The sequence below is a fragment of the Glandiceps talaboti genome, chromosome 13 (genome assembly GCF_964340395.1).
Source record: "Glandiceps talaboti chromosome 13, keGlaTala1.1, whole genome shotgun sequence".
Classification (NCBI taxonomy): Eukaryota; Metazoa; Hemichordata; class Enteropneusta; family Spengelidae; genus Glandiceps; species Glandiceps talaboti.
In genome coordinates, this window is record NC_135561.1 from 10952291 (window position 1) to 11024379 (window position 72089).

Consider the following 72089-nt stretch of genomic DNA (forward strand, 5'->3'; position numbering starts at 1 on the left):
TATTTATCTTTTAGAAAGCTGCTAATCAGACTAGTGAGAGTCTTCTAGATGAATGTGATATTGAGAGCTTTAAAACATACTTACAGGGAGAGATACGAGTACCGCGAGGAAAGCTCGACGAATGTAAAACAAGAGATGACCTAGTACCTAGCACATTTAATAGTGAATTATTACAAACTGAGTAGCGACTGTTTGACGACAGTACAGACAATTTGAAAAAAATCTCCAGACTTGATCTAATCGGTGATCTGAAGTCCAAATATCTATTCCAGTGAGAAGTACTGTGACGAAATGATTCTTTGCAATATTTTCAATAGCAGACAACTGTATACTGAATATACCATTTTTCCAGTCAATCGGCGAAACGAAAATGACTTTGAGGAACAATATATTGACGGCAATACAAACTGTAATGCAAAATTGAAGTTTGGGCCATTGATAACAACGGTATGGTATGGTATGGTAGGCGGAAAATGTCAGACGTTTTCTACGAATTGCGATTGGCTGAGTGTCACAATGTGCTTAATCATTCATCGCCCAACACAGGTGAAGGACTATTTTTGTACGTATATGAAATATTAGTCAAATACAACAATTATATTCATTCTTCTTTTCATATCTGACGTCATCAATCTGTCTTCTTCATGAGAGTGGAAGATAGTCGTAATCTGGTAAAGAAACAGGACATTTTTAGTTTCTCTTTGTCGACACACGTCCCTAAAACGCATGCGCAATGGCCTCACACAATTTCCCGATGTGGAATTTTCTGAGTAAATACTTTGCTAATAATTTGACAAATTTACACATTGTTTATACATAATGGAAGACACTTGTATACACAGCATCTTATAGGAGTAGACACTACTGGGGAGACTTGATTATTCAAAAAGTCAACCGACGAATTATTATTTACAAGGAGATCTGTGTATATTAGATATTTTGATACACAAAATTGCTTTGAGTGTAATAATGAATCCATATTCATAATTATATCGAGAAATTTACAGAAAGAAAGTAAACGTACGTAAAAAATAGCGTCACTTGCATTGTAGCATAACTATGCAGTTTATGTGTTTTTAAAATACTGTTTACCCACATGTTGATTCAACGCTATTGTTATTTTTATATATGCAATATGCACCATCATTTCACTGCTGTCACGGGCAGTATATTAGTTGCTGGGTGACTACAATGTCAATTTGTTATTTACCCACTTGCCTAATCATCCCTGTTATTCTTTGCCATATATGTACACCATCGTTTCGTTTTTGCTATATACATGGTCTTGTCACTAGGCAGGCATATGTGTAAATATGTTTGGATATTCATTCGAATGCTTACTCATCCCTGATGTTATCTTTGAAATTTGACTGTTGTGGTCGTGTTGTTAGGCATAGTTGCATACATTTTTTTTAATGTTTATTCATTTGCCTATCAAATAACATTGTTTTCTTCACATTTGGCTGTTACTAAGGGAGTGGTCATGGTTGCTAGAGCAATTGTGTCAATTGATCAATATCTTATCTGCAGAATAACAAATCTAAAGACATCCCAACGAAAGTTCAGCCCTATCCAAGTAGTAGTTTTTGAGATCCATGTTTTTCGACCAAATATTACATTTTAAAATCTAATTTGTACATCACTGATGGGATCATGTCATGAATATTTCTTTGTCTACACATCTCTGTAAGGAGATTCCCACTAATTGTCAGAGCAATCATCTCAGTAATTTGTAGTTTAATTTTTTTTACCCGAATCACACCTGTGGGCCGACCATTTTGATTTGAAAAAAATCCCAACTAGACACCATAGTTACACTATCACCAAGTTTCAAAGCAATCGACCGAGTGTTTTCTTTACTTCACACATAACATACATACATACATACATACATACATACATACATACATACATACATACATGCATGCATGCATGCATGCATGCATGCATACATACATAATATTACATACATACATACATACATACATACATACATACATACATACATACATACATACATACATACAAACACTTTACCATGCCTACAACATGGGTGGACTCTGTTGTTCGATCAGATTCGCTAAGAGGAACACACTAGGCTTGTACAGTTAGCACTGTGTAATTAATTCCATTGCCTCTACAGGGTGTGGACGTGATGATAAGTGATTTTATAACAAATCTCATAGCTCGACAATATTAACTGACATAGTTGAACATAACGTGAAAATCTGATCACTTTTATTTGCAGAGAAGATCAACTACACACCCTTAAAGTATTGCTCCTACTAAGTATGAAGGCGAGCGATTTTTGACTGTAAGTCGTTCGCGCGTGCGCACATACAAACACACGCCCGAGCGCGCATACGCACATACACGCAATTTGTGATGCGCGATGGCTACTTAAAGCACTACTGATTCTCAGTTGTGCTAAAAAGTAAAATACTCAAATTACCAACACTCAAATACAGTTAGTGTCTGCTGTCAGTTTAAAGTAGAATTAAATGTAGATCAGCATTTTGACCTCGTTCTGTGTTTCATTATGTGTGGGGAGTACATTGACCTCTCTTAGTCTTCATGTCCTGTGATATCCCAGTAGAACCTCTCAAAATCAGCGCCCAATTGCAAGCACGTCATAACTGTCTGTTCGTTGGTTGGTTGGTTGGTTGGTTGGTTGGTTGTTCATAGAGTTGTCGGAGGGCCGGGTATACGGTTTGTTGAGATTATATATACAACAGGTGAGTGGTATACTACTTCAGATAATAATTCTCCAGCGATTTTCAGAATTGTAGTAGCAAAATTTGGGAATCAATCGGACAATTTGTCTCGGTAGCGAGAAGAGACTTTCAAAACATTACTCACGCGATTGGTAAAATGGCTGATAGTATCAGCACCAAACTCAATAGCGTATACCGTTAGTTCTAAGCTCTGACTCGATCTAATTGGGGCCACTGATGACATTAACCTTTTCACCCAAAATATGCATGTTGTGCGAAGTGTACGATTTTTATAAAGTCATGTTATGACGGGTATTTCTAAATGAGAGTTCAAACCACTATTCAATACTGGTCTGAGATGTGAGGTCAAAAGTACTATGACACATTGTGCGGTTCCTTGAATTGTTCAGTATTCGTAGAAAAAACACATCATGCACATGTCATGACGTACCATACCATACCTAACAATGTCTGTACGTCGATGGGAAAAACCCAAGATAGTCACAAATACCTAACTAGTGTAGTATTTGAGTGTGTTATTTTACCCGGGTAATATGCGACTGTATGTACATGTAGCCGAAAAATAAGTTTTTCACACTCTCTCCTTTTATTGTTTTTTAATTTTTTTCAAACCTGGGAATCGATTTATAAAGATACACACACACACACACACAATTCTACAGAACCCCATTCATGTTTGGGACTACGTGACAGGGGCTATGTTGCACGCACTATATCACGTCGTCTTGGAACTGTCAAGGCTTTCCCAGTCAGTCCATATTCTATCCTGAATCAAACAGTCCTGGCAACGCATAGCACACTCGGGCTCCTGGTGAATAATTGTTCCGGACTTTTCACAGTATAGGTGCACAGTTTGAAAATACACAACTATCATAACGGTATTATATCTTAGTCAACAGTGAAAATAGATTCACAGTATATTCCCTTGAATAGTAAATCTTTTTAATATAGATATTTGTATTGCAGGTTACTCTGCTCGAAAATAGAAGTTAAATATGGCTGCGAATCAGACTAGCGACAGCCTTCTAAGCAAGCTAGTGGAATTATTCGATGAATTAGACGGGAGTGATATTGATAGATTCAAAACATACTTACAGGGACTAGAGGGAGAGATACGAGTACCACGAGGAAAGCTCCAAGAATGTAAAACAAGAGATGACTTAGTACAATTGATACTGAAATATTATAAAGACCGTAGCCACTGTTTGAAGACAGTAAAGGAAATTTTAGACAGAATCCCCAGACGTGATCTCATCAGTGATCCGAGTTTCAGTCATCTATTCCAGTGAGAAGTACTTTAAGGAGATGATTCTTTGCAATATACGGTACTGAACAGCAGATACTTGACTCATAATATGTAAAACATATTGTATGAAACCAAAGAAAATAGACGATAAGAAAATACGATACTCAACATCGTCGACCCAACTGTATAATGTGAACGTAACAGGATATCGTTAATTATATGAAGGATTTCTATGGGTCGTTTGCTCATCGAGGAGGTGACGAATTAACTATAAAAGGCGACTGTACTGCTTTAGGTCCGTTCCACGAGTAATAACTGTAATACCCTTTGAGCAGTGTTGGAAAGTGCTATAAAAACTAAATTTATAACATTTATTATAACAATGAATTGATAACAACACAAATTTTCAAAGAAACTTGTTGCAATTCCATTACATCAATTATGTCTCTCCTGAGTGTTAAACAGATGGTAAATACCACCCCACCCCTACACACATCTGGTCGACTATGGCTATTTGTTCTTTGCAAGTTGTGTATAAAATATGTCAAAACAATGGATTACAAACAATATTATGCTATGTATTTTGATCTGAGCAGTACGTTAAATTCTATCAATTCCTTGTCTTCTTCCTACTTAAATAAAATTATACAATTTGAAATGCTGGGGATAAACATTTCATGTTAGCATTGTCACAAGGCTAGCAATTCTGAGAGGATGGCGCAATAACATCTGCGTATGAACAATGTCAGCAATTTTCCCTCTTCTGAACATATAGACGCTATCTTAAACTTCTATCGATGTGTATCACAGCTGTATGAATCATTCACATCCTTCAATGACAATACACGTGACAATCTGTGTCGGATAGGAACATCCAGGATACTTGTCGGGCAAGTGACGCTTACATTGACCACAGGCATATACAACAAAAAAGTTAAACTTCGTCTAGCTTGAGAGTTTTACGAGATGACTTCTTAACATTTAGCAATCTTACTGAATGAACATCACACTTTAATTTAATTCAGGTTAGTCAAAAATGGTAATAAATCTGCTCGTTTCGATATCAATTTTATGAGGATGTTTGTGATGTTTTAGTTTGAATTGGAATGTTTCTCTGTGAATGTCAGATATTTTGTATGCATATACCCAAGTAAAGAGGCCAAATCACTCCAATATGTACGTGAAAAGACGTCCATAACATTCTGGAATTCGTTACATATTTTTGTGAAGATTGGTATATTGTACTACAGTTTTCATCTGTGTATCAATTTTACTGAACTGAATTTGACAGCTCTTTCTAGTCAAATTATTAAAACAAAACAATTTCACCTGTTGGATTGTTTCTGTCATATACTCTAAGATTCTGTAATAGTTGGAACCCAACATTTTACAGTCAATAATTTATTATTATCTTGATATTGGGTTATATGCCTGCCAAGGCAAGGATAAAATTAGCAGGACACATAGTGGATTGCATAGTGGATTACATTCTTAAGATATACTAGTAACTTAATTACCGAAAATCATTAATTATGCAAAGTACTCATCAAAACTAAAAACTATACCAACATGCTTTGCAGGATATATGTGCTTTGTCATGGTTGATGTATGTGCCAAATTATCTGGAATTTGAAACGTGCATTCTTAAGATATAGCTTAATTACGGAAAATCATTAACTATGCAAATTACTCATTTTACTAAAAGCTATGCCAACAGGCTTATTATTACGGTTGATATATTTGTACCAAATTATATGAAATTTGAAGCTTGCATTCCATATATATTGCTTAATTACCAAATATTAATTATTAACTTTGATAAACACACCGTTCCATAATCTAATAATGAACCCGTATTCATAAATATCGGGGAATTTAGAGAAATGAAAGTAAACGCTTTATACATGTCAAAAATTAAAGTAGTCAAATTATGAATACTCAGAAGTCGAAATAACTTAGTTTCCGTTGTCTGTTGAAACCTTTTTCGACAGTTCCATGGAGTACCTATTGCCGATGTCAATAACGAGAAATTTGATCTGGCTGTGTGTTTTGTTTTGTGTGTGGGGAGGGGGGAGTGGCGATGTTTAAACGAAGATCTCTACATGCCTTCAGGTCACGTGATATCCCATACCGGACCAAACTCTGAAGTAAACCATTACATACCTCTGATCTCATTTTGTGTTTGTAGTCTGAGATTACAACAGGTGAGTTGTGAACTATATGTGACATAGTTTCTTCTCCAGCTGTTTTCAGAATTGTTCCAACGAAATTCCAGAATCAATCGGCATTATGGCTCCATGGAGTTTCATTACCGTGCAGGCCATCAGTGTATATAGTTTAGATAATGTATCACAGTTATGGGCAATACAAGTGCCGATACTCAAAAGCATGTCGTTCGTTTTAATTGTGATTTGGGGGCCACCGATGACATTGACTTTCTTACAAAATCATATGCATTTTTGTAAAATATACGATATTTGAAATCTTTTTATGGGCATTGCTCAAAGAGAGGTTAAAAAGGGTCAACCTGTTGTCTGGAGTATGACTTCTTTTGTGCGGTTCCTTGAAATGTTCTGTATTCGTAGAAAAACACACATGACGTGACATACCACACAATAGCAATGTAGGTACGTCAATGGGGAAAACCCATGACAGTTACAAACTATCTAACTGTGTAGTATTGTCGAGGGTATTACACGATTGCATGTAGGTGAAAAATGAGTTCCCAGAGAAAGAGAGAAGTTAGGCTTTTCCAACCTGGCATTGCCCTATTGTCTCGACTTAGTCCTGCTTGCAGACTGTGCACGCCTTTCGCTCAACACCGTCCTGCGAAAAGCAATGTAACCCGCCTATATCGAGTGTGCCAGCAAAACGCTGTCGTACCAATAATAAAAGAACTACACACCATGCTATGAAATATTAGCAATCGACCGAATATGTACTCATTTTACATCTCTAGGTCTTTGACGATAGTAGTCAGTCGTAAGAGACAAGTAGGACTAGTCTAGACTCTCTCCGTAGACTTTTGAATCTAAAGATCATATAACACAAACAACATTCTGAATGTATTGGTTTTAAATTACCAACAAGAGCTTTAGTTAAACACATTTTACCGCCAGTATGGGGAGGTTATATTATGTTTTTTTCTGTGTCTGTGTCTGTCTGTCCGTGTGTGTCTGTCTGTCCGTGTGTGTGTGTGTGTGTGTGTGTGTGTGTGTGCCTGTCTGACTGACTGACTGTGGATACGATATCTCAAAAACTACTGCATCGATTCTAATGAAACTTGCCAGAAATCTTCCATAAATTATGGTAATGACAAGAACGGATTAGATTTTGGTAAATATCCAATGAACATTAATTAGTCATTTGCATAATTGATGGGTTTGAGAAGGCAATCTTCAAATTCAATATAAATTAGTACATATGTTAACCATAACAAAGTGCATATGTCCTTTAAAGATGGTTGACAAGTAATTTGCATAATTAATGATTTTAGTAATTAAGCTATATCTAAACAATGCTCACTTCAATTTCCACAACATTTGGTACATAAATCTACCACACCAAAGCAAACATGTCTTATAAAACCAGTTGGCATATTTTTTAATTAGGATAATTAATGACTTTCAGTAATTAAGCCATATATAAAGATTGCACTCTTTCAATTCTGCAAAATTTGGTACATACATCAACCATGATAGAGACATGTCCTATAAAGCCTGTTGGCATAATATTTAGTTTTGATGAGTAATTTGCATAATTAACAATATTTGATAATTAGGAGATATATTAAGAATGGAAGCTTCATATTTCATAAACTGTGGTATATATATATATATATATATATATATATATATATATATATATATATATATATATATATATATATATATATATATATATCAATCATAACAATGGGCACATGTCCTACGAAGTTTGTAGACATGACTTTTACTTTTAATGAGTAATTTGATTAATCAGTAATAAAGCCAAGAATGTACACTTCAAATTCCATACAGTTAGGCAAATATATCAACTATAACAAAGCACACATATCCTATAAAGCCTGTTGGCAAAGTCTTTTACTTTTAATGATTAATTTGCATAATTAATGATTTTCCATAATTAGGCTATGTCATAAGAAGGCACAATTCAAAGTTCATATAAATTGGTACCCTCATCAACCACAACGAAACACACGTGCCTATCAACTACAACGAAACACATGTGTTTGATGTAGTTTTACATTGTGATGTGTAATTTGCATAATTAAAAACATTTTTGATAATTAGGCAATATCTTTAGAATGCAAGCTTTAAATAATTTCAATTAATTTAGTACATGTCTTGATGGTAAAGAAGTGCATGTGTCCTTTAAAGCTTGTTCATTTCCATGATTTTCGATAATTAGACAACATCAAGTATGCAAGGTCAAATTTCAGTTTCATATAATTAATTTTCCAGTTAAGGGTACACCATGTATGCTAGCTATATAACTCAGAATTTTGCATTCCAACAATATGTGGGAACAGAAAGGAATAGAACTGACGTCGGTAATTACCGACCAATATCTAACCTCCCTGTAGTTTCTAAGATATTGGAAAGAACTGTCCATGATCTGCTGTACAACTATCTAGATGAGAATGACATTGTGAATATAGATGTCAGTCAGGATTTAGGCCAGGTTACTCCACGGCAACGACCCTTACTCATGTTACAGATATTTTATTTAAATAATATTGATCGTAAACAACTCACTGGTGCAATATTTCTAGATCTGGAGAAAGCATTCGATACAGTCGATCATGGACTGCTGCTTCAGAAACTACATCAATTTGGTATACAAGGCAGTGCATTGGCATGGTTCCGTGCCTATCTAACAGGCCATACACAAGTTGTAGAGTTAAATTCCACATTATCAGAAAGCATGGGCATTTCTTGTGGGGTACCTCAAGGTTCAATCCTGGGACCTTTATTTTTCACCCTTTATATCAATGACTTGCCGGAAACAAGTTATAAAGGCGCAAGTAATTATGTATGCAGATGACACAGCTATTTTCTATTCAAGCAAATCAGTTGCCGATATTGAAGTGACACTCACAGAGGAAATAATGCATGTCAAGGCCTGGCTTGACTCAAACAAGTTAACACTGAATACAAGTAAAACCAAGACCATGCTTTTCGGTACTTCTCAAAGACTAAAATTAAATTCAGTTTTGCAAAGTCGAATACATGGAGACCTAGTAGAGCAAGTATTTGATTTCAAATACTTAGGGGTTTGGCTGGATTCAAAATTGAAATTTTCAACACATATTTCCAAAATTTCTCTAAAACTTGGTCTACTGTCGAGAATCAGACACTTTTTGCCGTTAGGACTTAGGAAGATGATGTTCAATACCTTAGTTCTTTCCCATTTCGATTATACTGTGAATGTATGGTGTAATACGAATCAAAAGTATTTGAAGACACTTGAGCTCCTCCATAATCGAGCTGGTCAACAGCTCCTCGAAGTTCCCCGTGATACTAGTACGGGTCGGGTATATGAAAACTTGGGTTGGGTCAGCCCTCAAATTAGACGGAAGTGCCAACTGGCAACACTCGTCTACACATCTGTAACAGGTAATGCACCTAGTTACCTCACTGAAATGTTCAATCTTTCCAACCAAATTCATCTTCATAACACAGGACAGGCCAGTAAAGGAAACATATACATCCCTACAGTTAAAACTGAATATGGGAAACGGGCATTTCACTATAGTGGAGCTGTTCTATGGAACAATCTACCCCTATCCATAAGATCAACTCCGAACTCATCGATATTTAAAAGACATCTTAAGAATGTAGTATGGTAATGTGGGTGGATATCTTTTAAAATACACTGTGCGTCTGTAATTTTGTGTCCTGGTTTGTCCCCTTTTTTCTGTGTACGTAATCATGCAACATGTTCCATTGGGAGAACAGTGCTAATGCACTGAAATGGTGTCTGTATATGAAAGATTAATAAATAAATAAATAAATAAATTAATTAATCAATACATAAACAAACAGAAATCTATGGTTTTGCCCTTACGCGAGGCATTCAGTTTAAATCTGGTACGCAATTGGAGTACATGGGACCCCAACTTAAGCTTAGTTATGTTTACGAAAATGCACAAAACAAAGAAACATAAACAAATAAACAACAACAACAACAACAACAACAACAACAACAACAACAACAACAACAACATATAAATACTGACAAACATGACCGACAGGGTAATGAGAAATCAATATCAACAATGTTTCTATGCAACAACAATTACACGTTACAATTACACGATGCCTACGTCATGCCATCTCATATTGAAGAATATCTTTAGGTGTTCAAATTCCTGGGCACTCTATTTGAATCTTAAATGGACCAATCACATAACCTGTTTTGACCACTACAGCTACAGCTGTTTGTCGCAAAAGGCTGTGAATACTGTTACTAATCAAAATATAGGAACCCGGAAGTACATACATTTACTAAACCACAGACAAGGAAGAAACAGATCAGCAACAGACCCTCTCCCATTGAGCAATGGTAGTCTCGAGTAAACATTACGTTATACTCTATTGTCATGGAAATAACTTTCAAATGTGAGAATCTGCTTGGGTTCAACATATTCTCACATCCCGGTGGGTTTGGGGGCAACTCCCATAGACGGCAATACGGGAAGGGTCCGCACAAAAGGGGTCAGTTTTTTATGCTGGTTGGTATCAGAAAGGGTATACTTTTCATGAGGTGGTGGTATGAGTAAGGGTCGGGTGAATCAAAACTGACGTTAATTAACAGAGACTATGCAGTCAACACTGAAAGAGAATCAAAAGTATCTATATCTTAATATATGCTTCAAATGTCATATAATTGGCATATACATTAATGATATGAGAGCTCACATACCATAAAAAGTCAGATGATCTTAATTTGAAGTTTAAAAGCTACAAATTAACAACATTTACGAATTGATTTATATACTTCAATTGTATACTTTCATTCATAAAATGCATGTAGAAACAACAATCAAGAAACAACAATTAAATGGCTTACGTTTTGTCCATACGGAAGGCATTCAGATATACATCTGATTGTGTTTGCATTAGGTGGGCATTCAATATATGAATGACAATTGACATTTATTAATATCTTTACTGTTATTGTATTAAGATATTGCTACAGGTTCTATCTAGGGAATGCACTGGCTTCATTCCAATATCTATAATATACTTGCAATATCTCATGTACAGGCAATGTGTAAACTAACAATAATCAAAGGTTCTGCTGTTTGATTCGTAAGGAAGATATTCAGTTTACTTTTTAGATTATTCATTTAACACATGATCCGAATGACTCTATATTTTGGCCCTTACGCCAAAATAATGAATGCCCATAATGACCTGACCACAAAATTTACATTAATTCTAGTCTCCTGTAGTCAGTCACAAATATTGTCATTCATCGCTGAAAGTGTGGCAGGGTAGGGGAATCGAGGAGTTATTAATCCTAGGACATTCAGACAATTAAGAGTGCAGAATGGAAAGTCCAACCATTACAATTCCATAAACTTTCGTGAAAACAAATGCTGGTTGTTACGTTGAGAAAGCGAACATTAAGGTTCATTCTGTTTGTAACAACTTGAGGTTTGCCAACACATCCTCTGCACATTTTATAGTGAAAACTCAAAATTTACCATACACTTTTGTTTGTCTTCCAGATTATTCTGATCAAGAATATAGATGGCTATCAGCAGTGATGACACCGACCTTTTAGAGATCTTAATACCTATTTTTGATGATTTGGATCACCAAAGTTTTGAAAGATTCAAAACCCGCCTGAAAGCCTGTAAGATTAAAGGTGAAACAATCGCTAAGAGACCTCTTGCAGCTGCAAGTACAAGCGACCACCTGGCAAATTTGATGACAGCCAATTTCAAAGACCGTAAGAAGTGTCTATCAACAGTAAAGACAATTTTATGGAAAATTCCAAGACGAGATATCATAGGTGATGATAGATTCAAACACCTATTCCAAGAAGAAATCCCAGAAGAGAGTCCTTTTCCAGGTAGTCAACAGAAAAATATACCAAATGTAAAGTCACTGCCACCAAAAGTGGTGAATGTCAATGAAGGAGTTTTGTCATCATGGAAAGAACAACTCGCTTATTCTACAGATAAAACAACAAGTATACTGTTTATGAAGAAACTTGTCAGTTACAGTGACTCAGTTGGGATCATAGGCAAGAGGGGAAGTGAAATAAAAGGAAGTGGTTTCAGAGTTGGTGCACAATATTTCATCACCAATTTTCATGTTCTCCAAATGATGCTTCACGGAATAGCAACAGATGATTTACTAAAGCAAATGGTTGGTGACCTTGTAGTGTGCTTTAATTTCGAAGATACTCTTCAGCAGCATCAGCAACATGAAAGGGTTCAAAGTATATGCTATTATTAAAAAAATCCAGATTATGCAATTTGTGAGTTGAAACTCACAGAAGAGAATAAATCACATGATGGTGGTCACCAACTACCCGGCTTAGATCGTATGGTTGGCCACGCACCACACTCAAATGGAGCATTTATATCCTTGATAGGCCATCCTGGTGGGGGGCCAAAACGAATGGACAGTCGTTGTATTATTACCAGTTGTGATGAAGTAGATACAGAGATTCAGAAGGCACTGAAGGGTTATCATGGTCTCTTTGGAAAAACGGATATTACGCAATATAAAAACAACCTCTTGCATGAGATAACAGGTCCAGATGGAATAGCCTATCAATCGTCGTTTTTGAAAGGTGCGTCTGGAAGTCCTGGATTTGACGATCAGGGACGGCTTGTCATCATCCATACACTCGGATACTTCATTCCAGAAGGTAGTGAAAGAAGTATAATTGAAAAAGGCCTGAGTATGGAACTAATCCGTGACGATTTAAGGAAGAATGCACCTAACATCGCAGACAGTGTTTTTAGGCCAATCGAGATGGACCAATCTCCATGATAACCAATCACACCAAAGGTTAAGCTATGAAGATGGATCATGGATGGACAATATTGCTTTGTCGTCACTCAAGATAGCACGAATGGGATGGAATATGAACATGTACGCATATTTAATGCTGGCAAACTTTTCAACCCGATGCAGGGAGGATTAGCTAATCAAGAACATTTCACTTTTAGGATGGCATCTTTTCAACGAGACATGTTATGATTGACCAAAGAATTATGGGAAAAGTCATCTAAAATGACTATGTATTGACAATTCTTCGAAGGGTACTAGTATATAGAGGACCTTCAACTTATGCTTCTGACATAATATTAGATACATTAATCTTATCCCTCACCGATTGGTGCACATGTACAATGCTTTAATAGTGTGTGGTCTTGTATTTTATTTTAACCAGTCCAAGTAAATCAGTTATATAATGTAAAGTAATCACATTATAATAATGACTCAATAACAACACACAAACACCTATGCATACTTATACACATGCTTATATATTGTCAACAACATTGATCAGTGTAATTTAAATTTCCAATCACCAGGACAACAACAACAGTCAATTAGGGCCATCATCATAAACTGTACAAACAATATGCTAAACTGGACAGCACATCTCTTCACCAACATTCAATGACCAATGGAATATACTGCCGGACTCTGTTTATATCATCAATATATGTGAATCATTTTAGGAACAATTATGATAAGTACATGAATTAACAGAAGGATACATAGAAGCCGAAAGGATCATTAGTCCCGTTAATTAAACAAACTTGTACTGAACATATATACATTGTATGTATATACATATAGATATACAGTCAGGTGACGACCTACTGTATATCTTGCCTTGATATCCTATGAGAGAATAATACTATTGATTTGATTTGAACTCATATATACATATATATATATATATATATATATATATATATATATATATATATATATATATATATATATATATATATATATATATATATATAGTTTTGGTGGTTCTGGAACTCTTTCTTGGTTGTAACTCGGAGTTTCACGCATTATGGGATCATCAGATGATCGCACTATGATAAAAGGATCTGTATTTCATACCAGCTAAAGTACAGTAAGAATCCACCTTTGCTGAATACTACTTCCAAAGAGGATTTCATCAATGTTTTACCAGATTTTAAAGAGTCGTGCTTTATCAACACGTTTTCTTTGGTTACATGAATTGCACTAATTTTTTTTACATATATAACAATGTAACAAGCCTATATTTCACTTACTATTTGCATTTGATATTGAACCTTGTTGCAAATTTCTCTCAATCAGTCATTTCCGAGAAATGACTAGAAAACGCATGCATGGACGGATGGACAGAGCTCAATCTATAAGTACCTCCCGGACTTCGTCCGGTGGGGACTAATAACTACATTGATGAGAATAAATCTCAGGTGGAAGTCGTTTATGTATATTTTAACTTTGCTTAGCAATTTGCACAATTAATAATTATTAGGTAATTTCATAAAGCAAAGGTTACGCTATAATTATGGATCAATAATATTTATTTTGCCATCACTCATGATATCACGAATGGGATGGAATATGAACATGAATGCATATTTAATACTGGCAAACTTACAGAGAGAAATATCATTGTTCAGTTCAACATTATCCCACCAAAACAACCAATTATTTCATAGTCAAAAGTTTCATAGTCAAAATCTCTTGTTGAATCACTTTCAACATCCCATTGTAGTGTTCCCCACATTGGGTATTTTCTTGATATTTCATCATTTCTCCGACTTTCAATATCTGATTTCTTTCAAACCTGGCACAAAGGTGACATGTCACATTGGACATACCCACACATCACTTTGTTTCGTGACATATGCAAATTTGTCTGAGTGACGGCAATATTTGTAGTTAAAAATAACTTGTCTACGGAAAAACTCAAAAACTGTAATACCTAGAGACTCCGTTCAAGTGTCTACCACCATATATCAGTTGCAAGTTGTCTTTTAAGCCTATGACCTTGACCTTTAGGAACAACTGTCAAAATCAAGCAATTTTTTGCCTATAAATACTTTGTAGTATTTATTTGCAGTTAATTTTTAAATCATTTTACAGTTAATATTGAAGAAAAGATATACGCGCACAAGGATTACTGTTGGTGCTCATGTTAATTTTATACTGAATGGCAGTCATATTAGGAGTAACAAATGACATTATATTACTGCATAACTCAAAAACTTCAATACATAGAGACTCCATTCAAGTGTCTAATCCCATTAATTACATCTGAGCTTTCTTGTAACACTGACCTTTGACTTCAAACATCACCTTCAGGGTCAATTAATTACCACAATTAAACTATTTCTTACATATCACAGACAGTGTATAGCATTTATGGGTGGCCATTTTTTTTTTGAATTTTGACTTCGAACTTCTGGGTCAATTATTTAAATCCAGCCATATTCTGCATATCACAGACATTTTAGTATTTACTTGTTGCCACTAATTTCTTTCATGTCACCATTTAGTTACATACAGGTAAAGCAGTTTTAATTTGGAGTGTGTCTTCTGTGAAGACTTCTTTTTTCTGTGTTGTACTTTCTGTTTTGAAATCAATGTCATTTATTGTGCTAGGACTCTTTCAGGTCACTACATCAACTATCTTGTTTCTTTGGTTAGATCAAGTAGAAATATTAAGAAAATACCCAATGTGGGGAACAATACAATACAATGGGATGTTGAAAGTGATTCAACAAGAGATTTTGACTATGAAACTTTTGACTATGAAATAATTGGTTGCTTTGGTGGGATAATGTTGAACTGAACAATGATATTTCTCTCTGTAAGTTGGAAGTGTATGGCACACTGTTGATGTAAAATGTATACCATTAATGTTCACACAAAAAATAAATGGAATTGAAAACTAAGTCTGACTACAGGCACTTTATTGCAGCAAAATGTATTCAAAATGAAGACCCCTAAACATATTGAAAAATGACAATACACATAATAAAGAAAATGAAGACATTTGTGTGCTCTTCAAATACATCTTCAAAAGTCTTTTGGCAATGACAACATTTTGGGGTGTTGTCTCAGCATGAACACGTGAACAACTCTATCATGCATAAAATACACATAATAAAACACTTAATTCAATCTGGAAAGAAAACCTATAAAATGTTCATAAAATGTATGATTAATAACACACTCCATTTAATATAATTACCTTCATTTTGAGATGCATTGTGTATTTTTGATAATTGAATATATTTCAACACTGACAAATATTCACTGCATTGTAATATGAACATCAATTATCCTAAGAAATGTTTAAATCTTTAATATTTTTTTCCTTCTGTCTAAGTAATATTTAGGGGCAGGTCACTATCTCCAATGGGGGTAGGGGAGGAGGGATGTCGGTCTCTTCTTCATTCGGGTGGACCAAAATTATGATTGTGCAAAAACAAAAACAGGAAACCCCCAGTATGTGACATGTCACCTTTGTGCCAGGTTTGAAAAAAAATAGATATTGAAAGTCTGAGAAATGACGTACGACAGACAGAGCCCATTCCCCTTCAGGAGTCAGGAATAACTATGGATCAAGATTGGTGTAATTTAAGGATAAATTTATCCCAATTGAGATAACCTATTTTAACTTGAATTGTCAACACGTACCAGTGGTTCAACAATTTATAATGTTTACCCTGATCAGGGGTTATTCTTGACTGAAATGCAGACCTTAGAATAGTTCTGGAAGATTTAATACAGTAATGATACATTGAAAGAAAGCATAAAGGATACTATATTTAATAGAGATTATCTTGGCTATGTAAGTCTTACTATACATAAGTCTTTTATTAGACTCGTATAGGCAGATATGATGGTAATGGTACATTGAAGAACTCATATAGGATATGTTTTTTTCTAGAGGTTTTTTAGACTATATATATATGTCTCACAATAATAATATCAAGTCTTTTAGACTCCTATAGGCGGAATTATGAAACGTATATTATGACAGTGACATATAGGATATGGTAATTAGAGATGTTAGTCCCCAATATTCTTTTCTGTTCAGCCAACTTAGGGAAATACAAGTGACCTAAGAGGCTTTATTGTCACTACAAGTCGCTAGATGAGTAGAGACAAAATCTTAGGTCACATGTATTTTTCTGGTTGAATAAAGAAAAATATTGAGAATAAAATAATTAAACCACTGCCAGTAATATAATATCAAATAAAAATCGTGGAAAGTAATGGCAATTTTTAACATTTTGACTCATATTTCAAACACAGCAGAACCTATGATGCAGACACACGTTGTTATGAACTAGGTGCATGTTGTCGTAACATAACACAACCAGAATATATATTCCATATTTCTTGTTCAACTTGGCTCATGCATGGTATATATAACACATGTTAATTGCTTGATTGTCCTTTTGAAGTTGTACATAGGTGTGGGGTAGAGATGAAATGGTGTCACTATATGTACATAGGTGAGAGGTAAGGATGTAACAGAGTGACTATTTGTACATAGGTGAGATGGCTGTAATGGAGTGACTATTTTTCCAGAGGTGAGGCAATAATGGGATGGAATGGAGTGACTATAATACCTAGCTGAGGGGTGAGGATGTATCAGAGTGATTATTTGTACATATGTGAGGCAGAATAACGATGTGACTATTTGTCCAGAGGTGAGATATGGGATGGATTGGAGTGGCATGTACATGGGATCTGCAATCCTAGTAGTCAATTGTTCAGATTCCTGTACTGTACTAGTGCACCATACCATCATATACCTCCACATACCTTCATCTCCATATGGCAACATTTACTGACTGAAACTTATACCATGATGAGAATAAAAGAAGTTGGAGAGGATTTCGATGAAAAAAGCAACATAAATCGAGAAAAAACAATAATAAGAAAATAGTAATAATTGCACATATGGATTTCTAATGCATTGAAGACCAATGTTATTGCTATCCAAATACCACCAAAATCAGGAAAAAAGATACATATCACGTTACATTTCAGTAACTATTCTACTATATAAGACTAATGACAGAACCCCATGACATGTAAGTGCAAGTGTGGCGTACTCAGGGTATTTGCACGAGTGCTTACAGTGTTCTCTATGCCCATACTTTCATGAGTGTAGCAAGAAATAATGCAAGCATGAGTGCAAATACCTCAGAGTACCCACACTGGAACTGTAGGGGTTCTGTTTTATAACATATGTTTCACAGAAACGGCAAATTTCCATAAAAATCATACAGTGCAATCTCACGATTTTGTGTGTAGTGAACAATCACGTTTTTGGTATTGCACTGCAGTGAAAATACCACTGGTATGTGAGCGCATCAGTGCAAGTAATCTCTGGTACATACATAACAATTACTGTATCTATTCTATATCTAAGACAAGATAGGTTTCCTATCTGTTTGAAAAAAAAGAAGAATTTGGCTGGACTTATACAATTGCCATGACTTGCACTTCACATATATTTAGAACCGCTTCTCGACCCACCACTTGAATACTGACATTACGTCCGCTAACAAGTCCATCACATCTAAAAGTCAAGGTTTCGTCACGTTTTCTATCCTCACCAACCAGCTCCCCACAACGGGTATTTTCACCAATGTTCTCACTGTCTCCTACTCTCACTTCAGCATTCAGTATTCGACCACCTGTAGATAGCAAGTGTACATATTTGTATGAATTCCCATAGAAGTGCTTGAATTGGTATATTAAAGACTAATACAGACTAGCATTAAATGTATTAGCAGATAACGGCAAAATACTGGTATAATTTTTTGATATTCTCAGCGTTTTTCTTTGTTGAGCCGAGTAAATACAATTGACAACAGAAAAATTGTAACTTCAAATCCAAGACTACAGACAATGTACATGTATGTATATTCAGGATGAGTGAATGAAAAATATTGAATAATAATATCATGAAAATATTATACCTGTGCAATCTCGATTTAAGAAAAAAGTCGAAAAATGACGGCAATCCTGAATATTTTGAGTCATATTGATAACACTGTGAAAGTAATGACATAGATGTGAAGGAGAATAAACAGACCTTATATTCGAACACGTACATCTCAGCCTGTCGAGGTAAAACGACTGCTATTGATATGTTATATACATTGGGTTTTTTTAACAATGTGTTCTCAGTATTCCCCCTTCCCCACTTTAGATCAGTGAACCCTAAAAAGACCTTAAAAAGTTTAAGCCATATGAAGTTTGACACATTCACCTTTACATTAAGCAGATTTAAACTGAATGCCTTCCGTAAGGGCAGTCTATAGATTTTCGTCCCTACACACAATAGTTGTTGGAATACAACAGAACACATGTGATTAGTTACATGTTTGAAGTATATACCAAATTATATTGAATTTGAAGTATGCATTTTGAAGATATAGCCTAATTACTGAAAATCATTACTTATGCAAATGAGTCATTAAAACCAAAAGTTACATCAAAAAGCTTTTAGGAAGCCCTGCACTTTGTTATGGTTGATGTATGTAGCAAATGATATTGAATTTGATATGTGCATTTTGAAGATTTAGCCTAATTAGTGAAAATCATTAATTATGCAAATGAGTCATTACAAATAAAAGCTACACTATCAAACTTTATATGATAGATGAACTTTACTACCATCAAAGCATGTACCAAATTATATCAAAATTAAAATGCATTCTTAAGATTTAGCCTAAGTAGTAAAAATCATTAATTATGCAAATGACTCATCAAAACTAAGTATTACATCAGTAAGCTTTATGAGACATGTGCATCCTGGTATCATGAATGTACCAAATTATATGGAACTTGAAGCTTGCACTCTTCATGTAAAGCCTAATTACTGTAAATCATTAATTATGCAAATGACCCATTAAAATTACAAGCTACATCAGCAAGTTTTTCAGGACATGTGTCTTTTATGATGTTTGAAGTATGTACCCAATTGGATTCAATTTGCAGTGTGCATTCTTAAGATATAACCTAATTACTGAAAATCATTAATTATGCAAATGACTCATTATAACTACAAATTCTATTTTCGAACTTTACATGACACATGCACTTTCTGTGTATGTAATAAATTACATTGAATTTGAAGTTTGCATTCTTGAGATATAGCCTTATTACTGAAAATCATTAATTACGCAAATGACACATTATAATCTTGGCTGTTTACCAAAACCTAATCAGTTCTAGCCATTACCCTAAACAATATGTGCACCAAAATTAATTTGAATGGCATCAGTTGTTTTTGAGAAAAGTGAGACAGACACACCCACGCAGAGACTTCCATCCCTAAATTATAACCTTCCTTACAGAAGGTAAAAAGTGATACAATCATTTAACTGTCAACTTCTGAAATTGTTGGTTTCATAAAAATAATTTTATACACGGAATTACTGGAGCAGGCCTGAAGTCAGCCCCTTAGATCATAACACAGAGAATCACTTTGCACTACTTTCTACAACATAGGGTCCTAATGATTAGTTGCAATGGATGAACTTATGTAGCATGCAACTCTCCTAAATCAATAATTCATACTGAACAATAGAATACATAAATGTACTTTTGAATCCGATTCGTTTTTAATACCAGAAGGTTATTTTCAGTCAACCTAAAATGTAAATATGTACACACTGTGGTCAACTTACTACAGCAGTCCATACGATTGGTTACAATGACTTCGTATATATCATAAGACTTTCCAAGATCAACTTTCCACCAAGGTTCCTGCTCCTTTACGGTACGAGCGCAAGACCCGTCAAGATAGCTAGTATGGTTGGTATCACCATCGATAGCTTTGTTTGCATTCATGGGATCTAGGTAGTAAGTACTTTGCGTAGCACTCCCGTTTGTGGCAACATTTATACCTAAAGTGAATATAAATGTAATAGACTTTAATCATCTCCTCCATATCCACATATAGTCTTCAAGAAACTGAAAACATATGACTGGAAATGCTTTCTAGGCAAGTCTGCATTTGTCAAAGAAATAAAACTGTCATGGGGAGTGAATAGAAAGAATATAACATGCATATTGAATCATTGTCAAACAAATATTAACACTATTATTAACATTACTAACACTCATAAATGGTTTATATAATTCCTGTGTATTTTTTGACAAAATAAGTTGCTGATGGATGTTTCGGTAAATTTGATTTTCATGCCACTACCTACCACAAATAAATTGAACAGGGACCATGACTTCCCATACCAAACATGTTGGTTACTTTCTGCAAATTTTGGCGTTTGAGTGTTCTTTGCAAACAAAAAGTATAGCTATTCCTTGCTGTCTGCAAACTTGCAGTTGCAATCTCTGGCCTCAATTCTCAATTCCCAAAACAGAATATTACTGCCTAAGTGCATCACAAAAATAATAATCATTTGCTTTCATGGTCGACACCATAACTTCCACTCCACGTGCTTCACATGCATAGCGGAACCAACTCATGTGAAAGGCCACATTTTAGACCTCGTCATCTCTAACCAATCAAACTGCATTTCATCAATTTCTGTTGACTCTCAAATAATATCAGATCATAATCCCGTTCATGCTAAGATTATGCTGGAGAAACCACCACTGTTAGGCCGCAAGATAGTTTACCGGAAAATATCCTCCATCTCAACTGATGATTTCATGAAGGACACTGGATCCGTAACAGATTTCAGACAACCACCATCCGATTTAGACTCTGCCGTATTAGCGTATAATACTCATCTCTCAGAGATTCTGCATAAACATGCACCCTTAAAGCAATGTACAATTACAGTAAGGCCTGATACTAAATGGCATACATCTGAGATTGATGAAGCAAAAAAGAGACAAAGATCAGCTGAGCGTCGATGGCGCAACACAAAACTAGCAGTTCACAAACAAATTTTCCTTGAGAAAGGCAAAGATGTACATCAACTCCTACAGAAAGCAAAGCAGACATACTACAACAAACTGATACTTGTAAACTCAAAACAACCAGAAGACTCTGTTTCAGATATTTTCCACTGTCCAGTAACCCTCAAAAAGATGACCTACCAGATCACACTTCACTCAACGACATCACTGAGAAATTCAGTCAATATTTTATTGACAAAATAAGAAATATCCACCTTAACTTTGATAATTCACAACCAACACCTGCATTTGACTCTCTGGAAACCCATACTTCATCTTCTCTGTCTGTCTTCAACCCAGTGAATGCAGATGATATCAGCAAAATTATTAACAGCACGCCGTCTAAAACCTGTTCCCTCGATCCTATCCCCACATCGCTTCTGAAACAGTGCCAAGAAAACTTGTGGACCATTCTGTCTTTCATCATTAACTCATCTCTTACTCATGGTAATGTTCCAGAATCACTCAAGTCAGCCATCGTTAAATCAATTCTGAAGAAATCCTCACTTGATGCCAATGTACTCAAGAACAAGTCATTGAGAATGACATAGTCCTCGCTATGATTGGGTTTTACGGAATTATCACTACTCTGATCACGCAACAACACTTGTGAACCTAAATCAATCAGACTTAGATATGTTTTGTCTGTTTGTTGGATATGGAACATGCCTACAACAATAAAGGATATGTCGGGTATGGGGGATCGTATTACGACGAAAATGGATATGCACATGTATGTCATAGAACACTGTCCTAATACCAACTTTGAATGAGATCTGTTCAAGCATGTCTGAGTTATGGCTTTGGACATGGCAAATTCACAAACAAAATGGCTGCTAGGCAGCCATGTTGGATTGTATTATCATGACAACAAATGGATATGCATATGTATGTCATAGAACACTCACCAACTTTGAATGAGATCTGTTCAAGCATGTCTGAGTTATGGCTTTGGACAAAGAAAAATCGCAAACAAAATGGCTGCCAGGTGGCCATATTGGATCGTATCACAACAACAATGAATATGCACATGTATGTCATAGAACACTGTCCTCATACCAACTTTGAATGAGATCTGTTCAAGCATGTCTGAGTTATGACTTTGGACATGGAAAATTCGCAAACAAAATGGCTGCCAGGCAGCCATATTGGATCGTATCACGATGAAAATGGATATGCACATGTATGTCATAGAACACTGTCCTCATACCAACTTTGAATGAGATCTGTTCAAGCATGTTTGAGTTATGGCTTTGGCCATGGCAAATTCACAAACAAAATGGCTGCTAGGTGGCCATATTGGATCGTATCGTGACAACAATGAATATGAACATGTATGTCATAGAACACTGTCCTAATACCAACTTTGAATGAGATCTGTTCAAGCATGTCTGAGTTATGGCTTTAGACAGGGAAAATTTGCAAACAAAATGGCTGCTAGGTGGCCATATTGGATCGTATCATGAAACAAATTGACGTGCATATGTATGCCATTGTATGTTGCCCCTGTACCAAGTTTGAAAAAAATCGGTCCAGGCATCTCCAAGAAACAGCTGCGGGCGGACGGACGGACGGACGGACGGACGGACGGACGCACGCACGCACGCACGCACGGACAGACGGAACCCAATCCATAAGTCCCTGTCCCGGACTTCGTCCGGCGGGGACTAACTACAGACCTGTCTCCAATCTACCTAAAATAATGGAGAAAATTGTTGCAGCCAAACTAATTGCATACCTTACAGCTAATTCATTACTAGAGCCACTACAATTTGCCTACAGGAAACACCACAGCACAGAGACAGCACTCATCAAAGTAAACAACGACATCTGTATAGCACTTGACAGAGGACAATGTGTACTACTTGTTCTTCTAGATTTGTCAGCTGTGTTCGATACAATAGACCACAACATACTCATTTCAAGATTATCAAACCTCTGCATTACCGGCATCCCACTGCAATGGTTTAAATCATACCTGCAGAACCGACATCAATCAGTATTGATATCAGGCAACACCTCCAAAGCACAACATCTACAATATGGCGTACCCCAGGGCTCTGTGCTCGGCCCACTGCTATTTTGCATCTACATTTCTCCACTTGCCACCCTATTAAGACGTCATGATTTGAATTTTATACAATATGCTGATGATAATCAACTATATGAAGGCTTTGCTTTGGCTGACACATCCACCACTGTTGCCAAGATGGAAACTGCAGTAGTGGACATAAAATCATGGATGACACGAAACAAACTTCAACTAAATGATGGTAAAACTGAGGTACTACTCATTAGGTCTCAGTTTATGTGCATACCCCGTCCCATTGACAGTATAAACATTGGATCATGTTCTGTTGACTTGGTTAACTATGCACGCAATATTGGTGTAACTTTCGATGATAAACACAGTCTTAGGAAGCACATTACCATAACATGCAATTCGATCTATTACAATCTTCGAAAAATTGGTCGCATTCGTCGATATCTGACAAGTGAAGCATGTGAAAATCTAGTCCATGCTCTTGTCTCATGCAAACTGGATTACTGTAATGGTTTAGCATCTAAAGACATTACTCATCTACAACATGCTCAAAACACAGCGGCCAGAATTGTTTCACGCCGCAAAAAATCAGACCATATCTTCCCAGTTCTCAAGGATCTACACTGGCTACCAGTCTACTACAGAATACATTACAAAATACTCTTGATGACCTACAAAGCTCTCAACAATGCTGCACCTAGTTACATATCGGATCTGATCAGTTTATATAAGCATGCTCCACGTGTACTTCGCTCCAACAACAAAGGTCTATTACACATCCCACCCTGCAAACTTAAATCCTATGGTGAACATGCTTTTTCACGTGCTGCCCCGCAATTATGGAACAGTCTTCCGGCTGCTCTGCGTCAATCGCCAACTCTGGACAAGTTCAGGAAAGACATTAAGACTCATCTTTTTATGAGAGCATTTTGATAAGAACTCTTTTTAGTGTCCTGTAAAGTGTCTTTGAACATTCTGAGTAATGGATTCAGGCGCTATATGAATTGTTTGATTGAATTGTTTGATTGATTACTATAGGCGTGTGCGAGAATAAGTTCACCTTCTTGTTCACATTTGGAATGTCTTCCGAAGGCTAAATTAGCCGTCATGTTTGGTACGGGCAGGCCACCCATACCACTTAATTCTGTTGTTTTTGCCAACTTGTAGTTTTTTTGGTTTATAAACAAATACTTCCCAGGTAGAAAGAAGATTAATTTATCAGTCAAATTCCAAATTTATGATTTCCATAGGCATACTAAAAGTTTGGAGTTGCCTGAATACTTGTTTGCCTCCAAACTCTATATATGGCAATCGGTAAGTGGCAGACACATCATATCTGATGGCATGAATGTGGACAATGCATCCAACTCTAGGTATCACAATTATAGAGAAATTTGTATAAATATTTTGCATTCCAAACCACATTGAAGGCTTATGTACTTCCTGGTCATTCCTTTCAACAATGTTCTGCAGTGCTCAAAAATCAAAAGTCAAAACAATCAAATTTGTCACCATTAGTTTTCTTTTTAACATCAATTAAGCTTTGGCAGGTTGCTTGAATGGCAGTTTTGTAAAAGAATGTAGTGAAAATTAGGTGTGGCAAGAAATACAAACTTCAAGTGAGAAGTATACAAAATATTAAATGTTACATAATGAATAGGGTCACTAATACTGTTTGAAAACGCTCTTAATCTTCATAAATTCTCTTAAAGGTTGCATTGTTCACCAATCTTCATTCAAACGGAAAATACTTGTAACAACACTTGTCAACAATATTAATTTTAGTCAGCAGAGTAAAAGAAACATTCAACAACAAAACAACTAGATATATAAAAGCAAAACCCACGATTTCCAACTAACTTTCTTACCTGAAAAATATGTTGTCATTTGGATTGTAGTTTGTACAGTAGATAATTCTGCTGTAGTAGTAGCAGAAATATATGTTGTTTCTCGCTGGCTGGACACGGTTGACACAGAAGATAATTCTACTATAGTAGTAGAATCATTCTTTTCAGAAATATCTGTTGTTTCTCGCTGGCTGGACACGGTTGACACAGAAGATAATTCTGCTGTAGTAGTAGCAGAAATATCTGTTGTTTCTCGCTGGCTGGACACGGTTGACACAGAAGATAATTCTGCTGTAGTAGTAGCAGAAATATCTGTTGTTTCTCGCTGGCTGGACACGGTTGACACAGAAGATAATTCTGCTATAGTAGTAGAATCATTCTTTTCAGAAATATCTGTTGTTTCTCGCTGGCTGGACACTGCAATGCAAATGATACAGAACACGGTGATGTCATTATGTCACTGAAGTATTTTTGCAATGATTTTTGCATATATGTCTAATTGCATGGCATTTTTTCAGAAACTAATGTATGCTAGGAGTTGATATTTTAATTCATTGGCAATAATCCATGTGTATCACATATAAAACATTAAGATTCTACAAAATTGAGAGATAATATGATAGCCTGGTCATTCTTTGACAAATATACTACTTGTAATTTGTTCTCTGAATTTGATATGATTTGATTTGATTTGACTTAATTTGATTTGGTTTGACACAAATAGTTCACAAAGGTAATGAAAAATTACAAACATTTACCAATTGCACAAAAATAACTTTGAAAATTAATCAAAATGCATAATTGTATACATATACATGTACTTGTTACACTGTAGCCTCAAGAATGCAAGTAAATACATTACAGAAACATCATATTTAATGATATGGGTGGAGACACGGAATCCAATCCAGTATCTAGGTATCATATTAATTTAACTGAGATATTAATAGTGAATTTTTTAGCATTTCAGGACTCACTTCCTGGTCATTCAGTCTTTTATCATTTTTTTATCAGTCACTGGTTCTGCAGTGTTCAAAATATGTCAAAACAATCTTATTCTTCTCTGTTTCTCCCAAATTAACCTTGGGTAGTTATGATTACATCATTAAAATAGAAAATAATTGTAACATATTACTTGTAAACAAAGTCCCTTACATACCAGGAACTTGATTTTTAATCAGCTGGGAAAGAGAAATAATAAAAACAAAAGTTTAAATGGTATACAAAAGGCCTGTCATATTTTTCTGTACTGTTCTTTGCAGTGTAGATACATCTATATGTTTACTGTGTCACTGTACTACTAATTTATACTGTTATTTTCTGTGCTGTACTTTTGCTACTGTTCGTGTTCTTGGCTATACAGTACGTACTGTAACATACAGTCCTACATTATTGTGTTGTAACTTAATACCACGCTTTACCATAACATAGTGCTTTTTGCATACCGTATTGTATTACTGCAGTACATATAAATACATCATTGAACTGATGAACACAACACTTACATTCTTAGAGCCATATAATCAAGATATATAATCATGTATGTATTTTACAGTGTGTCAGTGTGTCCTCTAAGCCAAATGACGAGCCACTGATGCACAATACTTTGTTGTGACTCACCAAAATTTGGTGTTTCACCTATCTCTTATGGTGGTGGTAAATTTAACAGAAAATTACTATCCACAGATGATACTCTTTCAAGTTAAAGGGTAATGCCACTTACCAGAGGTTGCGTTAAAGCGTTATTTGTGCGTATTTGATGCACTATTTGACACTTGGGATGCATTTTTTTGGATGAATGCGTCACTGGGGACGCGTCATAAACAGGGGACAACCATGGGGCTTACTGTTGGCAAACGTACGGTTATCATCTTTGCTTCGAAGTTGTAGAACCGGACATCGTGGAATTAGTCAGTTCTGATTGTAACTACCGTCTAAATTTACATGTGCAGTGTGACCTGTGAAATTTGAATATGACCCATCATATACAAAACGTTCCAACAGTTTCATGTCCCCATGACCATTTCCTGCCGTGCCGAGCACGTCTTGGGTAGTTTAGAAACTATATGATATTATAAATACTTATCCACATGATTGGTTACTTATTAACAGATGTGGTTTGGCAGAGTTTCCATCGATAGCACGGCCTTACACTACTGTGAAGCATCTTCCCTCATGGGTGAAGCGATGATTAAATAGACCACATCGGTGGACAGTAGTCTATGCTGAAAACCTCACGTGGATAAATTCATACTGCCACGTCACCATTTTCTTTCTCACTAAAACTGAAACTTATTTTGAGCTTCGTTACGGGATCGAGCACATTACGTGAATTTACAGTGAACATGGCACCCGTAAGGCGTCGTTCAAGAATAAACGATTACAACGTAGCGACACAAAATTTATATCAAACTTTTACAACTGTGTCTCTGTCAAATTGAAGTTCACACTGTCGTTCATACTTCATCATTCATATCATGGAACTTAGTTTATGCATTGCGGTTTTGTACCATAGTGTAGTTTTATGTACTCCGTATAGTCCGACTCCAAGAATCGTCCTAACATTAGCTCTGGATTTATACACTACAGGGTTTCGACACGTCTTCTCCCATTCCGATATATATTTATCCGGAGTTCATTCTCGGAGCACATATTTTTAGAGAGTGATTACCATAGAAAATCGAAAGTCTAGAAAGATGAAGTTAAACCACTGTATAGCGTATTCTTGCATATAAATGTTTTCTTTTTGGAAGTGCAAACTATGTACTTGTATACGGTGTGCAGGAGAATGACACTGATGTGTTCATGTACATGTATTTACATTTATAACATATTTAGTGTACATCTGAAAGACATGTAGTGACCGTGTGCATGCAAATTTGGAAAAGACGCACCGTAATATGATTTTGATGCTAATTTTGGCAGGAATGCGTCCCAGGGACGCATCAGAAAAAAAGCTACCGTGACTTCTGCGTACTATACACGTTTTTATTAACTATGGGTTCTGGAGAGTCATGTCATGATACCATCACTTACAATTACTTTCGGTTTCAGAAAAACAAGAAGTTTTTCTAATGTGTCTTTGCTGTGGGCCATTGCATCATGGCAGTCAGCAGAAATAATGTATTCATGGTTGCACACTGAACATTCATGCTTTACACTGAGGGAAATTGGCACTTTGGAGTCATGAATATTCAGTGTGCAAAGATTTCAACTTCATGTTTTAGGTGAACGTATGATTTCTCTGAAATCAGAAATAATGTAGGTGATCATGAAATGATTCTGCTAACCCATAAATGCCTCAATTTCCTGGAGTAATCTTCCCCTTTAATCAGCATGTCAGTCATTCGAAATTAATGTCAACTTGAGTAAAATTATACAGGTTGATGTAAGTTCACATGATTCGTATTTATACACAATTATTTATGGACCGGTATATAAACTGAGCGGAAAAAAAATTCATTAGACTGGCAAAAATTACATTTGTACATGCTTTGAAGAGATGAACTGATCTATCACACAAAATAAAATTTGTGAACTTACAGAATAGAAAGTGAATCAAAATGCCTGTTAGTACTGCTGCGAGAACTATGGTGGTGGAAATGATGGCCACTAATTGGTACCGCCCACATATTCTTCTTTTTGCATGGCTTGTTTGTTCAGTTGTTATGGATTTAATATCAGGCTCAAGATCTGAAGTCCAGAAGCTTGTGTCCTTGAGAGATGTAAATGTGATTTAATTACTGTTAGGTTTACAATTTTGTTTCAAGTCATTGTCGTTGCTGTAGTCGTCGTTGTCGTCGTCGTCGTCATCATCATCATCATCATCATTTCCTGGAATAATACTTCTCTTAACTACATACAAAAGTTCACAGTTATTGAACTAAATACAATTCATTCTACCTGTATACATTTTCACAATGTTTTATTTAAGGCCGGTAAGCCGGTAAATGTTACCGGGGTTCCCCAACCATTTTACCGGAGTTCCCCTGGGCATAGATAATAAGGGAAATTCTCTGCTTGGTATGTCAAAATGAGGTGGATGCTTTGATTATATCACTAGACACAAGTCAGCTGGCCACTCAATTTTCAAACTGTAGTTGTAATAAAGAATGCATACTTTGTCAACATTCACTTTGACGCAACGACAATGTTGCAATTTTGTTGCCATTGAATTGCAATTTTACGTGATAGCTAGCATAAACTCCCTCCTAAACATTGTGTCAGATGCAGAGATGTGGCGGGAGAAAATGACATCGAAGTAAGACGACTGTGAGACCGCTGGTCACTTCAACAAATATGCCACGTTCATATATGAAAAAGCTAAGACCAATCGATGGAAAAGGGCAAAAATCGATCCAAGGTTTTTTCTAAAAGGGTGAATTTTCTGGTAATGATACCCCACCAACTACAGTGTCGAGAACAGAAGATCACGATGCCGACGTCGGTGCCTCGTGTCAAAATGATGGACAAACTACCCCTGGTACTCCTACGATTGGCGACGACTCTGATGGTGAACCGATTCAAAAGAAACGGAAACAAGTGCACTGTTTTCAAAATGGATGGCTTGTCGACAAGACGCTTTGTTACGATGAATCGGTCGATCTATTCTGGCTTAGATATGATGACACTACCGGGATGTACTGTTACCTGTGTCGTAAACACGATACATCTCAACAGGGGTCGTATGTGTGGAGCAGAGAGTGTAGCGTTCGATACCGACGTAATGTAGTTAGCAGTCATGGAACATCTGAAATGCATTTATTGGCGAAAGAAAAGGAGTGTTTACAACGATATTCACAGTTTGAGCAAGAAATTCAAAAACGCAAAAGTGTTGAACACGAAGTTGTCATCGCCGCCTTCAAGGCCGCTTGTTGGATCGCGAGGGAAGATGTGGCTGTTAATAAATATTCGTCGTTGGTAGGACTTATATCAAGTATAGGGGACGACCCATTACACCTACACGATTTCGGCCATACTAATTTCACGTCAGTGAGAGAAATGGTAATAATTATTGGAGATGTTTTGAGTTCAAAACTGATTGAACGAATCGGTTCACATGACGTTGCGTTGTTATTGGATGAAGCGACAGACGTGACAGTTTATCAACAAGTCATTATGTACTTGAGATATCTACACGAGGGTGATGTCAAAACACAGTTCTACGGCGTCGAACATTTGACAGAGAGTGCTACCGGTGCAAATTTGGCTGATTTGGTTCAAACGAGATTGCAACGAGACAACATTGGTCTCAGTCAAATAAAATTTGTTGGATCAGACGGTGCAGCAAATATGACTGGCCGGTAGTCGGGATTCGTCGCCCAACTTCGTAAACAAAATGCACATGTCGTTGGCATATGGTGCATTAATCACAGGTTCGCTCTTTCCATAGGAGACACGGTGAAGTCGTTGAAATGGCTCAAACGCTATGAGGGTACTCTCCAGCAAATAAATAAATTGTTTGAGTATTCACCAGAAAAGACGAGGAAATTAGAACTCATATCCACTCAGTATGAATCAATGCTGTCTGATGGCAAGCGTAAGAAGTTTGTCCGACCTGCCGCAATGCGCTGGACGTCACATGAACGTGCCAATGATGCAATCTACCACGGATACGAAGTACTGTTACAGACTTTGTACTATTTCACTGAAGAAGCAAGAATACGGGACGCTACTGCAGCAGGACTATACTCATTTTGCCGTCAGTATATGTTCATCGGTATAGTTTACATTCTGCAGACTGTACTTCCGATAATAGGAAGACTCGCTCGACTTTGGCAGAAAGACATACTGATTTTCAGTGAAGTGAAACCTTACACCCGCACGGCTATTGATAAATTAAGTGAACTCAAACGAACCCGCGAGCCTTTGAATCAACTGCGAGCAGAGTTTGAGGGTGGAAGATTTAGCGACGGACAAGTTCAGTTTACCCACAAGAACGAGGAGGGATTAGATATATTTTACGACAAACTGCTCACTGAGCTATGTAGTAATTTAGAAGCTCGTCTTTCTTTGATGCCGTTACTTGAGGCATTTGAATTATTCGACCCGTGTCGTTTTCCCGGTGTTGACGACAAACAGTATGGGAAGGATGATATTTCCCTTCTCTGCCAACAGTTTGCTATAGACGAAGAGAAGACTCAAGATGAGTGGTGTAATTTTCGGTACAAATTTGACTCCCCACCGATGTCGACTTTGAGTACAGCTGGCGATGTTTGCCAAGTTATCATGAAACAGAGAAATGCGATCGAAGATGAATACCCCAACTTGTGTAAACTAGCTGAACTTGCTCTACTTGTTCCTATGTCTAATGCGTGGCCAGAACGCGGAGCATCGTGTTTGAAGAGAATTAAGTCATGACTACGCAATCGAATGAAGGGAGACTTGCTACAGGCAATTATGACAATTGATTTGCATAAGGCTAATGACGACGTAATCACTGATGCCGTAACAGCATGGCGAAACAAACCAAGAGGTCATGTGTTTGGACCTGCACGCCAGGACATTCATGAAACTACAATCGGTGATATATCAGAACTTGCTGATGAGCTTAGTGTTCGTTTTCATGAGCTTAGGAACTTAATTTGCTATGATGAACCAGATTGTGATGAGGACGATGTGTGTGGAAAGGACCAGTAATAGTTGTACTCAAAATTGTAGTAAAATAACATGGTACAAGGACACAAAAACAATGACATTTGTACTCAAAATAATGTAGTCAAAACATGGTACAAGGACACAAAAACAATCACACAAGTGAGATGAGTGAAACACTACCTGTGATATGCAAAGAATATAGACTAGTATTTACAGTAAACAAATGACTGGTCAGATTAGAGCATGTGAAACTTGTAAGAGAATGTATACCTATGACTGTACAAAAACTGCATTGATTGTTATATTATATATTTACTTTAATTTTCTTGAAATAAATCTTTAAAAATGACAAAAGAAGACACTTGTGTTCTACACATTCATTTTAATTTTTAATGGGGAGGGAGGGGGGCAGTGTGTATATATATTTATTTATGATGATTGAGTATCTTATTATTTATTTGTTTGTATGTACTAGTAATATATATATTATGTGTGTGTGTGTGTGTGTGTGCATCTATTTGTATGAATGTGTGTGTGGTGAAATTGTAGGAATCAATATTTTATAGTAATTTCAAATCAGATTTACTACATATGTTATGTCCAAAAAGCATCTCCAGTCATCTACTGGGATCTAGAAATTAAAAAAATTCCTACTACGAGAAAAAAATTCCTACTCTCGTACTCTACCCCCGAAAACCAGGATTGCTGCTCTAGTATTCATAATATAAATTACTAAGACAGAAATGCAACAAATAAAATTCTCTATGAAAATACTAAACCACTTCATCGTGGAACGAATGCATCAAATGACTTACATGTACAGAATCTTTGCCAGCTCCCATCAAATTGGAATTTTGTAAATTCTGTTGGATGCCTGAAAAATATGTTAAAAGAAAATTATTGTAACATGATGCATAGATAAATTATATGCATACACATACACAGAGGCGGTCATTATAAAGCCTTTTAATTTGATGATACAGTTAGCTTAGCTCATATCAAAATACAATAACAATATTGCACCAACTAAAACAGTCAAAATAATATATCTAGCCACTTATAGAACAATCACTAGTGCACCCAGTCTTTATGCAAATTACTTTTGTATGTCTAATGTACCGTTTATAAATAAGGAACAAAATGATAAAAACTGGGTTTCATCACGAGTCATCATGTATGGTTGGATTGTGGAATAACACATTTTGGTGCATCACAATAGGTTGTCGTACATCAGTGGCACATCAAATTTTTATTTTTCAGGAAATGTTAAATTTGAAACATCTCATTTTACTGCATTTCTGCTGTCGCTCGTTTTTTCGTAAATTATCGGAGGTTTGGGGAGATTTATAATTTTATTTCCAAATGTACTTCAGAAAATTTACAACAGAATACTTCCAGCTAGGGAGTCCACCTTTTCATGAAAAATGCCTAACAGAGCAAGCCAACCTTTGCCTAACTCAACTACTTTTGCTGAACTAAGCTGTGAGTGAATTCATTTCCAACGAGTGTCCTGATTGGTCAATAACTGACATATTGGGAAAGTTTTTGGCCAATGGCAGGCATCCATACAAAAGTATGGTTAGAATATTACATGTTGGGCTTAATCATGGCTGCTAACAGCAAGTAGACATTACTGTCAATCTGTTTCGGGTTTTGTAAGGAACAACAGCAAAATGAGAAGTTGAATACACCAACTGACCTCCCTGAGACAAAAACACTAACAGTAAATAGGAAGAAAAGATCATGAAATTTGACAGATTGAGACAATCATCAACATTGCTACATTCATCGAACAATCATAGGTTACTGTACAAGATTGTCTTGTTCATAATTGTAATAGTTCTATTGGTTGCATATGTTCCAATATTACAAGAACTGTACATTACTTGATACTATTCACGCCATAACCATGTATTTACCACTTGCAAAATCACTGGAATTAAACTTGCAGTTAGAATCATTTAGTAACTTTTAGAGTTGACAGAGTTTCATTCTGCCCCTCTGTACCCTGGTACCCCTCAAACTCTGTCCATCCAATCTTATTCATAATAAATATTAATATACAAGACATGGCGTCACTGCATCATTTGTACATCACTTTCACTTTCCAACAATGAGTGACACTCAATGACATTTCACTGTACTTTACTGACATTGCTACAGAATGATGATTTAGTCCTAGGATCAGAGTATGCATAAATACATTTCAATGTTCATTTTATGATGATCGTTTTTTAGCATGGATTATATGTGAACAGTAATATGAATCTTTAGTATTATACACTTGTAGAATCTTCTGACTATTATATAAAGTCAGAATGTACGTACAAATAACAACAAAAGTACGCAATTCCTATATTGTTCAAAAAATCTTAGTTTCAATGGACAAAGACTGCTTAAAAAATGAATGCCTGCATTTGTATATTGACTATCATGGATAATATGAAAAGTCACGGTTTTTTCACCAATATGTATATAAGTAAAATATTGTAATGATGGGACATTGTGACATGTATGAGATGATGTGTGTTTGTAAAATGAATGATGGTGTTAATCTTTCTGCCCAATAGTACTCTGCAAGGTCCAGAGGATCAAATCAATATTTAGGGAATTGAATCTTTCAAATATCCATTGTGCAGTACTTTTGAAGCAAATTGGCTGAAACAGTCCACTAACTGTTACATGTATGCAAAGTCGTCTACATTTGACATTTTCCATGAACTCAAAGTTTACTAATGATTTCTGAAATTTACAACAACTTTTTGGACCAATTTAGTAAATTTATAAGAATTTTCAAAAGCCAGTGGAAACTCAGTCATTCCACATCGAATTTAAGAATTCTAAATTTCATCAAATATCCACTACTCTGTATTGAAATTAAATATAGAATTTAGAGAGTGAAACTCCGTCTTCTGCCATTTAGCAATGAAATAATTCCTCAAGGCTCAATACATACAAATAGCTTACTATTTCCAGTGGCGATGTAACCGCCCTTTATTCTTCTATCAAATAAAAATCTTTTCCTAGCTATATTTTACCGACCAAACCGGTAAAATCGTAGTATAATTGACGACTGTTTGGGGGTCGACGGTACTATGCCTGCAGAGCGAATAGGTCAACTACGAGGGAATTTCACCTGACGTCACCAACAAAAGGTTTGTTTCTGATTGGTCAGCTGCTTCCAAACAAGGGCGCGCGCGCGTGCATTTTGTCTACTGTTGTTATTTATCGATGTCACAGTTGTATTTGTAAATTTACAATATATGGGGTGAAAGGGGAATTTCTACTCACCAGAAACTGTAGTAAGTTATGTTGACTGATCAAGAATGTTCAGCATAATAACTTATCAGACGTCACCCATTCAACTTTAAAGTAATAACTGACAAAATATTCAGTATCTTCACTGTCCAGCGTCAAGTGCTCGTCACACTCAGTGTGTGCATGTGCTCTTTCTGGAGCAGTGGAGGATATATAGTCACAATTCAAATACTGATCGTAGATAGAACTTAAGTTCTCGTTCCTAAAGCAAGAACAACATTGTAATGGAAACTAATATAACAACCAAGACCAGAGATTTTTAAGTAACACTCACCTTCCAAATTCTTAGGTATTTTGTGATTGTCTACATGCCATTTGAATCCAGCCGATGAATTCAGCCATTTGTTACAAATCGGACATTGGTACATAAATGATTGCTCTTCTGTCTTTTCTGTAGCTTGGCTTTTTGATTCGATGATAACATCCTCGACTTTGGAGAGTTCAGTTTCATTTTCTCGTCGTTCGTCTTCTTCAAAATCGTCCCCAAAAAGCTCACTGAAGTCAAAATCACCAATATTTACAGAAGCCGACAACATTTTTATCGTCTGCACGTACGTATACACATGACGTAACGACAGCGCCCTCTATCCATATTTTCCTGAAAACGACGATTGGTGGCGCTGTTTGTGGATCAAGAGAATGTGGCGACACGATGTGGCGATGTCGTCGGTTCTTTTCCGAATTAACCCTTCAAAATAAGCTATTTATAACGTTTTGGGACCGAGGACATTTATTTTTGGGAACGAACAGAATTACGACAGGGGCACTTGACGAGAAAACGGGGAGAGGATACGAAAATTCCGGTACAAACGGGGGGGGGGGGGGGGTGTTTGGAAGTTTGATTGAATCACGTATACGATTGTATGATTCGGTTTGAAAATTAGAGGTAAACTGTGAGTGATACTCATACCTTGGTAATTATAAGATCAGAATATTTTCATTTAGATAATGGCGAAGAAAGGATAGTGTTTTTGGGGTGTCCAGCTTTTTGAACTTGGGGGTTATTGTTCTGGGCCATCGATTTGTAAAATTACATGTAAAGAATAACAATGTATGAAACCGAACAAGCTTGCGCGTTACCATGTGTTACTCAATCTACTACTTCCACTGGATCGTAATTACAGACATTCTCTGATTAGCTAACCGAACGTATAAATGAATTAATATAGAAATTCAGGAGAAAGAATTATGAGAAACAATCATGAATATTTCCGATGGTGTACCTCGGACTGAGATATTATTTATTTATTTATTTATTTGTCTGTCTGTCTGTCTGTCTGTCTGTCTGTCTGTCTGTCTGTCTGTCTGTCTGTCTGTCTGTCTGTCTGTCTGTTTGTTTGTTTATTTATATATTAATTGCATCCGTTTTGTGTCAGGGGCTCATTAAAGTGGCCATATTTATGAGGATTGGATATTTATTTTGGATTTTTAATTTATAAAACAATTTTATCATGGCTGAGAAATCAATGTGAAACAACATTGACAAAGTCAATTGTTTGTAACTCAATACATTGCAGAAAGCTAAGGTATAGTATGTGTTATTATTTAAAAGTTTGTTACTGTACGTACAATAACAAAGATTTTGCGCATTTATTAATCTTTTGCAATTTATTGTTTTACTTGTCATATCTTGTTTCACATTGATTTCTCAAGTAGGAAGCCACGATAAAATTGTTTTATTAATTAAAAATCCAAAATAAATATCCAATACTCATCCATATTGCAAGTTAAGAGCAGCACTAATAGAAAATGAAAATACACACACTGCTAAGAAAAAATAGAGAAGACATGACTAGTATAAATCACATACAGGAACAAACAAACAAACAAATAAATAACATACATACATACATACATACATACATACATACATTTATATCCTTGATACGCCATCCTGGTGGGGGGCCAAAACGAATGGACAGTCGTTGTATTATTACCAGTCGTGATGAAGTAGATACAGAGATTCAGAAGGCACTGAAGGGTTATCATGGTCTCTTTGGAATGACGGATATTGCGCAATATAAAAACAACCTCTTGCATGAGATAACAGGTCCAGATGGAATACCCTATCAATCGTCGTTTTTGAAAGGTGCGTCTGGAAGTCCTGGATTTGACGACCAGAGACGGCTTGTCATCATCCATACACTCGGATACTTCATTCCAGAAGGTAGTGAAAGAAGTATAATTGAAAAAGGCCTGAGTATGGAACTAATCCGTGACGATTTAAGGAAGAATGCACCTAGCATCGCAGACAGTGTCTTTAGGCCAATCGAGATGGACCAATCTCCATGATAACCAATCACACTCACTTCAAAGGTTAAGCTATGAAGATGGATCATGGATGGACAATATTGCTTTGTCGTCACTCAAGATAGCACGAATGGGATGGAATATGAACATGTACGCATATTTAATGCTGGCAAACTTTTCAACCAGATGCCGGGAGGATTAGCTAATCAAGAACATTTCACTTTTAGGATGGCATCTTTTCAACGAGACATGTTATGATTGACCAAAGAATTATGGGAAAAGTCATCTAAACTGACTATGTATTGACAATTCTTCGAAGGGTACTAGTATATAGAGGACCTTCAACTTATGCTTCCGACATAATATTAGATACATTAATCTTATCCCTCACCGATTGGTGCACATGTACAATGCTTTAATAGTGTGTGGTCTTGTATTTTATTTTAACCAGGCCAAGTAAATCAGTTATATAATGTAAAGTAATCACATTATAATAATGACTCAATAACAACACACAAACACCTATGCATACTTATACACATGCTTATATATTGTCAACAACATTGATCAGTGTAATTTAAATTTCCAATCACCAGGACAACAACAACAGTCAATTAGGGCCATCATCATAAACTGTACAAACAATATGCTAAACTGGACAGCACATCTCTTCACCAACATTCAATGACCAATGGAATATACTGCCGGACTCTGTTTATATCATCAATATATGTGAATCATTTTAGATTATGATAAGTACATGAATTAACAGAAGGATACATAGAAGCCGAAAGGATCATTAGTCCCGTTAATTAAACAAACTTGTACTGAACATATATACATTGTATGTATATACATATAGATATACAGTCAGGTGACGACCTACTGTATATCTTGCCTTGATATCCTATGAGAGAATAATACTATTGATTTGATTTGAACTCATATATACATATATATATATATATATATATATATATATATATATATATATATATATATATATATATATATATATATATATATATATATATATATATATATATAGTTTTGGTGGTTCTGGAACTCTTTCTTGGTTGTAACTCGGAGTTTCACGCATTATGGGATCATCAGATGATCGCACTATGATAAAAGGATCTGTATTTCATACCAGCTAAAGTACAGTAAGAATCCACCTTTGCTGAATACTACTTCCAAAGAGGATTTCATCAATGTTTTACCAGATTTTAAAGAGTCGTGCTTTATCAACACGTTTTCTTTGGTTACATGAATTGCACTAATTTTTTTTACATATATAACAATGTAACAAGCCTATATTTCACTTACTATTTGCATTTGATATTGAACCTTGTTGCAAATTTCTCTCAATCAGTCATTTCCGAGAAATGACTAGAAAACGCATGCATGGACGGATGGACAGAGCTCAATCTATAAGTACCTCCCGGACTTCGTCCGGTGGGGACTAATAACTACATTGATGAGAATAAATCTCAGGTGGAAGTCGTTTATGTATATTTTAACTTTGCTTAGCAATTTGCACAATTAATAATTATTAGGTAATTTCATAAAGCAAAGGTTACGCTATAATTATGGATCAATAATATTTATTTTGCCATCACTCATGATATCACGAATGGGATGGAATATGAACATGAATGCATATTTAATACTGGCAAACTTACAGAGAGAAATATCATTGTTCAGTTCAACATTATCCCACCAAAACAACCAATTATTTCATAGTCAAAAGTTTCATAGTCAAAATCTCTTGTTGAATCACTTTCAACATCCCATTGTAGTGTTCCCCACATTGGGTATTTTCTTGATATTTCATCATTTCTCCGACTTTCAATATCTGATTTCTTTCAAACCTGGCACAAAGGTGACATGTCACATTGGACATACCCACACATCACTTTGTTTCGTGACATATGCAAATTTGTCTGAGTGACGGCAATATTTGTAGTTAAAAATAACTTGTCTACGGAAAAACTCAAAAACTGTAATACCTAGAGACTCCGTTCAAGTGTCTACCACCATATATCAGTTGCAAGTTGTCTTTTAAGCCTATGACCTTGACCTTTAGGAACAACTGTCAAAATCAAGCAATTTTTTGCGTATAAATACTTTGTAGTATTTATTTGCAGTTAATTTTTAAATCATTTTACAGTTAATATTGAAGAAAAGATATACGCGCACAAGGATTACTGTTGGTGCTCATGTTAATTTTATACTGAATGGCAGTCATATTAGGAGTAACAAATGACATTATATTACTGCATAACTCAAAAACTTCAATACATAGAGACTCCATTCAAGTGTCTAATCCCATTAATTACATCTGAGCTTTCTTGTAACACTGACCTTTGACTTCAAACATCACCTTCAGGGTCAATTAATTACCACAATTAAACTATTTCTTACATATCACAGACAGTGTATAGCATTTATGGGTGGCCATTTTTTTTTTGAATTTTGACTTCGAACTTCTGGGTCAATTATTTAAATCCAGCCATATTCTGCATATCACAGACATTTTAGTATTTACTTGTTGCCACTAATTTCTTTCATGTCACCATTTAGTTACATACAGGTAAAGCAGTTTTAATTTGGAGTGTGTCTTCTGTGAAGACTTCTTTTTTCTGTGTTGTACTTTCTGTTTTGAAATCAATGTCATTTATTGTGCTAGGACTCTTTCAGGTCACTACATCAACTATCTTGTTTCTTTGGTTAGATCAAGTAGAAATATTAAGAAAATACCCAATGTGGGGAACAATACAATACAATGGGATGTTGAAAGTGATTCAACAAGAGATTTTGACTATGAAACTTTTGACTATGAAATAATTGGTTGCTTTGGTGGGATAATGTTGAACTGAACAATGATATTTCTCTCTGTAAGTTGGAAGTGTATGGCACACTGTTGATGTAAAATGTATACCATTAATGTTCACACAAAAAATAAATGGAATTGAAAACTAAGTCTGACTACAGGCACTTTATTGCAGCAAAATGTATTCAAAATGAAGACCCCTAAACATATTGAAAAATGACAATACACATAATAAAGAAAATGAAGACATTTGTGTGCTCTTCAAATACATCTTCAAAAGTCTTTTGGCAATGACAACATTTTGGGGTGTTGTCTCAGCATGAACACGTGAACAACTCTATCATGCATAAAATACACATAATAAAACACTTAATTCAATCTGGAAAGAAAACCTATAAAATGTTCATAAAATGTATGATTAATAACACACTCCATTTAATATAATTACCTTCATTTTGAGATGCATTGTGTATTTTTGATAATTGAATATATTTCAACACTGACAAATATTCACTGCATTGTAATATGAACATCAATTATCCTAAGAAATGTTTAAATCTTTAATATTTTTTTCCTTCTGTCTAAGTAATATTTAGGGGCAGGTCACTATCTCCAATGGGGGTAGGGGAGGAGGGATGTCGGTCTCTTCTTCATTCGGGTGGACCAAAATTATGATTGTGCAAAAACAAAAACAGGAAACCCCCAGTATGTGACATGTCACCTTTGTGCCAGGTTTGAAAAAAAATAGATATTGAAAGTCTGAGAAATGACGTACGACAGACAGAGCCCATTCCCCTTCAGGAGTCAGGAATAACTATGGATCAAGATTGGTGTAATTTAAGGATAAATTTATCCCAATTGAGATAACCTATTTTAACTTGAATTGTCAACACGTACCAGTGGTTCAACAATTTATAATGTTTACCCTGATCAGGGGTTATTCTTGACTGAAATGCAGACCTTAGAATAGTTCTGGAAGATTTAATACAGTAATGATACATTGAAAGAAAGCATAAAGGATACTATATTTAATAGAGATTATCTTGGCTATGTAAGTCTTACTATATATAAGTCTTTTATTAGACTCGTATAGGCAGATATGATGGTAATGGTACATTGAAAGAACTCATATAGGATATGTTTTTTTCTAGAGGTTTTTTAGACTATATATATATGTCTCACAATAATAATATCAAGTCTTTTAGACTCCTATAGGCGGAATTATGAAACGTATATTATGACAGTGACATATAGGATATGGTAATTAGAGATGTTAGTCCCCAATATTCTTTTCTGTTCAGCCAACTTAGGGAAATACAAGTGACCTAAGAGGCTTTATTGTCACTACAAGTCGCTAGATGAGTAGAGACAAAATCTTAGGTCACATGTATTTTTCTGGTTGAATAAAGAAAAATATTGAGAATAAAATAATTAAACCATTGCCAGTAATATAATATCAAATAAAAATCGTGGAAAGTAATGGCAATTTTTAACATTTTGACTCATATTTCAAACACAGCAGAACCTATGATGCAGACACACGTTGTTATGAACTAGGCGCATGTTGTCGTAACATAACACAACCAGAATATATATTCCATATTTCTTGTTCAACTTGGCTCATGCATGGTATAACACATGTTAATTGCTTGATTGTCCTTTTGAAGTTGTACATAGGTGTGGGGTGGAGATGAAATGGTTTCACTACATGTACTTAGGTGAGAGGTGAGGATGTAACAGAGTGACTATTTGTACATAGGTGAGATGGCTGTAATGGAGTGACTATTTTTCCAGAGGTGAGGCAATATGGGATGGAATGGAGTGACTATAATACCTAGCTGAGGGGTGAGGATGTATCAGAGTGATTATTTGTACATATGTGAGGCAGAATAACGATGTGACTATTTGTCCAGAGGTGAGATATGGGATGGATTGGAGTGGCATGTACATGGGATCTGCAATCCTAGTAGTCAATTGTTCAGATTCCTGTACTGTATTAGCTAGTGCACCATACCATCATATATCTCCACATACCTTCATCTCCATATGGCAACATTTACTGACTGAAACTTATACCATGACGAGAATAAAAGAAGTTGGAGAGGATTTCGATGAAAAAAGCAACATAAATCGAGAAAAAACATTAATAAGAAAATAGTAATAATTGCACATATGGATTTCTAATGCACTGAAGACCAATGTTATTGCTATCCAAATACCACCAAAATCAGGAAAAAAGATACATATCACGTTACATTTCAGTAACTATTCTACTATATAAGACTAATGACAGAACCCCATGACATGTAAGTGCAAGTGTGGCATACTCAGGGTATTTGCACGAGTGCTTACAGTGTTCTCTATGCCCATACTTTCATGAGTGTAGCAAGAAATAATGCAAGCATGAGTGCAAATACCTCAGAGTACCCACACTGGAACTGTAGGGGTTCTGTTTTATAACATATGTTTCACAGAAACGGCAAATTTCCATAAAAATCATACAGTGCAATCTCACGATTTTGTGTGTAGTGAACAATCACGTTTTTGGTATTGCACTGCAGTGAAAATACCACTGGTATGTGAGCGCATCAGTGCAAGTAATCTCTGGTACATACATAACAATTACTGTATCTATTCTATATCTAAGACAAGATAGGTTTCCTATCTGTTTGAAAAAAAAGAAGAATTTGGCTGGACTTATACAATTGCCATGACTTGCACTTCACATATATTTAGAACCGCTTCTCGACCCACCACTTGAATACTGACATTACGTCCGCTAACAAGTCCATCACATCTAAAAGTCAAGGTTTCGTCACGTTTTCTATCCTCACCAACCAGCTCCCCACAACGGGTATTTTCACCAATGTTCTCACTGTCTCCTACTCTCACTTCAGCATTCAGTATTCGACCACCTGTAGATAGCAAGTGTACATATTTGTATGAATTCCCATAGAAGTGCTTGAATTGGTATATTAAAGACTAATACAGACTAGCATTAAATGTATTAGCAGATAACGGCAAAATAAAACGACTGCTATTGATATGTTATACATTGGTTTTTTTTAACAATGTGTTCTCAGTATTCCCCCTTCCACACTTTAGATCAGTGAACCCTAAAAAGACCTTAAAAAGTTTAAGCCATATGAAGTTTGACACATTCACCTGTACATTAAGCAGATTTAAACTGAATGCCTTCCGTAAGGGCAGTCTATAGATTTTCGTCCCTACACACAATAGTTGTTGGAATAAAACAGAACACATGTGTCGTGATTAGTTACATGTTTGAAGTATATACCAAATTATATTGAATTTGAAGTATGCATTTTGAAGATATAGCCTAATTACTGAAAATCATTACTTATGCAAATGAGTCATTAAAACCAAAAGTTACATCAAAAAGCTTTTAGGAAGCCCTGCACTTTGTTATGGTTGATGTATGTAGCAAATGATATTGAATTTGATATGTGCATTTTGAAGATTTAGCCTAATTAGTGAAAATCATTAAATATGCAAACGAGTCATTACAAATAAAAGCTACACTATCAAACTTTATATAATAGATGAACTTTACTACCATCAATGCATGTACCAAATTATATCAAAATTAAAATGCATTCTTAAGATTTAGCCTAAGTAGTAAAAATCATTAATTATGCAAATGACTCATCAAAACTAAGCATTACATCAGTAAGCTTTATGAGACATGTGCATCCTGGTATCATGAATGTACCAAATTATGGAACTTGAAGCTTGCACTCTTCATGTAAAGCCTAATTACTGTAAATCATTAATTATGCAAATGACCCATTAAAATTACAAGCTACATCAGCAAGTTTTTCAGGACATGTGTCCTTTATGATGTTTGAAGTATGTACCCAATTGGATTCAATTTGCAGTGTGCATTCTTAAGATATAACCTAATTACTGAAAATCATTAATTATGCAAATGACTCATTATAACTACAAATTCTATTTTCGAACTTTACATGACACATGCACTTTCTGTGTATGTAATAAATTACATTGAATTTGAAGTTTGCATTCTTGAGATATAGCCTTATTACTGAAAATCATTAATTACGCAAATGACACATTATAATCTTGGCTGTTTACCAAAACCTAATCAGTTCTAGCCATTACCCGAAACAATATGTGCACCAAAATTCGTTTGAATGGCATCAGTTGTTTTTGAGAAAAGTGAGACAGACACACACGCAGAGACTTCCATCCCTAAATTATAACCTTCCTTACAGAAGGTAAAAACTGATATTTTAGCATTTAACTGTCAACTTCTGAAATTGTTGGTTTCATAAAAATAATTTTATACACGGAATTACTGGAGCAGGCCTGAAGTCAGCCCCTTAGATCATAACACAGAGAATCACTTTGTACTACTTTCTACAACATAGGGGCCTAATGATTAGTTGCAATGGATGAACTTATGTAGCATGCAACTCTCCTAAATCAATAATTCATACTGAACAATAGAATACATAAATGTACTTTTGAATCCGATTCGTTTTTAATACCAGAAGGTTATTTTAAGTCAACCTAAAATGTAAATATGGACACACTGTGGTCTACTTACTACAGCAGTCCATACGATTGGTTACAATGACTTCGTATATATCATAAGACTTTCCAAGATCAACTTTCCACCAAGGTTCCTGCTCCCTTAAGGAATGAGCGCAAGACCCGTCAAGATATCTAGTACGGTTGGTATCACCATCGATAGCTCTGTTTGCATTCGTGGGATCTAGGTAGTAAGTACTTTGCGTAGCACTTCCGTTTGTGGCAACATTTATACCTAAAGTGAATATAAATGTAATAGACTTTAATCATCTCCTCCATATCCACATATAGTCTTCAAGAAACTGAAAACATATGACTGGAAATGCTTTCTAGGCAAGTCTGCATTTGTCAAAGAAATAAAACTGTCATGGGGAGTGAATAGAAAGAATATAACATGCATATTGCATCATTGTCAAACAAATATTAACACTATTATTAACATTACTAACACTCATAAATGGTTTATATAATTCCTGTGTATTTTTTGACAAAATAAGTTGCTGATGGATGTTTCGGTAAATTTGATTTTCATGCCACTACTTACCACAAATAAATTGAACAGGGACCATGACTTCCCATACCAAACATGTTGGTTACTTTCTGCAAATTTTGGCGTTTGAGTGTTCTTTGCAAACAAAAAGTATAGCTATTCCTTGCTGTCTGCAAACTTGCAGTTGCAATCTCTGGCCTCAATTCTCAATTCCCAAAACAGAATATTACTGCCTAAGTACATCACAAAAATAATAAACATTTGCTTTCATGGTCGACACCATAACTTCCACTCCACGTGCTTCACATGCATAGCGGAACCAACTCATGTGAAAGGCCACATTTTAGACCTCGTCATCTCTAACCAATCAAACTGCATTTCATCAATTTCTGTTGACTCTCAAATAATATCAGATCATAATCCTGTTCATGCTAAGATTATGCTGGAGAAACCACCACTGTTAGGCCGCAAGATAGTTTACCGGAAAATATCCTCCATCTCAACTGATGATTTCATGAAGGACACTGGATCCGTAACAGATTTCAGACAACACCATCCGACTTAGACTCTGCCGTATTAGCGTATAATACTCATCTCTCGAAGATTCTGGATAAACATGCACCCTTAAAGCAATGTACAATTACAGTAAGGCCTAATACTAAATGGCATACATCTGAGATTGATGAAGCAAAAAAGAGACAAAGATCAGCTGAGCGTCGATGGCGCAACACAAAACTAGCAGTTCACAAACAAATTTTCCTTGAGAAAGGCAAAGATGTACATCAACTCCTACAGAAAGCAAAGCAGACATACTACAACAAACTGATACTTGTAAACTCAAAACAACCAGAAGACTCTGTTTCAGATATTTTCCACTGTCCAGTAACCCTCAAAAAGACGACCTACCAGATCACACTTCACTCAACGACATCACTGAGAAATTCAGTCAATATTTTATTGACAAAATAAGAAATATCCACCTTAACTTTGATAATTCACAACCAACACCTGCATTTGACTCTCTGGAAACCCATACTTCATCTTCTCTGTCTGTCTTCAACCCAGTGAATGCAGATGATATCAGCAAAATTATTAACAGCACGCCGTCTAAAACCTGTTCCCTCGATCCTATCCCCACATCGCTTCTGAAACAGTGCCAAGAACACTTGTGGACCATTCTGTCTTTCATCATTAACTCATCTCTTACTCATGGTAATGTTCCAGAATTACTCAAGTCAGCCATCGTTAAATCAATTCTGAAGAAATCCTCACTTGATGCCAATGTACTCAAGAACAAGTCATTGAGAATGACATAGTCCCCACTATGATTGGGTTTTACGGAATTATCACTACTCTGATCATGCAACAACACTTGTGAACCTAAATCAATCAGACTTAGATATGTTGTGTCTGTTTGTTGGATATGGAACATGCCTACAACAATAAAGGATATGTCGAGTATGGGGGATCGTATTACGACGAAAATGGATATGCACATGTATGTCATAGAACACTGTCCTAATACCAACTTTGAATGAGATCTGTTCAAGCATGTCTGAGTTATGGCTTTGGACATGGCAAATTCACAAACAAAATGGCTGCTAGGCAGCCATATTGGATTGTATCATGACAACAAATGGATATGCATATGCATGTCTTAGAACACTCCTAATACCAACTTTGAATGAGATCTGTTCAAGCATGTCTGAGTTATGGCTTTGGACATAGAAAAATCGCAAACAAAATGGCTGCCAGGTGGCCATATTGGATTGTATCACAACAACAATGAATATGCACATGTATGTCATAGAACACTGTCCTCATACCAACTTTGAATGAGATCTGTTCAAGCATGTCTGAGTTATGGCTTTGGACATGGAACAAAATGGCTGCCAGGCAGCCATATTGGATCGTATCACGATGAAAATGGATATGCACATGTATGTCATAGAACACTGTCCTCATGCCAACTTTGATTGAGATCTGTGCAAGCATGTTTGAGTTATGGCTTTGGACATGGCAAATTCACAAACAAAATGGCTTCTAGGTGGCCATATTGGATCGTATCGTGACAACAATGAATATGAACATGTATGTCATAGAACACTGTCCTAATACCAACTTTGAATGAGATCTGTTCAAGCATGTCTGAGTTATGGCTTTAGACAGGGAAAATTTGCAAACAAAATGGCTGCTAGGTGGCCATATTGGATCGTATCATGAAACAAATTGACGTGCATATGTATGCCATTGAATGTTGCCCCTGTACCAAGTTTGAAAAAAATCGGTCCAGGCATCTCCAAGAAACAGCTGCGGACGGACGGACGGACGGACGGACGCACGGACAGACGGAACCCAATCCATAAGTCCCCGTCCCGGACTTCGTCCGGCGGGGACTAACTACAGACCTGTCTTCAATCTACCATTCGTTTCTAAAATAATGGAGAAAATAGTTGCAGCTAAACTAATTGCATACCTTACAGCTAATTCATTACTAGAGCCACTACAATTTGCCTACAGGAAACACCACAGCACAGAGACAGCACTCATCAAAGTAAACAACGACATCTGTATAGCACTTGACAGAGGACAATGTGTACTACTTGTTCTTCTAGATTTGTCAGCTGTGTTCGATACAATAGACCACAACATACTCATTTCAAGATTATCAAACCTCTGCATTACCACTGCAATGGTTTAAATCATACCTGCAGAACCGACATCAATCAGTATTGATATCAGGCAACACCTCCAAAGCACAACATCTACAATATGGCGTACCCCAGGGCTCTGTGCTCGGCCCACTGCTATTTTGCATCTACATTTCTCCACTTGCCACCCTATTAAGACGTCATGATTTGAATTTTATACAATATGCTGATGATAATCAACTATATGAAGGCTTTGCTTTGGCTGACACATCCACCACTGTTGCCAAGATGGAAACTGCAGTAGTGGACATAAAATCATGGATGACACAAAACAAAATTCAACTAAATGATGGTAAAACTGAGGTACTATTCATTAGGTCTCAGTTTATGTGCATACCCCGTCCCATTGACAGTATAAACATTGGATCATGTTCTGTTGACTTGGTTAACTATGCACGCAATATTGGTGTAACTTTCGATGATAAACACACTCTTAGGAAGCACATTACCATAACATGCAATTCGATCTATTACAATCTTCGAAAAATTGGTCGCATTCGTCGCTATCTGACAAGTGAAGCATGTGAAAATCTAGTCCATGCTCTTGTCTCATGCAAACTGGATTACTGTAATGGTTTAGCATCTAAAGACATTACTCATCTACAACATGCTCAAAACACAGCGGCCAGAATTGTTTCACGCCGCAAAAAATCAGACCATATCTTCCCAGTTCTCAAGGCTCTACACTGGCTACCAGTCTACTACAGAATACATTACAAAATACTCTTGATGACCTACAAAGCTCTCAACAATGCTGCACCTAGTTACATATCGGATCTGATCAGTTTATATAAGCATGCTCCACGTGTACTTCGCTCCAACAACAAAGGTCTATTACACATCCCACCCTGCAAACTTAAATCCTATGGTGAACATGCTTTTTCACGTGCTGCCCCGGAATTATGGAACAGTCTTCCGGCTGCTCTGCGTCAATCGCCAACTCTGGACAAGTTCAGGAAAGACATTAAGACTCATCTTTTTATGAGAGCATTTTGATAAGAACTCTTTTTAGTGTCCTGTAAAGTGCCTTTGAACATTCTGAGTAATGGATTCAGGCGCTATATAAATTGTTTGATTGAATTGTTTGATTGATTACTATAGGCGTGTGCAAGAATAAGTTCACCTTCTTGTTCAATTTTGACCCACTCACAGGTACCAAGAATTGGATTCAACGCTGCAGATCACACATATGCATTCTTTGGCATGCTTGTAGCAACCTTGCAACTTTTGTACAAATTATTACCATGCTGTTATACCGCCACAACCAAGATGACCATGTGTGAACAACACAAAAGAAGCCATCTTACTCAAAAGTTAATACTTCAGATTTCAAAGTACATTGTATCAAGTACTTATATCCCGATGTATATAAAACTAGCCATTAAGACATGAATAAACTTTAACATATTCGATTATACATGTGTAAAGATGAACTACACCTCAGCTTTAAAAGTCATCGGATTACTTTTAAAATTTGTACTAGTCATAGAGATTTAGTTTTTGAAAAAAAAATTGTGGTCAACCATCAAGTTTTTGAAGGAGGGCACCCTCTGGAGATTCATTGTTCTGGTTTTATTTTTTTTAAAAGCATATATAAATGAATCCCTGGCAATCTCATTTTTGAATGAACATAATTTTTTGTTTGTTATTTTGTTATAATATGGTGCTTACATTCTTGTCAAATAACAGGAATATGTGTTTTACTTCAAGATTAACAATCAAAAACGAAAATGTTTTTGGCATTTTTTTTTTAAAAGAAAGGATTTTTCAATTTTTTTGCTACTTCCCTAGTTTAACCTTTTTTTAAAAATATTTAATGAAAGATAAACCTAATAATGTCAATCAATTTCATGAAATAAAAATTTGGGGTCACCTCACGAACGGTATCTTGTTGTCACATTGGTTACCATGGAAACAGTAAATAGTGGTAGTATTTGATATAACAAATGCTCCCTCCTAATACGAGATTTGGTTGGGACATATTCACTATAAAAGAATATAACTTGAAACATACACCTGGCCAGAAACAAAGATGGCTACCCTCTATTACAATTACTACAGGAATTGTCAAAAAACAGAACATAACAATGTACGTATATAATTATGTATGTGTGTATGTGTGTGTGTCATCACCAATTTGTCTTGGAACCAGAGAGGATGCAGTTAAACCTGAAATACCGATGACGACAGACTTCAAAAACCAAGAAAGAGAAGACTTGATTTGTCCCAATCACTCAGAGACCATTTTAAGTCTTTCTTTTGTTAGATTTTGTTTTTGCCTCAATTGCTTGCTTATTTTTAGAAATACAAATACAAATAAATTTACAAAGTTCAGACAAGCAGTTTGTATAGAAATAGAACTTACAATCAATACAATCTCAATCAAAAGTATTTCTTTACATCAGTTTATCTCAAATTTTTTGACATGAGTTATTTGTTTGTATTGTATACATAAAGGACAACTATTCCTGTCTCAGTAATGTAATGAAAAGAAGTAAGACTATGCTAACAAGTCATTGAGAATGATATAGTCCCTGCTATGATTGGGTTTGATACACAAAAAATTACAATTCGATTTCTTGATATCACTACTCTAATCATGCAACAACACTTGTGAACCTAAATCAAACAGACTTAGATATGTGTCTGCTCGTTGGACATGGAACATGCCTACTCATGTTGTGTCTCCTCGTTGGACATGGGACATGCCTACTCTTCAAGATGACATCATGGAATAAACCATTCAACAATAAAGGATGGGTTGGGTATGGGGGGGGGGGGGGAGATGACGATGATGACCTGTTCAATCACGTCTGAGTTATGGCTTTGGACATGAACACTGCACCAAAAAAAGGCTGGAACCCAATCCATAAGTCCCCATCCCGGACTTCATCCAGCGGCGAATAACTATAAAACATTGTAAACTCATTGGAAAAAAATCTGTTGGAGATGAATTTGGTGATCATTTACAAAACCATAACTTACCTGTGTTGATATAGAGACAATGAACACACAAGTAAACAATCACATATACAAATGGCAACAGTAACAAATTATAACAAAAAAACAAATGAAAATGATATTCATTAACAACATTACAAAAAAGTAGACAACATGACAGTTTTTCTTTATGAAAGTTGGGATTACACTGTCTTCTAATTTCAGGTAGTATAGATGACAATTATTGGTGAAACTCAGATAATTTTAAACCTGAGCTAAAGTTTGTTGGAGCTGAACTTTGAAAACTTAACTACAATCATGTTGTCTTTGGTTTTCATAGCAAGGACAAGAACAAAATTAGCTTTTTAGCAGCTGCAATATAACTTACAGACTGTACATTGTAGATGTGGTTCTTTATAAATGACCTAGTGAGTTACCCGAAACAAAGGCAAACAAAGGCAGGAAGATTGACCCTCGGTAGTTAGTATCTACAATTATCTAAATTACCCCTGTGATCATGCTGTGCAGCAGTGCACATTAACCCGCTAGCAATCTGAGGCTCATGGTAACCCTTCAGGATCTATCAAAAGGATGGCTATATTGCCTGATTGCCAAGGAAAACCTTCAATGGCTGTATAGCAATCAACATGAAGGCTAATCACCTTCAAGAACTCTCAAAAAGATGGCTTAGAGTTCTGATTGCTAAGCCTTCAGAAGACATTTGGAATGTCTTCCGAAGGCTAAATTAGCCGTCATGTTTGGTACGGGCAGGCCACCCATACCACTTAATTCTGTTGTTTTCCCAACTTGTAGTTTTTTTGGTTTATAAACAAATACTTCCAAGGTAGAAAGAAGATTAATTTATCAGTCAAATTCCAAATTTATGATTTCCATATTAGGCATACTAAAAGTTTGGAGTTGCATGTATACTTGTTTGCCTCCAAACTCCATGTATATGGCAATCGGTAAGTGGCAGACACATCATATCTGATGGCATGAATGTGGACAATGCATCCAACTCTAGGTATCACAATTATAGAGAAATTTGTATAAATATTTTGAATTCCAAACCACATTGAAGGCTTATGTACTTCTTGGTCATTCCTTTCAACAATGTTCTGCAGTGCTCAAAAATCAAAAGTCACAACAATCAAATTTGTCACCATTAGTTTTCTTTTTAACATCAATTAAGCTTTGGCAGGTTGCTTGAATGGCAGTTTTGTAAAAGAATGTAGTGAAAATGAGGTGTGGCAAGAAATACAAACTTCAAGTGAGAAGTATACAAAATATTAAATGTTACATAATGAATAGGGTCACTAATACTGTTTGAAAACGCTCTTAAACTTCATAAATTCTCTTAAAGGTTGCATTGTTCACCAATCTTCATTCAAACGGAAAATACTTGTAACAACACTTGTCAACAATATTAATTTTAGTCAGCAGGGTAAATGAAACATTCAACAACAAAACAACTAGATATATAAAAGCAAAACCCACGATTTCCAACTAACTTTCTTACCTGAAAAATATGTTGTCATTTGGATTGTAGTTTGTACAGTAGATAATTCTGCTGTAGTAGTAGCAGAAATATCTGTTGTTTCTCGCTGGCTGGACACGGTTGACACAGAAGATAATACTGCTGTAGTAGTAGCAGAAATATCTGTTGTTTCTCGCTGGCTGGACACGGTTGACACAGAAGATAATTCTGCTATAGTAGTAGAATCATTCTTTTCAGAAATATCTGTTGTTTCTCGCTGGCTGGACACTGCAATGCAAATGATACAGAACACGGTGATGTCATTATGTCACTGAAGTATTTTTGCAATGATTTCTGCATATATGTCTAATTGCATGGCATTTTTTCAGAAACTAATGTATGCTAGGAGTTGATATTTTAATTCATTGGCAATAATCCATGTGTATCACATATAAAACATTAAGATTCTACAAAATTGAGAGATAATATGATAGCCTGGTCATTCTTTGACAAATATACTACTTGTAATTTGTTCTCTGAATTTGATATGATTTGATTTGATTTGACTTAATTTGATTTGGTTTGACACAAATAGTTCACAAAGGTAATGAAAAATTACAAACATTTACCAATTGCACAAAAATAACTTTGAAAATTAGTCAAAATGCATAATTGTATACATATACATGTACTTGTTACACTATAGCCTCAAGAATGCAAGTAAATACATTACAGAAACATCATATTTAATGATATGGGTGGAGACACGGAATCCAATCCAGTATCTAGGTATCATATTAATTTAACTGAGATATTAATAGTGAATTTTTTAGCATTTCAGGACTCACTTCCTGGTCATTCAGTCTTTTATCATTTTTTTATCAGTCACTGGTTCTGCAGTGTTCAAAGTATGTCAAAACAATCTTATTCTTCTCTGTTTCTCCCAAATTAACCTTGGGTAGTTATGATTACATCATTAAAATAGAAAATAATTGTAACATATTACTTGTAAACAAAGTCCCTTACATACCAGGAACTTGATTTTTAATCAGCTGGGAAAGAGAAATAATAAAAACAAAAGTTTAAATGGTATACAAAAGGCCTGTCATATTTTTCTGTACTGTTCTTTGCAGTGTAGATACATCTATATGTTTACTGTGTCACTGTACTACTAATTTATACTGTTATTTTCTGTGCTGTACTTTTGCTACTGTTCGTGTTCTTGGCTATACAGTACGTACTGTAACATACAGTCCTACATTATTGTGTTGTAACTTAATACCACGCTTTACCATAACATAGTAATACATATGAATACATCATTGAACTGATGAACACAACACTTACATTCTTAGAGCCATATAATCAAGATATATAATCATGTATGTATTTTACAGTGTGTCAGTGTGTCCTCTAAGCCAAATGACGAGCCACTGATGCACAATACTTTGTTGTGACTCACCAAAATTTGGTGTTTCACCTATCTCTTATGGTGGTGGTAAATTTAACAGAAAATTACTATCAACAGATGATACTCTTTCAAGTTAAAGGGTAATGCCACGCACCAGAGGTTGCGTTAAAGCGTTATTTGTGCGTATTTGATGCACTATTTGACACTTGGGATGCATTTTTTTGGATGAATGCGTCACTGGGGACGCGTCATAAACAGGGGACAACCATGGGGCTTACTGTTGGCAAACGTACGGTTATCATCTTTGCTTCGAAGTTGTAGAACCGGACATCGTGGAATTAGTCAGTTCTGATTGTAACTACCGTCTAAATTTACATGTGCAGTGTGACCTGTGAAATTTGAATATGACCCATCATATACAAAACGTTCCAACAGTTTCATGTCCCCATGACCATTTCCTGCCGTGCCGAGCACGTCTTGGGTAGTTTAGAAACTATATGATATTATAAATACTTATCCACGTGATTGGTTACTTATTAACAGATGTGGTTTGGCAGAGTTTCCATAGATAGCACGGCCTTACACTACTGTGAAGCATCTTCCCTCACGGGTGAAGCGATGATTAAATAGACCACATCGGTGGACAGTAGTCTATGCTGAAAACCTCACGTGGATAAATTCATACTGCCACGTCACCATTTTCTTTCTCACTAAAACTGAAACTTATTTTGAGCTTCGTTACGGGATCGAGCACATTACGTGAATTTACAGTGAACATGGCACCCGTAAGGCGTCGTTCAAGAATAAACGATTACAACGTAGCGACACAAAATTTATATCAAACTTTTACAACTGTGTCTCTGTCAAATTGAAGTTCACGCTGTCGTTCATACTTCATCATTCATATCATGGAACTTAGTTTATGCATTGCGGTTTTGTACCATAGTGTAGTTTTATGTACTCCGTATAGTCCGACTCCAAGAATCGTCCTAACATTAGCTCTGGATTTATACACTACAGGGTTTCGACACGTCTTCTCCCACTCCGATATATATTTATCCGGAGTTCATTCTCGGAGCACATATTTTTAGAGAGTGATTACCATAGAAAATCGAAAGTCTAGAAAGATGAAGTTAAACCACTGTATAGCGTATTCTTGCATATAAATGTTTTCTTTTTGGAAGTGCAAACTATGTACTTGTATACGGTGTGCAGGAGAATGACACTGATGTGTTCATGTACATGTATTTACATTTATAACATATTTAGTGTACATCTGAAAGACATGTAGTGACCGTGTGCATGCAAATTTGGAAAAGACGCACCGTAATATGATTTTGATGCTAATTTTGGCAGGAATGCGTAGCAGGGACGCATCAGAAAAATAGCTACCGCGACTTCTGCGTACTATACACGTTTTTATTAACTATGGGTTCTGGAGAGTCATGTCATGATACCATCACTTACAATTACTTTCGGTTTCAGAAAAACAAGAAGTTTCTCTAATGTGTCTTTATAGGGTATCTTTGCTGTGGGCCATTGCATCATGGCAGTCAGCAGAAATAATGTATTCATGGTTGCACACTGAACATTCATGCTTTACACTGAGGGAAATTGGCACTTTGGAGTCATGAATATTCAGTGTGCAAAGATTTCAACTTCATGTTTTAGGTGAACGTATGATTTCTCTGAAATCAGAAATAATGTAGGTGATCATGAAATGATTCTGCTGAACCCATAAATGCCTCAATTTCCTGGAGTAATCTTCCCCTTTAATCAGCATGTTAGTCATTCGAAATTAATGTCAACTTGAGTAAAATTATACATGTTGATGTAAGTTCACATGATTTGTATTTATACACAATTATTTATGGACCGGTATATAAACAGAGTGAAAAAAAAATTCATTAGACTGGCAACAATTACATTTGTACATGCTTTGAAGAGATGAACTGATCTATCACACAAAATAAAATTTGTGAACTTACAGAATAGAAAGTGAATCAAAATGCCTGTTAGTACTGCTGTGAGAACTATGGTGGTGGAAATGATGGCCACTAATTGGTACCTCCCACATATTCTTCTTTTTGCATGGCTTGTTTGTTCAGTTGTTATGGATTTAATATCAGGCTCAAGATCTGAAGTCCAGAAGCTTGTATCCTTGAGAGATGTAAATGTGATTTAATTACTGTTAGGTTTACAATTTTGTTTCAAGTCGTTGTCATTGCCGTAGTCGTCATTGTTGTCGTCGTCGTCATCATCATCATCATCATCATTTCCTGGAATAATACTTCCCTTAACTACATACAAAAGTTCACAGTTATTGAACTAAACACAATTCATTCTACCTGTATACATTTTCAGCTATGAGAGTACAAACCAACATTTTGACATTTTTAACTGGCTTACTATAATAGAAGTTACAACAATGACAGTCAAGATTTTGGCTTACTAAAATAGACTCAGTCTAAAGTATAGTTACAACACGTTGGAGCTATTTAAATGGATGTCGGTATATAACTGTATACTGTACAAATGGTGGCATTTCAGTGGCCTTGCACTATCTTGACTGCAAGGTGACTATATCAGCACATAGGAGATACCTCTATTGCCCATAAGTGACATCTTCCATATCTTACAGCAACAGTTTTCATTTGTGTCTATTTTTGTTAGATGAAAACCAGGATTGCTGCTCTAGTATTCATAATATAAATTACTAAGACAGAAATGCAACAAATAAAATTCTCTATGAAAATACTAAACCACTTCATCGTGGAAGGAATGCATCAAATGACTTACATGTACAGAATCTTTGCCAGCTCCCATCAAATTGGAATTTTGTAAATTCTGTTGGATGCCTGAAAAATATATGTTAAAAGAAAATTATTGTAACATGATGCATAGATAAATTATATGCATACACATACACAGAGGCAGTCTTTATAAAGCCTTTTAATTTGATGATACAGTTAGCTTAGCTCATATCAAAATACAATAACAATATTGCACCAACTAAAACAGTCAAAATAATATATCTAGCCACTTATAGAACAATCACTAGTGCACCCAGTCTTTATGCAAATTACTTTTGTATGTCTAATGTACCGTTTATAAATAAGGAACAAAATGATAAAAACTGGGTTTCATCACGAGTCATCATGTATGGTTGGATTGTGGAATAACACATTTTGGTGCATCACAATAGGTTGTCGTACATCAGTGGCACATCAAATTTTTATTTTTCAGGAAATGTTAAATTTGAAACATCTCATTTTACTGCATTTCTGTTGTCGCTCGTTTTTTCGTAAATTATCGGAGGTTTGGGGAGATTTATAATTTTATTTCCAAATGTACTTCAGAAAATTTACATCAGAATACTTCCAGCTAGGGAGTCCACCTTTTCATGAAAAATGCCTAACAGAGCAAGCCAACCTTTGCCTAACTCAACTACTTTTGCTGAACTAAGCTGTGAGTGAATTCATTTCCAACGAGTGTCCTGATTGGTCAATAACTGACATATTGGGAAGGTTTTTGGCCAATGGCAGGCATCCATACAAAAGTATGGTTAGAATATTACATGTTGGGCTTAATCATGGCTGCTAACAGCAAGTAGACATTACTGTCAATCTGTTTCGGGTTTTGTAAGCAACAACAGCAAAATGAGAAGTTGAATACACCAACTGACCTCCCTGAGACAAAAACACTAACAGTAAATAGGAAGAAAAGATCATGAAATTTGACAGATTGAGACAATCATCAACATTGCTACATTCATCGAACAATCATAGGTTACTGTACAAGATTGTCTTGTTCATAATTGTAATAGTTCTATTGGTTGCATATGTTCCAATGTTACAAGAACAGTCACTGTACATTACTTGATACTATTCACGCCATAACCATGTATTTACCACTTGCAAAATCACTGGAATTAAACTTGCAGTTAGAATCATTTAGTAACTTTTAGAGTTGACAGAGTTTCATTCTGCCCCTCTGTACCCTGGTACCCCTCAAACTCTGTCCATCCAATCTTATTCATAATAAATATTAATATACAAGACATGGCGTCACTGCATCATTTGTACATCACTTTCACTTTCCAACAATGAGTGACACTCAATGACATTTCACTGTACTTTAATGACATTGCTACAGAATGATGATTTAGTCCTAGGATCAGAGTATGCATAAAATACATTTCAATGTTCATTTTATGATGATGGTTTTTTAGCATGGATTATATGTGAACAGTAATATAAATCTTTAGTATTATACACTTGTAGCATCTTCTGACTATTATATAAAGTCAGAATGTACGTACAAATAACAACAAAAGTACGCAATTCCTATATTGTTCAAAAAATCTTAGTTTCAATGGACAAAGACTGCTTAAAAAATGAATGTCTGCATTTGTATATTGACTATCATGGATAATATGAAGAGTCACGGTTTTTTCACCAATATGTATATAAGTAAAATATTGTAATGATGGGACATTGTGACATGTATGAGATGATGTGTGTTTGTAAAATGAATGATGGTGTTAATCTTTCTGCCCAATAGTACTTTGCAAGGTCCAGAGGATCAAATCAATATTTGGGGAATTGAATCTTTCAAATATCCATATGTGCACTTTTGAAGCAAATTGGCTGAAACAGTCCACTAACTGTTACATGTATGCAATGTCGTCTACATTTGACATTTTCCATGAACTCAAAGTTTACTAATGATTTCTGAAATTTACAACAACTTTTTGGACCAATTTAGTAAATTTATAAGAATTTTCAAAAGCCAGTGGAAACTCAGTCATTCCACATCGAATTTAAGAATTCTAAATTTCATCAAATATCCACTACTCTGTATTGAAATTAAATATAGAATTTAGAGAGAGAGTTAAACTCCGTCTGCCATTTAGCAATGAAATAATTCTTCAAGGCTCAATACATACAAATAGCTTACTCTTTCCAGTGGCGATGTAACCGCCCTTTATTCTTCTATCAAATAAAAATCTTTTCCTAGCTATATTGCACCGACCAAACCGGTAAAATCGTAGTATAATTGACGACTGTTTGGGGGTCGACGGTACTATGCCTGCAGTGCGAATAGGTCAACTACGAGGGAATTTCACCTGACGTCACCAACAAAGGTTTGTTTCTGATTGGTCAGCTGCTTTCAAACAAGGGCGCGCGCGCGTGCATTTTGTCTACTGTTGTTATTTATCGATGTCACAGTTGTATTTGTAAATTTACAATATATGGGGTGAAAGGGGAATTTCTACTCACCAGAAACTGTAGTAAGTTATGTTGACTGATCAAGAATGTTCAGCATAATAACTTATCAGAGGTCACCCATTCAACTTTAAAGTAATAACTGACAAAATATTCAGTATCTTCACTGTCCAGCGTCAAGTGCTCGTGATCTGTGTCACAGTGTGTGCTAGCTCTGGATGTATGCGCTACGATGTTCGACACGTCTTCCATCTACGCTATGGTTCTTCCCTATATAAAATAGCGAGATCTTATTTGCATTGATTTTCGGAATAAAAACCACCCATACCCTTTGTAATGACTACTAGAAATACAGAAATAAACTTTAAATCGGTAAATTCAACCTACGTGTTTGGTATTCTATCATTTCTTGTCTAACGTTCGCTTGTGTCGTAACACGGTTGGCTATGCGACTGGCTCGCCATGTTGGCGCATGCGCACAACGTTACTCCGCCCTAAGGTCACCTGATCGTCTCGTGACGCAAATGAGCTGACGACAGTCGCTGACCACAATCGCGCGCATCTCCTATTCGTCGAAAGTTTGTCTTTTGTCATGTAAACAATGGGTAGCTGTTTTAATTGCGGGGAAGTCTTCAAAAAAGTAAATAAATCGTACCGGAGGGTAGGTTTAACAGCCAAGTTACCAGACTGTCAATCAACAGCTTCACAAGTTTTGGAACAAGATTTGTATTGCGATGTTTCAAGCAACACTGAAACGTATGTATGCCTGAAGTGCGCAAAGCTCCTTTCCAAATTATCGATATTCAAGGAAAGGTATTTTGATGCTGGAAAAACTTTCCTTAATTCAACTTCTGAAAAAAGCATTATCAGAGGGAAAACTCAGAGGAGTTCACCGTTAAATACACCTACGATCTCCAAAAAAAGAAAAGTTGGGACACCAAGCAGACAAAAAACCAAAAAGGTGAGATCTATGTGATTATTAATAATTTAAGATAATTCATATTAAGCAGCTCTTAATGTATAGAAAAATAGCGTCAATGGCATTGTCTCATAACTGTACTGTTTTAATAACTTCATTCACTTTACGAACCATGTTAGGTAGACATGTTCCTTTGCTGAATGGCTTGTCATGTTGCCTATCCAGCCCTGTTGTAATTTTGGCAGTTCATTTGAATGTTATTGTTACTATGAGGCCATGTATGTTTCTAGACATATTTGCATACAATTCTTGAATGTTTATTCATTTGTCTATTAATCCCTGATTTTGTCTTTGTGAAATACATCACTGTCCAGCTGTTGCCAATGCCATGGTAATGGTTGCTAAAGTTATTTTCCTACATTTTTAAATAGTTTACTCAAAGATTATGTCATTATTTGACCAAAATGTATTTCCATTTTGTTGTTTTTAAATGTGCTGTCATGGTTACTATGGTCATTAGTTCTAAACGGTTTGAATTAAACATGCAAATTCACAGTCCTAGAAATATATCACCAAGTTTCAGACTCACTGACCGTGAATTTTTTTTGACCAAAAATCACACTTTTACAACCAATTTGCATATCACTCTTGAAGTCATTATATGTTTAATATGTATGTGCTTATATTTTAAAATTTCTTTTTTTTTCAGAAAGTGATAAACGTGAAACAAAAGTTTTTACAACTTTTGAAGACTTCGCACTACAGTCGTGCAATTTCTCTAATGATCCAAAATAAATCATTCATGACTGCCATGATTGCTGTCATATCAAAGGTCATAAGAAGAGAAGTTTCATCATACAGCCAAATAAGGTCAGCAGCATCTCAGTTGCTGACCATGGCGAATTTGCAAAAGTTTCAGTGGTGTGACTTGTTGGGAGAAGTTGCTACGAATATGTCAACACTGTATACGATCTTGTCTGCAGCTTTGACGACGACAAATACATATCAGGACATACAGATGTAAGCCATGTTTTAAAAAAATATTCTTCTTTTTGATCATATTTTTAGTATGACCATGACTTTTAAATGCCTACATATTTTTTGTTTCTTTATAGAACAAATGGTAAGATAGGGAAACACGTTCCAAAATTTGGAGCACTGTTTTGCATGTTGCTCAATATTCGCAGGCCGAGAAAGTTTACCTTCTTTCAGGCATTAAATTCTACTCAAATGTGGAGAAGTGGAGCAAATGCAAGGGTATGTATGTTATGAAATACTGTGTTATATTTTAACTTATAATATTTTGATTGAGTTATTATGTTTGAAGTGAAGTTTGGTAGAATATAGTAAGGCTTCATTTGAGGAGAGGGTTTAACCTCCAAACAGGGGTACCAGCTGAAGTGGCCACTAGAGGGCCCACTATTAACTAAAACTACCCCAAATTTCTACTTTGTACTAAACAGGATACTATATAGTCCAATTTATATTATGTATCAATGATGCCAAAACTATGAACATTAATATTATGCCAATATTGTTGAATTAATCATAAAGTGTTCATTTGTTATTATTTCATCAACAGCTTTTCAAGTGTTTTAACAAGCTGGGTTGGTCACTGGGTGTCAAAAGTGCACGATCAACCGTTGATAGATTAAGGAAGTCATATGACAGCAAAATAATGGACTGGAAAAACTCTATAGAGGTATATTTAAAAATTACTATTTACATTTTCACATGTCAATACAGAAGTTAAAAATATTTTCATCAACCTTTGATTCTTAATTGTAAGTTAATTTAACCTTACATGACTACATGAATATCAAGAAAAACCAAATGAAAATACAGGTGAAATACACAGTTAATGAAAATTTCTGTTACTGTCATTACCCTTCAGTGTAAAATTAAATGCTAACATAGCTCAATTGAAGTCAGCAATCATAACCAACTAATGTACAAACATGAACCATCATTGAGCTGAACAGTAAATTAAGAACCACAGTCTCCTTCTAAATAGAAATACAAATATGTTTTCATGTACACCATGTCATAATAATGAAATTATATCTTGAATGCGTGAAATGATTAACCCTATCATTATACTTAAATGGCATTATTAATATATCTTGACCATGTTAATTAATTTTCAAATGTAGACCGAGTGTACAACAGACGAGATGTCATCTGTGCCCTTAAACTCACAGAGATGTGTTGCAAGAAAGTTGTTTCCAGGAATTAGAGGTGCAGCTTCTCAAGCCCAGAACCACCAATCAATGCAGATGTGCATGGAAGGTGTATGTCCTTTTGGTAATGATTATGATGTTGAAAGTGACAGAGATGGTGAAGTGAGAAGACATGGAAGAATTGATGAAGAAAGAGAATGTGGAGATGAAAGCGGAGATGAAGCGAGAGGTGGTGGAGATGACATGGGTGGTGTAGGACGTCGCTGTGGAATTAATGATAGTGGAGATGCATGTAGTATTCCTAAAGGTACACACCATAAAAAGAATTTGACACACTCTCTCAAAAGATGGAGTATAAATATCCATTGTTAGGGTTGCTATTTGCACAAGTTAATCTATTTTTGATGAGCTTACATCACAGTAAATTTTGAAAAAAGTCCCTGTAAAACTTAAAGATAAATACATTAGAGCATGTATGCTTCTTTGTGATAATTACTTTGATAATTTGAAAGTAGTACCTAAAATGATCTTATGAAACAAAGATTTTTTGATAAACATATTTATATTATATCTTTACTCATATTTTGAATACTCTCTATATTAACCATGTTATGTTCACCACTTCAAACAACAACTTTTTCTTTTGATTTTATTTTTGATAATAATTGTAACAAATATTGTTTAACTTTCAGTCCCTGGTTATGCCTTGTGTTGGGACAATGTGCAGATTCAAACTATTGCCAGGCACCAGTCTAAAGAATCAATGAATCATATGTTGATGTGGGCCATGGCATATGCTGTCAAAAACAGAATATCATTCAGACATTTGGAAGCTGACTGGACAACAACCAAGGCTGCTGACCTCCCTCTGTCCGTGTTCCTTCCATCAGTGCAGACATACAGTGACCTGAAGTTCAGAATGACAATTGCTGTTGCCCATATTCTATGTGAGCAGATTAAATACTTCAGAGACCACTTTAGTGACACTATTGATGCTCACATACCCCACAGATACTCAGTGGAATCATTTAAAAAAAGTGATGTGGTATGTGAATTTTGAATTTTATGATTTAGACTAGATAGAAGACATTGATTTGCTATACAGGTTAACACTTACAGACAAGATGAAGTGACACTTTGCAACTAAACATGAATATAGAAAATAATGCTAGTAGTAAATACACATATTTCATGATGGGAAATGTATATATATATATATATATATATATATATATATATATATATATATATATATATATATATATATATATATATATATATATATATATATATATATATATATATATATATATATATATATATATATTTATATATATATATATATATATTTATATATATATATATATATATATATATATATATGTGTGTGTGTGTATGTGTGTGTGTCTGTATGTATGTATGTATGTATGTATGTGTGTATATATATATATATATATATATATATATATATATATATATATATATATATATATATATATATATATATATATATATATATATATATATATATATATATATATATATATATATATATATATATATATATATATATATATATATATATTGTGGATATTACTATTCCATGATAGAATATAGGCTTACACACAGTGGTGCACTGTTAATACAAATTCTACAAATATATGTATATACAAATATATGTTGTAAATATGATTTAAGATTTTAGCAACATTGTATTCTTAATAATTGAATATTCTTCTTGATATAATTATCCAGGTAAACCTTGGTGTAATTGAAGAGAACCCTTCAAGCATATCAGGCACTATTGCTATTTTGGATGCATTACATAAATATGTTCCTCAAGAAGAGGGAAAAGTTTTATTTACAGTTCCTTGTCATGGAGATGCACTCTCTGTAGAGAGGCATTGTGATTCCCGGCGTGCCAGAGCTGGAAGTCCTACTGAAATAGGCAGATTGCAAGGCCTTGAACCAGTGCCCCAAGAATTTCACAAGAGGGGTATACTTTTACAGGTATGCAATTCTTAAAATTAGCCATTTGTATGACATTCTATGAATTTTTCAATATTATGACATAACTTTACCACATTTGAAAAAATATATATTGCAATTCAAAATCAATTCCTTGAATTGAACCTGTATCGCTTCCTGAATGTATATTAAATGGAAACACAAGTCCAGGAAATACAGTCATCGCCCTGTAGAGCGAGTTCTCGAGAGTCACCTAACCGTGTGACTTTACTCTAATAAATTACACATTATTACTGAGAAATATGTAGTTAATAATTGTTCTAAATAGTTTGCACAGTGAGTTCGTCTTTCCTGATGCATGCTGGGACAGTGCACGTTCACAGTAAGAGTTGCCACTGAACAATTTCTCAGCAGCAAGGTTCACTCTTCATTTCTCGGCAGTCGCAAAAATTTTTTTTACACATTTGTTAGATTTTTGCAAATAAAATACTGCCAATTTGAAAGTTTGAGCTAACTGTAAATTGAAATAAACAATTTATTTCCAATGTTATTATAGCCAGTAATTAATATCTATTCATTATTTTTTTATTATTGTTCATTACGTATAGGATATTATGAATGAATTCTTCAGTGGTAAGAGTGCTGGTGATAGAGGTACACTCTTCCATATAAAGAATACCTTGAATCACAGGAGTGTCAAGAAAAAGGTTATGGATTGTTTCAATCATGTAGCAGATTTCATTAAAGTTGTTACTGATGGTAATGTGTGCCTCCTTGCTATGAACAAACTAAACTTATCATCTTTGACAGCGACACCAAGGAATGCACCTCAGAGCACTGACACTCTAGAAGAAAGGAAGCGATACGTCATGTCGATTGCTGAAACAATAGTGGAAGAGGTGTGGATGCCTGTCAGTCAGTCATCTATAGACACTGTTGTCACTGGTCTTACAGAGGATGAAACTAGAGATAATGATGATGATGACAATGATCAAGGAGATAATTTCAATTACTGCAACTGTAAAGAAGGTATAATTTCATGTTTTTTACATCAAATTATGCAGTCAAAAATAATGTATTAAAATTTCACACTGAATATTAATGGTACCTGTTTACACTATTAACTTGTGTAAACTATAAACCTGTTTACTCTAAAACCCCTCCCCTTCATCAGCACCTGTTTACCCCCCCCCCCCCCCAAAGCCCAACCCATCAATGACATACTATTCAAATTCTAATTTCTCATATGTCATCTTTGATAGATATTGGTGAAACAATGATCGAATGCTCAAATCCTAAATGTGAGGAAGGAAATTGGTTTCACCTGACATGCGTATCAGTAGCAAGTGAAGACATCCCAGAAGACTGGTTTTGTTGTGACTCTTGCAAAGGTGTGTATAATGTGAAGTTGAATGTTATTGACCAACCATACTTACCAAAATTTGATGTTATACCTTAAAATTTCCCAACAAAGACAAGTATGGACCCCCCTCCCCCACCGTGTCCTTTTATTACTGTAAGTACACATCAGTAATGCACAATAATATCCATATTTCATTTAGATAAAGTTAAGTTTGTCATTTTCTTCACAAATAGATTCTCAGACAGTTCAGCAGCAAGCATCTTCATCTGAAGATTATGTATATAATTATAATTGTGCTTTACTGTGGAAATGTCTTAATGACCGAGTAAGATATAATGCTGTGAGAGAAAATGACGGGGAAGCAATGCTAGAAGATTGGCGCCATGATGTTGTAGACTTCTGGAAGAACAACCACTACAAATACCTGATACTGGCTCACAGAATGCTTGCAGGTAAATTAGAAAATATGAATAGGGATATACAAGTAACTGTCTTGTCAACTTATTTTCATGGTACATGATATTACAAATTATGAAATTACTCATTCTGCTACGCACCATTTTTTCAGTCTGAGAACAGTTTGGGTATGGTGTAGTTGGTGTCGATGAATCAAATACTATGAAAACTGCACTGTCAATGTTACTCTCTAGATGTTGTTTGCAAGCAACTGTGACTCCCTAAATTTTCCTTTACAAATGTTATGAGTAAGACTGGAGGAGGGTGCTTTAATATCATTTGTTTTTGACTATTAAATTGACATATATGGAACCACAAGTAATGATTTTACCCTTACAAAAGTTCTTTGTCATGGCAAACTTTTTAGACTTAGCTGAAAGACAGTTAATTTTAAAGTTTGCCATAAACAATAATTAAAAAAAAAAAAAATTCAATAGGTGTCAATGGCTGGTTCCAACCCCGTCTAGCTGAAGAGATAAAATGGAATAGGACTGTAAATTTACAAGGTGGAAATGGAAATAATATAGAGATGGATCTATGCAACGAGTTTCTCAACAATGAATTTAAAGGTGAGTAAAACCATGCACTGAATTTAATTCAACTGAAGGGGAAACTCTCCATATACGTTTGTAACACATATTGCCATCATTCATTTACTGATACAATATCTTTTGTCCCTGTTGGTGTTAATGAATTGTTAACATTTCTCAGTTGATTAAGTTGTACATTTATGAAAAAAAAAAGGATTTTAACCAAACACGAGTATAATGTTTTACCAATTAATATAATTGTATTGCAAATTCTATTTACAGAATCAATGAAAAGGTCAAGAGGGCGATATACATCGGAGAATGTTCTTAGACTTAGTCAGATGGGCGGATCAATGGCAAAGTCCTTGAACACAATATTCGAACACGAAATATCACATACACATGTTTTATCATCAGGAGGACAGGCAAAGAACAGCAAACAAATTATCACTTATGTCAAAGAGTACAGCCCAGATCAACTGTTTACTAAGGTACCAGGAAGATCACATGATGCTTTTCCCACATTTATCCACAATAATGGAATTAAGAAACCATCGCAGCTTAGGAAACGACTTTCAAAGTACTCAGTAAAACTTGACAGGTCTAGACAAATTTTGCCAAATCCTCAGTGATAATTGTAATACATCATATGTCTATATACATCATGTAGCCATGCTCACTTTGATGTAACTTGGAACACACACATATAAACACACATTTGAAAACACAACACTGCAAAATGGCAAGTTGTTTATATATAATATTTATATATCATATTATTTAATTGACTGAAAATGATGGTGTTATTACATAATCTTCTTATAGTGGTGCATCATTGCAATATGGGTATGAGCATATATACATATTCTTTTACTGTACACTGAATATTCATTACTGTTTTGAATAAATAAATTTTTAGTTACTGTGGATATAAATGATGTCACTGTATTCTTATATTTTAGACTAAAATATCACAGTAGTTATACAGAATGTATTTTTAGTGCCTGCTGAAGAGTGATAGTGAACGGTGAAATACAAGGGTCACACCTTTTATAAGTATCAAAAATGAACACTGAATATTCATTACTGTTTTGAATAAATAAATTTTTAGTTACTGTGGATATAAATGATGTCACTGTATTCTTATATTTTAGACTAAAATATCACAGTAGTTATACAGAATGTATTTTTAGTGCCTGCTGAAGAGTGATAGTGAACGGTGAAATACAAGGGTCACACCTTTTATAAGTATCAAAAATGAACACTGAATATTCATTACTGTTTTGAATAAATAAATTTTTAGTTACTGTGAATATAAATGATGTCACTGTATTCTTATATTTTAGACTAAAATATCACAGCAGTTATACAGAATGTATTTTTAGTGCCTGCTGAAGAGTGATAGTGAACGGTGAAATACAAGGGTCACACCTTTTATAAGTATCAAAAATGAACACTGAATATTCATTACTGTTTTGAATAAATAAATTTTTAGTTACTGTGAATATAAATGATGTCACTGTATTCTTATATTTTAGACTAAAATATCACAGCAGTTATACAGAATGTATTTTTAGTGCCTGCTGAAGAGTGATAGTGAACGGTGAAATACAAGGGTCACACCTTTTATAAGTATCAAAAATGAAAAAAAAATACTCACGAAAAATTGACGATATCCACTAATAGAGAGTTTCGGCTACACGCGCAACTCACTCATGTTCATGTTCACGTACCAGCTGTGACCTAGTTTTGCTTCAGCTAGCAATTTATGTGGAGGCTAGATAATGTTTAATGTTTTGGTTATATGACATAAATAGTGCAATGACAATAACCGTATGGCTCGACATTATGACAAGGCAGATATATTTACTTCAATAATCTCGTATATTGACAATAAAATCACCCTGTAGTATCTTGACAATTGCAGCGACAGTCATTGTCATACATCATGGTTTCTGTGCAAAATCAGTTACGTGAAGGCAGCCACAGATTCAAGGCTGCATTTTAAATATTTTATCAAGGAAAACAAATTACTGAGGTGTATTATGTCGTGAAGAGTCAACCTTGTTAAAAGCATCAACATTTTTTATTATATCAGTCATGATTTAAAAAAAAAAATTAAAAGAAATTTAACGTTAAGCAAACAGCTCTCGCCACGTTCGAAATGACCGCGAAACTTATCAGTACGCAGAGAAGTAGGTCAAAATTGCGACGTAGTAGCACAAAATCTCCTACGTCAGACATGCGTGTACATGTAGAACGTATAGCCGAAACTCTCTAATACAGACAAAAAAGAGTGTAATTGTTGTCAGTGTAAACACCATTACAGTTCACTTTGTAACAGTAAAAATCTTATGCACATGGGCATGACTTCTTACAGTTACTACAACACGTACACAGACAACAATTACACTCATTTTCATGTTTAGCAGCACATTTTTTTCTTTGTTCCAGCTCCTGAAGATGAGATGAGTCCATTCCCTCAACTTTCAAATATTTAAGAATACTTATCCTTAGGCAACACTCATTTGATACTTTGACAGACTTACAAAGGTCAATCATGTCCTTATCTGTACGTCGATGATCAAGTGATCTGCCAGTTACGTAAAGATAAGCAGTACCCTTCCTACCATCTCTGGCACATCGGCCCATTTCCTGCCAATACAGTAAAACACTTTTACTAACTCCCCAGTGGATAACAATTTCTACATCATCAACAGCTACTCCCATTCCAAACGCTACTGTAGAAATAAGGCATCTCAAAGTACTGTCAGGGCTTGGAAATAACTTGACTATCCTCTCTTCAGAACTCTTATCAACGGATGAATGATACATGTCAACAATTCTGTTTTCAACAAGCTGAGTATTCCCATGGTATGCTTTGTCGTCAAGTTCACACATGATATATTCATATATCTCAGACACCATATTAATTGACCTGAAAAGAAATCAAAAGAAATACATTTATGTAATTTCCCAACTAGATCCAACAAGTTATGGTGATGAATTTCAAACAGATGACAATAGTGTTTCTTAGAGGAATAAATAAACATTCAAGAAATGTATGTAAATGTTTCTAGCAACTAAACTGCATCCATAGCAACTGCCAAATCATCATTATCCCTCATGGACCCACCCCACATGGGAGGGGGGACACACTCCAATTTTTTGTGAAACCCCTGAAATGGTTGCCATGCGGACATGTTTGATTGTATCATGACAAAAATAGATATGCACATGTATGTAATAGAACACTATGCTAATACCAACTTTGAATGAGATCTGAAACCAATCTATGTCCCTGTCACAGAGTTCGTCTGGCGATGAATAACAACAGGGATAGGCAACTGGATGGTCATTCAGAAATGACTAACTATACATACATACATGTAGAATGGCTCACAATGTGGATAAACATTTTTAAAGCTGTACAGTTGTTCTACAACACCATTGGCGCTATTTCTTAAATATAGAAACATGTAAGACGTACATAATTCAAATATGTTTACCTGCAATATATGATACACTTCCTTGCACGTTTCCCTTTCATGGACAGTTCACTGAGATAAAAACCAATCTCTTCAGTGTATTCTAGAGATGGCTTCGAAACGAATTGTAAGAAGATATTTGGCCTAGAGAAGTGAAATATAACATTATCACATCAAAATCACATGTTAATTATATTAATCCTTACTAAAGGATGATCTTACTATTTCACATAAACTCAAAAACAAACATTCCTGTAAGGGATGAAGTCTGGTGTAAACATGATTGCTGGAGTACCTTCAGTGATAACTGATTCTGTATTTATTTATTTCATGAGTTGATTTAAAGTGAATTGTAAGGTTAGAGATACAGTACTGGGTTTTTTAATGTGTTTACCATCACGTTAACAGCATCAAGCATAGTAGTCTGACTGCTACAATGTTCATGACATTGTTGTGAATGTTCATTAAGGGGAAGGGGAGGGGGAGGGGTGTTTGGTTTGAAAGAATTTTTTTTGAGCTTGTATGACAATGTGCCATCATCCCTTTATCAAACCAAACTTTTTTAAATAATTATTTTGTAGTGTATGTTTAATGTAATATTTAGTGACAGATATTATCACAAAATAGTAGCCCATTGAAGCTATTACACCATTATTGAAGTCAACATTGCACTGTCATTAAAAGGATTCATATACTGGTTTGTATTAATGTCTGTGAAGTTCTAACATTCTTTATTGAAGTTCATTTACTACTATAGGCTGACAGACATTACAATAGCAAGTCAGACAATACCATGAATAAATAACTTTTTAATTGGAAAATTTTTAATACACCTACCTATCAGGGATAACCGCAACAGTTTTGACCTTTGTTAAGTGTAACAATGACAAAATGGATTTCCTTATATCCTCAGTCACTGTTGCTGTGAGCACTAAAAAAGGACATTTTACTAGGCTTCTTAAAACTTCCACTTCCTTGTATGATGGTCTAAAGTCATACCCCCTGTCAATTAAAGAATGAAAAATGTAATAATAATTTATTCATATTAATGTAACATTTGTACTGATTAAGGAAACAATATCAAACATACAAAATGCAAAAAAAAATAGCTCTTACCATTCTACTAAACAATGTGCTTCATCACAAGCTACTACACACAATCGTCTCCGATATGCCTCTGTAGCCAACATGGATCGCCATGGTTGAAGCTGTATCGATTCTGGTGAAATAAACACAATGCTATATTCACCTGCCATGATTCCTGTGAAAGGAAACAAGAAAAGATGGTGAGCAATTTGTTTCAACATTAACCATTTTTTGACAAGCCATGACAAAAAAAAAATCTGGTTTCGGTTACATTCAATTTTATAATAGGTGTTGTAGGTCATTTTTTTTAAATTAGTATTTTATGCAGAATTGAATGTAATAAAATACTTACCTTGTATAACACTACTTTCCATTTCTTTCATCTTTAAGACTGATGCTACTTGTACATGTTTTTTCTTCAGTGTCTCCTCCTGATTTAGCATTAG

The 72089-nt window shown here is 35.3% G+C and overlaps 3 protein-coding genes and 1 pseudogene across 5 annotated transcripts; 2 read left to right on the forward strand and 2 right to left on the reverse strand.

The window, feature by feature from the left end:
• Positions 1-2556: 2556 nt before the first annotated feature.
• LOC144444523 (uncharacterized) lies at positions 2557-13897 on the forward strand. Of its 3 annotated transcripts, XM_078133966.1 has the most exons (3): positions 2557-2735; positions 5973-6185; positions 11720-13897. In XM_078133966.1, the coding sequence occupies exon 3, from the start codon at positions 11742-11744 to the stop codon at positions 12453-12455; it is 714 nt and encodes a 237-aa protein (XP_077990092.1). In that variant the 5' UTR covers positions 2557-2735; positions 5973-6185; positions 11720-11741; the 3' UTR covers positions 12456-13897. The 3 variants fall into 3 exon arrangements, 2 of the variants coding, with proteins under 2 accessions (XP_077990092.1, XP_077990091.1); XR_013481849.1 differs by lacking the exons at positions 5973-6185; positions 11720-13897 and adding an exon at positions 3702-5135; XM_078133965.1 differs by lacking the exon at positions 5973-6185.
• A 4576-nt stretch (positions 13898-18473) lies between these two features.
• On the reverse strand, positions 18474-21264 carry LOC144444230 (pentraxin fusion protein pseudogene; annotated as a pseudogene).
• An 8122-nt stretch (positions 21265-29386) lies between these two features.
• LOC144444231 (zinc finger protein 862-like) lies at positions 29387-32183 on the forward strand. Its single transcript, XM_078133645.1, has 3 exons — positions 29387-29548; positions 30201-31126; positions 31199-32183. The coding sequence occupies exons 1-3, from the start codon at positions 29387-29389 to the stop codon at positions 32181-32183; spliced, it is 2073 nt and encodes a 690-aa protein (XP_077989771.1).
• Positions 32184-43518: 11335 nt separating this feature from the next.
• On the reverse strand, positions 43519-45984 carry LOC144444232 (pentraxin fusion protein-like). The gene is made up of 3 exons (XM_078133646.1): positions 45978-45984; positions 45413-45631; positions 43519-43736 (listed from the first exon to the last, which is right to left on the reverse strand). The coding sequence occupies exons 1-3, from the start codon at positions 45982-45984 to the stop codon at positions 43519-43521; spliced, it is 444 nt and encodes a 147-aa protein (XP_077989772.1).
• Positions 45985-72089: the final 26105 nt, after the last annotated feature.

What these genes read in the sequence shown, in the direction of transcription:
- LOC144444523 (XM_078133966.1), top strand. Translation starts at nt 11,742, where the DNA reads ATGGCTATCAGCAGTGATGACACCGACCTTTTAGAGATCTTAATACCT.
- LOC144444231 (XM_078133645.1), top strand. Translation starts at nt 29,387, where the DNA reads ATGCCTGTTAGTACTGCTGCGAGAACTATGGTGGTGGAAATGATGGCC. An exon ending in AGCTTGTGTCCTTGAGAGAT is followed by an intron (nt 29,549 to 30,200) that starts GTAAATGTGATT and finishes TTTTTCTAAAAG; the next exon opens with GGTGAATTTTCTGGTAATGA. An exon ending in GCAGCAAATATGACTGGCCG is followed by an intron (nt 31,127 to 31,198) that starts GTAGTCGGGATT and finishes CATTAATCACAG; the next exon opens with GTTCGCTCTTTCCATAGGAG.
- LOC144444232 (XM_078133646.1), bottom strand. An exon ending in CAATCGTATGGACTGCTGTA is followed by an intron (nt 43,737 to 45,412) that starts GTAAGTAGACCA and finishes TGCTATCTACAG; the next exon opens with GTGGTCGAATACTGAATGCT.